The sequence below is a fragment of the Lepus europaeus genome, chromosome X (assembly GCF_033115175.1).
Source record: "Lepus europaeus isolate LE1 chromosome X, mLepTim1.pri, whole genome shotgun sequence".
Lineage (NCBI taxonomy): Eukaryota > Metazoa > Chordata > Mammalia > Lagomorpha > Leporidae > Lepus > Lepus europaeus.
The window spans coordinates 62,807,145-62,879,233 of record NC_084850.1 but is presented as its reverse complement, the minus strand read 5'-3'; the positions used below and the strand labels follow the sequence as shown (position 1 = coordinate 62,879,233).

The 72,089-nt window shown below is 39.2% G+C and overlaps 1 protein-coding gene across 3 annotated transcripts; it reads left to right on the top strand.

Moving 5' to 3' along the window:
- The first annotated feature begins 19,343 nt into the window (after positions 1–19,343).
- Positions 19,344–69,714, top strand: LOC133753174 (fibronectin type III domain containing protein 3C1-like). 3 transcript variants are annotated; one of them, XM_062183582.1, is made up of 26 exons: positions 19,344–19,418; positions 29,820–29,942; positions 30,275–30,350; positions 31,718–31,794; positions 35,137–35,401; positions 35,957–36,790; positions 38,105–38,145; positions 38,471–38,613; positions 41,265–41,324; positions 41,675–41,813; positions 42,667–42,720; positions 42,825–42,946; positions 43,031–43,205; positions 43,763–43,849; positions 44,415–44,553; positions 46,268–46,336; positions 46,756–46,874; positions 47,001–47,106; positions 47,428–47,534; positions 48,996–49,109; positions 51,496–51,645; positions 63,775–64,049; positions 64,734–64,946; positions 65,779–65,945; positions 67,934–68,055; positions 69,339–69,714. In XM_062183582.1, the coding sequence occupies exons 2-26, from the start codon at positions 29,820–29,822 to the stop codon at positions 69,675–69,677; spliced, it is 4,116 nt and encodes a 1,371-aa protein (XP_062039566.1). In that variant the 5' UTR covers positions 19,344–19,418; the 3' UTR covers positions 69,678–69,714. The 3 variants fall into 3 exon arrangements, with proteins under 3 accessions (XP_062039566.1, XP_062039568.1, XP_062039567.1); XM_062183584.1 differs by lacking the exon at positions 43,763–43,849; XM_062183583.1 differs by lacking the exon at positions 46,268–46,336.
- Positions 69,715–72,089: the final 2,375 nt, after the last annotated feature.

The following is a 72,089-nucleotide window of genomic DNA, read 5'->3' as shown; positions in this document are numbered from 1 at the left end:
GGGTCTTCCACGCGGGTGCAGGGGCCCAAGGACTTGGGCCATCTTCTACTGCTTTCCCACGCCATAACAGGGAGCTAGATCAGAAGTGGAGCAGCCGGGTCTCGAACCAGCACCCATATGGGATGCTGGCACTGCAGGCCAGGGCTTTAACCTGCTGCGTCACAGCGCCAGCCCCTGGAAGGCCCCCTCCACCTCAGTCTCTCTTTCTCTCTCTCTCTCTCTCTCTCTGCCTCTGCATCTCTGTAACTCTGACTTTCAAATAAATAAATAAATCTTTTTTTATTTAATAAATGTGAATTTACAAAGTGCAACTTTTGTATTGTTGTGGCTTCCCCCTCCCCAACCTCCCTCCCTCCCGTGGCCCTCCCCTCTCCCTCTCCCATCCCTCCCTTTATCGAGTTTCATTTTCAATTGCCTTCATACACTGATGATCAACTTAGTATATACTAAGCAAGGATTTCAACAGGCTGCACTCACACAACCGCACAAGGTATAGGGTACTGTTCGACTAGTAGTGTTTTTACGTTTCATAGTAAAACACATTAAGGACAGAGATCCTACGTGAGGAGCATGTACCCAGTGACTCCCGTTGTTGATTTAACAATTGGCACTCTTATTTATGACGTCAGCAATCACCCGAGACTCTTGCTATGAGCTGTCTAGGCTATGGAAGTCCCTTGAGTTCACCAACTCTGAAGTTGTTTAGTCAAGGCCGTATCACAAAAAGTAATGACACATATAATATTTTGCTAAGGTATACACTATATAAAGTTATGTAAATTGTGACACCAAACATTTCAAGTCAGGAGAATGGAGTATAGGTCTGAGTTCTGATATCATTGAAACTGTTATCAGCTTAAAATAGCCTATTATCACTATAAGATTTTTCTATGCTTTATGGTTCCAGAAAAACCTATAATGGATAAACAAAAAATAGAAACTATGAAATCCTGTCTTTTGGATATACCTTTGTCAAACCAATGTTTAAGAATGTTCTATTATGGCCGGCGCCACAGCTCACTTGGCTAATCCTCCGCCTGCAGCGCCAGCACCCCGGGTTCTAGTCCCGGTTGAGGTTTCGTTTCTGTCCCGGTTGCTCTTCTTCCAGTCCAGCTCTCTGATGTGGCCAGGGAAGGCAGTGGAGGATGGCCCAAGTGCTTGGGCCCTGCACCCACATGGGAGACCAGGAAGAAGCACCTGGCTCTTGGCTTCAGATCGTGCAGTGCCGGCCGTAGCAGCCATTTAGGGGGTGAACCACAGAAGGAAGACCTTTCTCTCTGTCTCTCTCTCTCTCTCACTGTCTAACTCTGCCTGTCAAAAAAAAAAGAATGTTCTATTACAATAGTTTTAATTATCTGTGATTACTTTAACATTTACTGTATGTGAGTAGAAAAAAAACTGAACTTTGGAAAAAGATACTTCAATATGGATATCATTAATTAGAATCCAAATTTACTTGTAGCTTGTTTTTTTGTTTAATGTAAGATTTATATACAATAAAATGTATAAATCTTTCACAAATTAAGAAACTAAAGCATACCACTAGGGAAAAATCACTTAATCACAAAAGACACCAAAACAGCAATAAAGTATGTATAAAACAACAGAAAGCAATTAACACAATGATAGTATTAAATTCTTACATAACAATAAGTATCTTAAATGTAAACATATTAAATTCTCAAATACAAAGATACAGAGTTGCTGAATGGATAAAACAAAGAATATCCAACCATATGCATCCTATAAGAGATTCACTACAACAATAAGGACACACATAGATTTAAAATGAGGGAATGGAAAAGTATTCCCTGCAAATCAATACTAAAACACAGCAGATATGGATATACTTACAATGAATAAAACAGACTTTAATCAAAAACTGTGAAACAAAACATGGAAAGTCATTGAATAATAATAAATGAGTCACTTTATCAAGGGCATGTAACAATTATAAACAACTGTTAGAGAGGATGTAGAGGGAAAGAACTATTGTATGCTGTTGGTGAGAATGGAAATTAGCACAGTCATTATGGAGGACATTATAAAGGTTCCTCAAAAACAAAAAATAGGGGTCTGGCGCTGTGGCGCAGCGGGTTAACACCCTGGCTTGAAGCACCGGCATCCCATATGTGCGCCGGTTCTGGTCCCGGCTGCTCCACTTCCGATCCAGCTCTCTGCTGTGGCTGGGAAAGCAGTGGAGGATGACCCAAGTCCTTGGGCCCCTGCACCCATGTGGGAGACCTGGAAGAAGCTCCTGGCTCCTGGCTCCTGGCTCCTGGCTCCTGGCTCCTGGCTCCTGGCTCCTGGCTTCGGATCGGCGCAGTTCCAGCTGTTGTGGCCAATTGGGGAGTGAACCATTGGATGGAAGAGCTCTCTTCCTTTCCTCTCTCTGTGTAACTCTGTTTTAAAAAAATAAAAATAGGCCGGTGCCGTGGCTCACTAGGCTAATCCTCCGCCTTGCGGCGCCGGCACACCGGGTTCTAGTCCCGGTCGGGGCACCAGATTCTGTCCCGGTTGCCCCTCTTCCAGGCCAGCTCTCCGCTGTGGCCAGGGAGTGCAGTGGAGGATGGTCCAAGTGCTTGGGTCCTGCACCCCATGGGAGACCAGGAGAAGCCCCTGGCTCCTGCCATCGGATCAGCACGGTGCGCCGGCCGCAGCGCGCCAACCGCGGCGGCCATTGGAGGGTGAACCAACGGCAAAAGGAAGACCTTTCTCTCTGTCTCTCTCTCACTGTCCACTCTGCCTGTCAAAATATATATATATATATAAATAAAAATAAATAAAAATAGAACTACCCTATGACTGAGTACTATTGCTGTGTATACATCCAAAGGAAATACATTAAGCAATATGTTGAAGAGATACCTGCACTCCTCTTAACGTTCAATGTAACGATATTCACCATAGCTAAGGTATCAAATCAGCCTAATATACATCATTGATGAATGTATAAAGGAAATGTTGTAAACACACACACACACACACACACATACTGGACTACTATTAACCTTTAACACAGGAAGTAAACTTTGTCATTTGCAACAAAATGGATAACACTGGAAGACATTATGCTTAATGAAATAAAGATAAGCAAGATAAGCACAGAAAGACTGTGACCTCACTTATACATGGAATCTAAAAAAGTGGCATTCATAGATGTAGATAGTAGAATGACTACTGGAGGTTGGGAGGGAGGAGCGATCAGAAGATGTTAGTCAAAGCATATAAAATGTCAGTTATATAGGAGGAATAAATTCAAGATATATATTGTACAATATGGTGACTACAATTAACAATTTATTAGAAGATATTGTATTGTGTGGTCTGCTATGAGACTATATTTTAAATGTTCTGATCAAGGAAATGCAATCAAAACCACAATGAGGTTTCACCAAACCCCTGTTAAGAGAAAGGTCTTCCTTTTTCCGTTGGTTCACCTCCCAAATGGCCGCTATGGCCAGCGCGCTGCACCGATCCAAAGCCAGGAGCCAGGTGCTTCTCCTGGTCTCCCATGCGGGTGCAGGGCCCAAGCACTTGGGCCATCCTCCACTGCCTTCCCGGGCCATAGCAGAGAGCTGGCCTGGAAGAAGAGCAACTGGGACAGAATCCGGCACCCCAGCCGGGACTAGAACCCGGGGTGCCAGCACTGCAGGCAAAGGATTAGCCAAGTGAGCCACGGCGCCAGCCAGAAGGGTTGCATACAGAAATCAACAAACAAATGCTGGCGGGGACATGGGGAGAAGGGTACCTTAATCCACTGTTGATGGGAATGTAAACTGGTACAGCCACTGTGGAAGACAGTATGGAGATACCTCAGAAAGCTGAATATAGACCTACCATATGACCCAGCCATCCCACTCCTGGAAATTTATCCAAAGGAAATGAAATCAGCGTATGAAAGAGTGGGGCTGACACCGTGGCTCACTTGGTTAATCCTCCTCCTGCGGTGCCAGCAGCCCGTATGGGCGCCAGATTCTAGTCCTGGTTGCTCTTCTTCCAGTCCAGCTCTCTGATGTGGCCCGGGAGTGCAGTGGAGGATGGCCCAGGTCCTTGGGCCCTGCACCTGCATGGGAGACCAGGAGGAAGCACCTGGCTCCTGACTTAGGATCGGCGCAGCTCCGGCCGTTGTGGCCAATTGGGGAGTGAACCAGCAGATGGAAGATATCTCTCTCTGCCTCTTTGTAATTCTGCCTTTCAAATAAATAAATAAAATCTTAAAAAAATAGAAAGAGTTATCTGTACCCCTGTGTTCATTTCAGCTCGATTCACAATAGCTAAGATATGGAATCAACCCAGATGTCCATCAGCTGAAGACTGGATAAAGAAATTATGGTACATTCGCAACATACTACACAGCAGTTAAAAATGAAATCTTATTATTTGCAACAAAATGGATTCAACTGGAAACAATTATACTTAGTGAAATAAGCCAGTCACAAAAGGACAAATACCATATGGTCTCTCTGATCTACGGTAACTAGCAGAGTACATGAAGTATAACCTATAAGAGCAAAACTGACATTTTGAGATGCGATAATTTTGAACAGCCCTTGCCTTGACTGTCGGGGAACAATGTTTTTTCTTGCTTGTTTTTCTTTGTTCTTTACTTCTTTTTTTCTTCATACTAATCCATTAATGCTCTACTTGGTGTAGGGTTAATCTTATGAGTATAAAAAATAACTGAAAATTGATCTCTGTAAGAATATAAGAATGGGAAAGGAAGAGGGAGGAGAAGAAAGGTGGGAGTATGGGTGGGAGGAAGGGGGGGGAGAAGAAAAATCATGTTCCCAAATCTGTATATAGTAAATGCATGAACTTGTATTCTTTAAACAAAATAAATATTGTTTTAAAAGAGAAGTAATAAAAAAAAAATTTTAAAAGCTAAGTACATGAAGTAATGCATATGTTAATTACCTCAGTGTAGTCATTCAACAATGTAAACATATTTCAACAACATGGTATACATGATAAATATATGCAAATTTTATTTTTAATAATAAATAATTTTAAAAAGAAGAAATTATAAAAAGAAGCCAAATTTAAAAATTTGAGATCTTAAAGGACAAGAGACTTTTAGAAGGTAAGGAGGAGTGGTACTTCTAACATCCTTGACCTTTTAGAATGCTATCAAAAGGGCTGGTTTCTGCCTCATCTTACACAGAACTCCAAAGGACATAACAAAGTCACACACCATGTGAAGTAAGACATTTTGGATTACCATAAGAGAAAAAAAAATAATGTGCACTTGGGGTAGCTAGAAACAAGGGCCCATAACTGCCAGCCAGGTTGACTGTGAGAGGTTTCATCAAAAGTACAGAGATCAATACCGAGCTAAAAGGAACATGAAAATCTGAAAAACATGACACAATGAAAAGACCAAAACAAATCCTCAGTAGCAAAAACTAAAGAGATAGAAATCCATGAATTTCCTGAAGACTTCAAATCAATCATCTTAAAGAAGATCAGCGAATCACAAGAAAACATATGTAGAGAATTGCTATGATTTGGATGTCATTTTTCACCACCAAAGTCGTGTTGAGATTTAATCCCCAATGTTATGGTGTTGAGATGATGTTGAGACTAAAAGAGGTGATTAATTCATTAAAAAGGATTGGTGACTTTCTCATGGAAGTGGGTAGATGTGAGTTAAGTTCTTGTTCTCACATGAATTGGATTAGTTCTTATAAGAACAAGTTGTTACAAAGGCAGGCCACTTCACTTGCTTGGCCCCTTCTGCATATGGCAACTTCCCCTTCTGGTTCTCTGCCACAAGTTGATATAGCACAAGGGCTTCACTAGAAGCTGAACTAATGATGATGCTATGCTCTTGAGCATCCCTGCCTCAAGAACTGTGAGCTTAAACCTCTTTTATCTATAACTTATCCAGTCTCAGGTATTCTGTTATGGAAACTCAAAATGAACTAAGGAATTGTCACCAAGAAGTGAGATTTTCCTACAACTATACCTGAAAATAAGAAATTGAAGGTGCAGTCTAGTAAAAACTGGGATTACTGTAAAAAGCACTACAAGAAATTTTAGTCAGCACTCAGATAGATAAGGAAACCAGGAAAAATTTAGAATTTCTTAGAGATTGGCTAGGTGGTCATGACCAGAGTGCTCATAGAAATGAAAACCATAAAGATCACAGTCTAGGCTCATGGAAGGAAAAACTTAAGAGTGATAAACTAGGATTTCTGGCAGAAGAAATTTAGAAACAAAGCATTTAGGCTGCTCTCTCATTACTTTTAAATTCAATATAATAGGATTTCGAAGCAAAAGTATGACCTAAAGACATATTCATGATTAAGAATAATTTGATTTAGAAAAATCAAAGACTGGTCATATAAGAATGAGGAAAAATGTTAAGGGAAGAATACCAAGGATGCAATAATTTTCTTTTTTTTTAGATTTATTTATTTATTTGAAAGAGTTACACAGAGAGAAGGAGAGGCACAGAGAGAGAGAGGTCTTCCATCCACTGGTTCACTCCCCAATTGTCCACAATGGCCGGAGCTTTGCCGATCCAAAGCCAGGAGTCAGAAGCGTCTTCTGGGTAGCCCACACGGGTGCAGGGGCCCAAAGAGTTGGGCTATCTTCTACTGCTTTCCCAGGCCATAGCAAAGAGCTGGATCAGAAGTGGAGCAGCCAGGACTTGAACCGTCGACCATATGGGATGCTGGCACTGCAGGCAGCGCCTTTACCCACTACACCAGAGCACTAGCCCCACTACAGTAATTTTCATGAGACACTGCCCAGGACTGCCTGGACACTTAGCCATACCAGCAGTAGTTCAAAAAAGCCCAGGCATAGCTTGTGGCACCACTCGAGAATACAAGCAATAAGTTTTGGCAGTATCCAGAACCATACAGTGTTAAAACTACAGCAAAGCAGAATTCAAGCTATGGGGGTATGGCTTCCCCTAAGCAGATTTCAAAGTGTGTATCTAACTGCCTGTAAGCCTAGACAGAAATTCGCCATAGGAGTAAAGCTGCCACAGAAGAGTTTCCACTGGGACAACGCCCAGAGGGTCCATGGCAGCAGGGCTGTTCTTGATATCCAATAACTGTAGAACCACTTGGCAGCATGCAATGCCAGCCTGAAAGCTGCAGGAACGAGTGTGCAACTCGAACCCGGGAGAACAGCTTTACCAACTGAACCCAGCAAAGCTATCAGGGCAGGGTTACCTGAGGCCCATAAAATCTATCTCCAGCCCCAGTGTGCATAGGATGATAGGATGCCAGCTAAGTTTTGAGATTTCATGTCTATCCCTCTGGCTTTTGAACTTCATTTGGATCAGTTACTCCATTCTACTTGTTCATTGCTCCCTTTGTGAATGGGGGTGCCATTGTAACTTGAAAGTAGATAATCTGCTTTTTTATTTCATAGGCTCACGGCTAGAAGGATTTTTCCTTAAGTTTCAAATGAGACATTGGACACAGAATTTTGAGTTGACACTAAAGTGAGTTAAAATTTTGGGACTTTAGGCTGGAGAGATTATATTTTGTATGTGAGAAAGATGCAATGGATGTGAGGGGGGTGACACGAGGGAAAGTCATGGTTTGGAGATGGTTTGTCTGCATCAGAACTCAAGATCTAATTACCAATGTAACAGTGTTGAAATGAGGTGAAGCCTTCGAGAGGCAATTAAGTCATTAAGAAGGATTGATATCTTTCTTGTAGGACTGTCCATGATTAAGTTCTCACCCTGGTGAGAATGAACAAGTTCTTATGAGAACATGTTGGTATAAAGAAAGGCTACCTAACATGTTTAACATCTTCTACACATGGCTATTGCCCTTCTGCTTCTCTGCCATGAGTTGATGTAGTAGGAAGACCTCACCAGAAGCTGAATAGATACTGATGCCATAAGCTTGAACTATCCTGTCTCCAGAACTGTGAGCTAAATCAACCTCTTTTCTTAATGGCTTACTGAGATTCAAATTTTTCATTACAGAAATACAAAGAAGATTAAGACAACAACTAAACAAAAATGGGAATATAATACATGAACAAAATGTAAATATCAACAAAGAAAAACAATAAAGAACCACAAAGAAACTCTGGAGATTAAAAATACAATAACGATCCAACATGGGAAGGGGGATACTCAGCAGAATTATAGAATGGCAGATGTCCTAAACAGCACTCTGGCCTCTGAATCAGCCCTTAAGGCATTCAGATCTAGCTAAAAAGCCCATGAGAGTATTTCAGGCATGGAAAGCCAAGACACTGTGGGAAAAAAAAAAAACCCTAAATGAAAGATCTCTGTGAGTGAGATCCCAGCGGAAAGAATGGGCTATCAAAGAAGGAGGTACCTTTCTCTGAAGGGAGAAGATAACTTCCACTTTGACTATGACCTTGTCGAAATAAGATCAGAGTTGGCAAACTCAAAAGGCTTTTATAGCCTTGGCAACTCATGATGAGAGCCTCAGGTGATTACTGACGCCATAAACAAGAGTGTCAATTGTTAAATCAACAACAGGAGTCACTGTGCACTTACTCCCCATGTAGGATCTCTGTCCTTAATGTGTTGTACTATGTGAATTAAGGGTATAACTAGTACTCAAATAGTACTTTACACTTTGTGTTTCTGTGTGGGTGCAAACTCTTGAAATCTTTACTTAGTATATACTAAATTGATCTTCTGTATATAAAGATAATTGAAAATGAATCCTGAAGTGAATGGGATGGGAGAGGGAGCGGGAGATGGGATGGTTGCGGGTGGGAGGGAGGTTACAGGGGGGAGAAAGCCACTGTAATCCAAAAGCTGTACTTTGGAAATTTATATTTATTAAATAAAAGTTAAAAAATACAATACAATAACTGAACTAAAAAATTCACCAGAAAGTTTCAACAGAAGACTTCCTTAAAAATAAGAACCAGTAAATTCAAAGAGAGGTCATTGAAAATTATTTAATCACAGCAGTAAACAGAAAAATGAAAAGGGCTGAAGAAACCTTGAATTACAGGATACCATCAAGCAAACTAACATACACATTAAGGGAATATAAAAAGCGGATGAGGTATGGGCACCGGTTCAAGTCCCAGCTGCTCCACTTCTGATCCAGCTTCCTGCTAATATGCCTAGGAAAGCAGCAGAGGATGGCCCAAGTCCTTCGGACTCTGTACCCATGTGGTAGACTCAGAAGAAGCTCCTGGCTCCTGGCACCTGGCTCCTGACTTTAGATCGGCTCAGCTCTGGCTGTTGCAGCCATTTGGGGAGTGAACCAGTGGATGGAAGACCTCTCTCTCTCCCTCTCTCTCTCTCTCTCTCTCTCTCTCTAACTCTGTCTTTCAAATAAACAACAACAAAAAAATTATAGTGACGGAAAGCAGACAACCGGTTGCCTGGCCATGGAGAGGAGATGCAGAAATAGGTAATTAGGAGGGATTGTAGATTATGAATATGTTCCCTATATCAATTGCACTCAAGGAGTGATTGTAATGGATAGCTAGTATGAGGGTCACTGCATTGGGTCTGCATATGGACACCTATCCCGCCACCAAAAATAAATAAAATAATAAAATAAAATGGATGAGGGAAAATGAAGAAACTTTATCTAAAGAAATTTTTTAAAAGGAAAAAAAAAGAATGGCTGATAGGTGACTTGATCTTGGGAGAGAAATGTCTCTATCTCTTCCGAGGAAGTAGAAAGAGAGATATAAGTAGAAAGAGAAAGGGGATGAGAAGGACCTTGCAACCAGCTTCAGTTACCTGGACAGCAGAAGCAGCCCTGGTTCCTCATGAAGTGCCTAGATGAAGTTACAACTTCCGCAATAAGTGTACTGCCATCTTGAGAAGGCCAGGGCCATCTTTTTCTGAATAAAGTCTGAGGATCTCTTTGGTTGCTGTGCATGCCCTGAGGCATGCCACTGATGGCAGACCCACTGTTTTGCTGTGTGTTTGGGGTTAGGAATGGAGTGGAGATTGGCTTAACTGTCTTCCCTGGAGTCCTCTTCTTTCCATAGGTGTCAGGGAGTTCTGTTTCAAGAATATACTAAGGAGGGTTTTAGACTGGTAAGAAAGTCAAGTAGGTTGACTTATCCTAGCCATCTAGAAGCATATTTAAAGTAGTTTCTCTAGGAGTGTAACCTCCCAGTTCGCCTAGAGGGTGTGGGTCTTTGGAGACCCATGTGGCCTCATAAGTTCAGTATGCAAACTTTGTTGAAACTTATTAGGAGCTAGGCACTGAAGGCACACAGGAAAATAGACATATGTGCCTTGTCTTCAGGAAGTGTACAACCCAGTGGGGTGCAGACAAATTATGCACACTGTTTTATGTGTTATAGAAGCAAACATCAAGTTTGGAGTGGGCAGGGAACTAGAACTGTGGTGCTTCAACACTATCTAGGGAAGGATTCTGGAAAGAGATGCTATGTGAAAGAAATTGTGCTGGTTTTGGATTGAATTATGAGAAGAGTCAATACAGTTCTGCTTCTTTTAATGCACTTAAAAAGCTCCCAGATTAAAAATCCTCAAGTAAAAATAAAACTGAAAGAAGAGATAATGGCCAAAAATTTCCCATGTCTTGGAAATGAAATGATCATCTAGATTTATAAAGCTCAAAGGATTCCAAGTAAGTTGGGCCCAAAGGAGATTACACTGAAATGTAGTATAATCAAATTGTCAAAAATTAAGGACAAAGAGAATTTTTTAAACACAAGAGAAAAGCAACTCAAAGAAATTGCCATGAGACCATCAGCATATTATTTAGGAAGAACCTTGCAGGCAGGGGGCAGAGGGGAGTAGGAAAACATATTCGGGGGGGGCGGGGGGGACACCAACCAAGACCACTATACCAGAAAGTTTCCTTCAGAATTGACAGAGAACCACTTCCCAGACAAACAAAAATTAAGGTAGTTCCACACCACTAGAACTGCCTTAAAAGAAATGCTAAAGAGAGTTCTTCAAGTGGAAATTAATGGACACTAAGCAGTAACACAAAAATATATGAGAATGTAAAACTCACTGGTAATGGTAAATTTATAGAAATACGCAGAATACTGTGAAACTGAAAGAGGCATCTGTAAATCTATTTTAATCCAATAATAAATGTTAAAAGACAAAGATAATAAGAATAATTGCAGTAGGGCTGGCATTGTGACACAATAGATGAAGTTGCACCTGCAATGCCAGCATTTCCAAATGAGTACTTGTTCAAGTCCCAGCTGCTCCACTTCCAAATGACTCCCTGATAACACACCTGGGAAATGAATGGAAAATGGTCTAAGTGTTTGGTCTAAGTAACCGTGTAATATTTTAACATAGAGATTTGATAGAGAGATGAAAGTAATTAAACAAAATCAAGCAGAAATCCCTCACCTGAAAAAGGACACTAACTGAAATGAACAAAATGATACAAGGTATCAATAGCAGAATATATTAAACAGAAGAAAGAATCACTGAGCATGAAGATAGACACTTTGAAAATATACCATTGGGGGAGATAAAACAAAAGAGAATCAAGAGCATCACATACGGGCACTAGTTCGAGTCCCGGATGCTCCACTTCTGATCCAGCTCCCTGCTAATGTGCCTGGGAAAACAGTGGAAGATGGTCCAAGTCCTTGGGCCCCTGCACCAGCATGGGAGACCAGGATGAAGTTCCTGGCTCCTGGCTTCAGATCGGCCCGGCTTCCAGCCATTGCGGCCATTCGGGGAGTGAACCAGTGGATGGAAATCTCTCTCTCTCTCTCTCTCTCTCTCTCTCTCTCTCTCTCTCTTTCTCTCTCTCTCTGCCTCTCTGTAACTCTGCCTTATTAGGGTTCAAGAGGGACTTCAGAAAGCCAAAGAAACAAAAAGCATATTCAAAGAGGTTGCAACAGAAAACTACCCAAACCTGGCTCACTTCCCAAATGGTCACAACTGCTGGAGCTGGGCCAAGCCAAAGTCTGGAGCCTGGAATTCCATCTGGGTCTCCCACATGAGTGGCGCAGGCCCAAGCGTCTGGACCATCCTTTGCTGCTTTCCCAGGTGCATTTTAAGTAGCTGGATCAGAAGTGAAGCAGCCAGGACTTCAACCAGTGCTCCTATGGGATGCTGGCACCGTAGGCAGCAGCTTAACCCATTACACCACAATGCCAGCCCCTGGGGTTATTTTCTTATTAAAAGGTGCTTGCAACCTATGAAAAGTTGTCATTTTATTTGAAAATGGATTTAGATTAGTTGTAAATGTCTATTATAAACTCTAGGGTTAACTTCTTTAAAGACTAAAAAATAAGTACAACTAATATACTAAGAAGAGAAAATGAAATCATCAAAAATTCTCAATGAAAACCAAAAGCAGGCAGAGCAAGAGTATAAGTCAAAAATATGAACAAAGAAAAAGGGCAACAAATAAAAACTAGCAAATATAAAAACCATACAATATCTGCTCTCAGACCGTCCACAATGGAATTGAAACACAAATTATTAACATAAATATGGCTGAAAAATCCAAAAATAGATGTAGCTTCGACAGCATACTTCCAACTATTAAACCAACTATATCAATAATTCATAAGAAGGAAACATCAATAATCTAAAGCACCAAGTAAAAGAGATATCTGAGTAGATCAGAAAACAAGGCCCAACTATGTGCTGCCTACAAGAAATCCACTTTACTCATAAAACACATAAAGACTAAAAGTAAATGAATGGTGAAAAATACACTGTGCTATTACTAACCAAAACAACCCAAGAAAACAGTTCCTCCTTATCCAAGACTCCCAGTGGATGCCGGAACCTCATGATAATACTGAACTCTATACACAGTATGTTTTTTCCTGCACACACAAACACATAATAAAGTTTGATTTGTGAATTTAGTATAATAAGAGATTGACAACCAATATTTTTCTTTCTTTCACTTTTTCACTTAAAGAAACCACTTTATGGTTTCTCTTTGGCATATTCAAATTGCCAGCAGAACTAGTTTTGCACTTTGGGACCATTATTAAGTAAAATAAGGGTTACCTGAACACAAGCAATGCAATACCATGACAATGAATCTGAAATGAAGATGGCTACTAAGTGACTAACAGGTGGGTAACATATACAGCATGGATATTTTGGACAAAAGGACAATTCATATCCCAGGTGGGAGGGAATTGCATGGTGCAAAATTTCATCAAGATATTAAAAACGGTATGCAACTTAAAACTTCAAAAATATTTATCTCCATTAATATTATTTCCATTTCAACTTTTGGACTGAGGCCAACACTGTGGTGTAATGGGTAAAGCCACAACCTGCAGCAGCAGCATCCCATTTGAGCACCAGTTCAAGCCCCAGCTGCTCCACTTCTAATCCAGATCCCTGCTAATACTCCTGGAAAAGCAGCAGATGACCCAAGTAGTTGGGCCCTTGTACCCATGTGGGATACCCAGAAGAAGCTCTTGGCTCCTGGTTTCAGACAAGCACAGCTCCAGCCATTGCCACCATTTGGGGGATGAGTCAGCAGATGGAAGACCTCTCTCTCTCCCCCTGCCTCTCTCCCTTCTCTCTCCCTCTCTCTCTCTCTCTCCCTCTCCCTTTCAAATAAATAAATAAATCTTTAAAAAACACTTTTGGGCCAGCGCCGCGGCTCAATAGGCTAATCCTCCGCCTGTGGCGCAGACATCCTGGGTTCTAGTCCTGGTTGGGGCGCCGGATTCTGTCCCGGTTGCTCTTCTTCCAGTCCAGCTCTCTGCTGTGGCCCCGGGAGTGCAGTGGAGGATGGCCCAAGTCCTTGGGCCCTGCACCTGCATGGGAGACCAGGAGAAGCACCTGGCTCCTGGCTTCAGATCAGCGCAGTGCGCCGGCCGCAGCACGCCGGCCACAGCGGCCAATGGGGGGGTGAACCAACGGAAAAAGAAGACCATTCTCTCTGTCTCTCTCACTGTCCACTCTGCCTGTCAAAAAAAAAAAAAACACTTTTGGACCAAGGTTGATCCTGAGTAACTGAAACTGCAATAAGTGGAAACACAGATAAAGGATAGTTATTGTGGTATTAATTTCAGAAAGAGCAGATTTCAACAGAGAAAAGTTATCAGAGACAACAAGGAACATCACATAATAATAAAGAGATCAATTCTCCAAGAATCCTTAACCTCTATATGGCTATTATCAGAATGCAAAAATACATCAGGCAAAAACTGATAAAACTTCAAGGAGAAATAAATGAATCCATCATTATATGTGAAGACTTCAATACCCCCTACCAGGAATGGACAGATCAAGTAGGCAGAAAACCATAAGGACATCATTGAACTCAACAACACCATCGTTCAGCAGGATATAATGGATATCCATATAGTACTTCATCCAGCAACAACAGAATACACATTCTTCTCAAGTCATGTGAAACATTCATCAAGATGGACCAAATTCTGGGCTATAGAACACACATCAAATAAATTTAAATGAATAGATATCATACAATATCTGCTCTAAGACCACAGTAGAATTAAAAAAACAAATTAACAGAAATACAGTTGAAAAATCCAAAAATACATGGAGCTTCAACAGCGAACTTCCAAATAACACATAAGTTAATCAAGAAATCTCAAGGGGAAAAAAAAAGAAATCTCAAGAGAAATTTTGAGATACTTAGAACCAAATGAAAATTTAAAAAAAAAAACTTATCAAAATCTGTGGGATGTAGCAAAAGTAAGTGTTCAGTAGGAAATTTATGATTGAATGTATGTAATAAAAAAGAATAGAAAGCAAAAATTAATAAACTAAGATTCCACCTTAGGGATCTAGAAAAAGAGTGAGCAGGAGAAAAGAAATAATAAAAACAAACACATATGACCTTTTTTTAAAAAGATTATTTATTTGAGAGGCAGAGTTACAGACAGAGAGACAAAGAGAGATCTTCCATCTGCTGGCTCATTCCCCAAATGGCCACAATGGCCAGAGCTAAGCAGATCTGAAGCCAGGAGCCAGGAGCTTCCTCCGGGTCTCCCATGCAGGTACAGGGCCTCAAGCACTTGGGTTATCTTCCATTGCTTTCTCAGGCCATCAGCAGGGAGCTGGATTGGAAGGGAAGCAGCCGGGACTTGAACCTGAACCCATATGGGATGCCAGCGCTGCAGGAAAAGGGTACAATTTTTTCCATTTATAAAATGAGTAAGTTCTGGCAATCTCGTGTACAATATGGTGAGTACAGTTAATAATTATTGTATACTTGAAATGTGTTAAGAAATCTTAAATGTTGTCACCACATACAAAATAAAAGGTAACTATGTGAGGTGATGGATATGTTAATTAGCTTGATTGTGATAATCATTTCACAAGATATATGTACACCAAAATGTCATGTTGTATATCTTAAATATATATATGGTTTTATTTGTCATTTCTGCCTAAATAAAGCTGGAAGAAGTAAAATATTGTTTTTCCCAGTCAGAAAAAAAGTCCAGGTAATGCCAAAACAAATAAATGATTTCAAAATCATTTTCATATAAATTGCTTATAATTGTGTTATAAAAAATTTTAAATCTAACTATAATAATAAGGGGTACTTTCAAAGCAACCTTTATAAAATCAGTACAGTGAGATCCCTGAAATTAATTTATTGTCCCTAATACTTGTACTAAGTCTGTTAACAAGTAAATCTCCCTCAGATTTCTTCCTTTATTTCTTTCTAAGATTTATCTGTTGATCTAAAAGGCAGAATTAGAGAGAGAGAAAGATGGGGCCGGCGCTGTGCCACAGTGGGTTAACTCCCTGGCCTGAAGCATCAGCATCCCATATGGGCGCTGGTTCAAGACAGCTGCTCCACTTCCGATCCAGCTCTCTGCTATGGCCTGGGAAAGCGGAAGAGGATGGCCCAAGTCCTTGGGCCCCTGCACCCACGTGGGAGACCCAGAAAAAGCTCCTGGCTCCTGGCTTCAGATCAGCACAGCTCTGGCCCTTGTGGACAACTGGGGAGTAAACCATTGGATGGAAGACCTCTCTCTCTCTCTCTGCTTCTCCTCTCTATGTACTCTGGCTTTCAAATAAATAAATCTTTAAAAAGAGAGAGAAAGAGATCTTCCATCTGCAGGTTCACACCCCAAACGGCTGGGCCAGGCCAAAGCCAGGAGCCAAGAGCTTCCTCCAGGTTTCCCACATGGGTACAGGGGCCCAAGCTGCTAGCTCAGGCACATTAGCAGGGAGCTGGATTGGAAGCAGAGCAGTTGGAACACAAACTGGCCCCCACATGGGATGCCAGCATTGCAGGCGGTGGCTTAACTCGCCATGCCACAACTCTGGCCCTCTGAGATTTTTTTCTGGTATATATTTACAAATAGTTTTGTTGCCTTTGCAATAATCATACTGCTATAATGAGAATCTGTGAAATACACAAGTTGTTTAGAAATGCTTTTCTAAATATTTGCTTTTTAGATGCTCACTTTTTCCTACAAATTACTTTAACTTGGTGATCACTTTGTGGCTTGTGAGGTAACTTTTTGGTGGTGGGTGGGGGAGGTTCTCTAGAATTTAACCCTCACTTACAACTTATTCCTATGGGTAATGTTGCTGTTTATAAAATTGTTTTGAATCAGGCTCACATTTCCAAGAGCCCAACCCAAGTCCTATTAAAGGGAGATATGTGTATCTATTTGCAGGATCTCACTATTTGCTAGCAGAGAGTACTGCAGGCTTCTGTGAGTTATTCACTATTGAGTTACTCATACCCAACTTGGTCGCTCAGCTTCGCCAAGGGTATTTTCAGTATATGACCTCCATCCACATTCTACTTTTCCAAATTCTCTTTTTCATGGATGCCCAGAGTTAGGCTACATTCCTTTAGTGGCAAATCGCTGTGAGTTGTTTGCCAATTGCCTGGCAAATAAGTTATCTCTGTATGCACTTTCAAATGTTTCCACAAAGAAGGTTTGTCTGAGGTCACATATAAACATACCCTCAGTGACAAAAACACTAACAGGGAGTCCCTAAGTAGCTTCACTTGCTTGATCTCACCGTTTCTTGAGTCATTTGGAGCAGGATGTCATGAAGTGGGTAGAAATGTAAGACCAGGTCCCTGACCCTCAAAGTACCTTCTTTCAAGTGTGGCAGCCCTCCTGAGTTTTAGGACCTCCCCTAAACAGGTTAAACTGCAATGCAGCAAGCTAAAGTACAGACCTCTTTGATCTACACTTTGTGTGGATGGCAAAGGGAGAGCCCAGGATTAGAAGTCAGGAGACTGGTCTTGCCACTAAATAGGAAATCCTTTTACCTTACTGGGCTTCCCTTCCCCCTTCATCAAAGGATTTGAACGGCTTCTGTGTCGATGGTTCACACGTTCAATCCCATAAACTGCAAGTACATCTGTCAATGTTCATTTCATTTTGAATTGTTCTCCTGCTCAGTCTCTTCCAGACGTACCTTGTTTCTCCTCCAGCTCATAGAAGTTTGCTCCTATAGCAACCCAAGTCATGGGGTTCCCCTGACTGCCTTGTTAGCTCCCCCTTCCTAATTCCCACAGTTTCAGTCCAGCTCCTTGTGAGCTCACTTTGTCCTTGGCTCTGCCTGCAGTCTCTCTTTGTACTAGCCTTACCTTAGCCTGTTTGTGCCAGTCAGTGCCCACTCCAGCCGCCAGAGCTATTCCTGCTTGTCTGATGTCTTCAGACCATGCTGCACCCACATATACTCTCCAACCCCACCAAAACGCTACCTCTGTTTAGGCAGCTGGGAATGCATCCTATCTCCCCTCGAACCATCCTTCTCTGTCTGATGCCAGCAGCAGTAGATAAAGGCAGCTGAATTGAACAGAACAGACTGAACTCCCTCCCCTCCCCTGTCCCCAGAACTGCCCTTTCCCAATCTCAGCTCCTGGCACTTGTCTCCTGTCAAACATTAGCATCTCTACAACTCTTACAGACAGTTTGTTTACTCTGGCCCCAGTCAGGCTGGGGAGACTCTCCAATCCACTTATTGGAGAGGACAGGCGATTGGCAGGGAAGAGGGAGCCTGACCACACCGGTCATTGTGAGTTATAGTATTTTTAAGTGCCCCTGCCCTTTCCCTTCACAAATCCCTTTGTTAGAGAACACTTGTATCCAATCCGACGATTCAGCAATTTCCTCTTCTGGACCCTTTCACTTTGGGGCCCAGCTGCCGCAGACCCTTATGAAACAAAATCCACACAATGAAACGGCCAAGGAGATAGGTTTGCAAATTGGGAACACTAATCTCAAGAGAACGGAAGAAAAGGTTGGCCTGTCCCACGATTGGGCAAAGGAGTGAATAGCCTGGTATACAATGAGGTAACGGCCCTCCTATCAAAGAACTCCGGAGCAGTGGCTCACCAGTCCGGGACCTGGGGAGGCACACACTGAGCCAATGTCCTTTGATGTCCCTCGATGAGGTCTTCCCCTTTTCAGAGGGTGAAGCTGCAGTGGCTGGCAGCTGTGCAGGACAGATCTGGGAAGGGCTAAGGGCCGCCTGCTGCGTTCCAGTTTGCCCTGAACCATGGAGATTTGGGACTCTGAACCTCTGCAGGCCTTGGCCACAAGAAAGCAAGCCACTCCACAGATACTCTTGAGTTCTTGGCCTGGTTAGAAGGACTAGAGAAGAATGCCAAAGGGCTGCAGACGGGCCAGCAGAAAAAAGTTCAGCCTGTTCTATATAACCTGTCTGGAAACAATGCTTTGCAAGGGGGGCAGTGTGGTACCCACGGAGACTCACTTTGCCCTGTCCAGTGCTGGGAAGCAGAGGCATGCTGTCAAAGATATCTCCATCCCATTGCTGACCTCAGACATTGAGGTCTAGGAGCAACTCTGTCCACCATGCTCAATCCTTCCTGATGTCCCTTGCTGCCTACACATCAGAGAGGTGATGTCCAGGGGTGGCAAGAAGGGAGACACTTAAATGTGTGATGAAACAGACAGATAACCCGACCAGGGAGGAAGGGGAGATGGGAAGGAATGAGGTCTCTTGTTAGCCTCTTGTGAGAGGAGGCAGGCAAGGAGCCACAACCACTCCAAACTTCCCTTCTCCCCCCAACCCCGTTCCCCTGACCTGGTGGCCTGGTTAGTCTATCAGTGCCTGCCGGCCTGTGACCCCGCTGAGGGGGGCGGTGGCGGGCGCAGGTCCGCAGGCTACTCTTGTTTTTCTTTCCCTGTCACTTTTCCTTCTTGCCCCGCCCCTCCGGGTCCTTGGGCTCAGAACAGCTGCTGCTGTAGCTCCTAACTTTGTGCCTTTCTTCTGCCCCCAACGGCTGTTGGCCCGCTCGGAATTGCGGGCGGGTGACTCCGCCAAGGGGGCGTGAGCAGACTCCGTGGGGACTTTGGCTCAGGGAGGGGACACCGATGATGCGGTGACCGCAAGGAACGCGAGGAGTAGCATACAGCAAGGGAGGGGGATGGGGGCGGGGGGGCGTGGCCACCAAGCCAGGGGCCGAGTTCGCCTGTTGCTGGGATGCTGATGGATAGGGTTACACGGCTGCTGGGGCCCGCTTGAGGAGGTGAGGGGATATTTTTGGAGGGAAGACTTTGGGGTGGGGGAGGAGGGCTAGGGGAGACCAAGGGCTCCTTTTACATCTGGAGCCTCATTTAGATTGAGACTGTGTGAACAGGCGCGCTCCCCCTCCAGCTTTTGGGTGCCGCGTGGAAGGACCTTGCTTCCACAGCCCCTAGTGCCTCCTGTCCGCCGCTTGGGCCACGTAGGTCCCGCTCGCTCCCCTCTTTATTCTTTTAGCTTCGTTTCTCCGCTTGTCTTTATATTTGGTGGCTGCTTTTCCAGAACCGCCTTTTATCTTTTTCAATCCTAGATGGGTCACTATTGCTTGGTCTCTTTTCCTATTGGAAAGGCACCGTCCCATTGGGAAATACCTGAAGAGTGACTCGCTTTTGGAGAATCATCGTTATGTCTACTTGCTGTGTTCCTTGCCTTTGCAGCAACTGTAGTTTTTGGTACAGTTAGTTAAAGAATCTGAAGCTCCTAGGGTCGGAGGACGGTATACAGGAAGTCTTCTATATTACTGCCCCGTGCTGGCTCTAATATTGTCTATTTTCTGCTTCTTCTTCTTCTCCTCCTTCTTCTTCTTCTACTTTTCCCTTTCCGTAGACATTGACTGGTAAGTGAACCAGGTGCTTATTTTACTGAAGAAATTTAGATTCCTTGCCGAATGTACACAAGAGTGTTGCCCAGCGCTGGGCATCTTTTATTTAACTACCTAAAAGATGAGTATTTGCGGTTTAGGGTGCAGAGAGTTGATTTGTTTGGAAATCAGTGGATTTTTTTTTCCTTTTCTTTGCATCGCGCCTTGAAGATACCTGTTGCTGTTTCTGTGAATCGTTTTATCTAAAGTTAAAAAGAAAATTGAAAATGTCCTTGCTTTTTCTACCCGTAAGAGTATATTATTACCATTAATAACATCTACTTAAATGGGAGCCTTGTGAAATAATTTGAATCAAGTTGTTTGGCTTTTTCTGAGTGGTAGAATCTAAGCTTTTCTATCTCAAATTTGGCCTTATATAAGCAACCACTTGACAACAGGACGAATTGTTTTCAAGGAGTTCTGCTGATGCCAAATTCATTTAAGAAGTGAGTGACTATTTTACCGGTATTCTAACAAATAATCACAGGAATCAAGGACCTTAAAGACTAACTCATAACTTACAGCACCTTAAAGGGGGAAATCAACGTTTTCCTCTTTAGAGTCTACACGCACGAAACCACCCGTGCCCCGCCCTGCTCCTGCGCAAGCTATCACTCCTTTGACAGGTCACTACTCTCTTACAAGGTTGAAAGCACAAGGAATGTTAAGTAAAATACACTTCTTAAAGCAATTATCTTTAACTTAAAGAATGGATAACAAATATTAAGGAGCCATCAATTATTTTTCTAAGGGATCACATTTTTTTAAAGTACTTTATTACCTTCAAAAAATTTGGGCAGAGAACGGAATACTTTGTTACCTTAAAAAAAGTTTTTTGGCAGAGAACGGAAAAGTGATTCTTGGTGACTTTTCCTTTTATTTTCCCCAACAAATGGTAATACACATTGTTTTCAGTCAGGGATAAAAGAGTAAAATGTTAATGAAGGGAGGCAAATTAAAGACAATTTACATCTTAATACTTTTGAATAACTTCCATTAACAAATGTTTAAAGTTTTATTAGATGCTGCTTTCAAGTTCAAAGTAGATGACTTTTTTGAAAAATCCCTTCTAATTTTAGCGCTTTTTTTATTTTTTGGTAGATTTTTCCACCTGTTTTTGTGTCCTTCTCTGAGCAAGTCTGAAATCTTCCCAGACCAAGTTGACTCTATGCAGCTTACCATTGCTGAACACCAGATTTTAGCAGAAGACATACCTTTTGCCCCACTGACTTTTATTAAACCCTTGAAGGGGTTTAATTTTCAAATCGATTTCAGCCCCTAATTTAAGTTCCTCTGTGCACCTTCAGTCCCCAAATTCAGTTTTAAGCTCTAGAAAAAAAATTGTTGTGCTTTATTCCAGTAGAGTTAGATCAACAAAGAAAATTAAATTTCTATTTCCTTTCTACTTCAAACATGCTATAAATTGAAATTACAGTTCACAATGTTATTTCTTCTGGAGATATAATGATCTGTCACCTTAAATTGCCAACTTTGAAAATCTCTAAAATTGTTAACAGAAGTTTTCTGTTTGTGTATGTGTTGGATTTTTGTTCTTGTTGTTCTTATTTGGTTTTATGATTTAGAATTTGAGCTTGATGTTATAACCAATATTTTCATCTCTAATCGAAAACAAAATAAAAAGGTAAGTTTAAACTTATCAATTATATTAACTTTGCTTATTGACTATTTTCCAAAAGTAAGGAGTTCTTTTTGCTGACATGTCTCAACAATTAAAAATAATTCATCTATGAGAAAACTTTGATATTGGGAATGACAGAAGTATACAGTTTTTTACTTAAGATATTCTATTTCAGTTATACCTTTAGATGTTCAACACAATCCGATTTTTAATGATAATTTCTAAATGATGCCAGTAACTTTTCTAAAATTAAAGGATAAATGACATTTAGAAATCAATCTTGCGGCCGGCATTGTGGCACAGGGGGTTAAGCTGCCACCCGGAATGTCAGCATCCCCTGTGAGCACTAGTTCAGGTCCCAGCTGCTCCACTTCTGATCCAGGTCCCAGTTAATGTGCCTGGGAAAGCAGTGGATGATGACCCAAGAGCTTGGGCCCCTGCCACCCATGTGGGAGACTCAGATGGAATTCCAGGCTCCTGGCTTCAGCCTGGCTCAGCCCTGGATGTGGTGGTCATTTGAGGAGTGAACCAACTGATGGAAGATCTCTCTCACTCTGTCCCTTCTCTCTCTCTCTGTAACCCTGCTTTTCAAATAAATAAAACTAATCTTTAGAAGAACAAAATAAAAAAATTTAAAAAGTAAAACCTTTTTCATGATAATATCCTATTATTCTATTATAGAAATGCTACACTATCCAACACAAGAAATTAAGTGGCATTTAGATATTAAAATACTTGTGATCATATGACATAAGCATAAAGAATGCATTACACATGTGTATATATGTATATAAATCTAATATAATGGTTTTATTTTTTAAAGATTTATCTCTTCATTTGAATGGTAGAGTGAAAGAGAGACAGAACACAAGCAGCAGCAGAACCCATTGCACCACAACACTGGCCCCAATATAATATTTTTGACATCTGCATTCTTTAAATTATTTCACAGAAAAAGTATCATTGGTTTTATCAATGAGCAAAGGACCACAACATGCAAATAGAGACTCGTGAGTCTGTCTAGGAATGATAAAACAGATAACATGATCCCGTGGACCTTTGCCAGAGCTAAATATAATTCAGAATCATAGCTGAAATTTGGAGTTTGGGGTTTTCTTGGGTCCTTAGTTTAAAAACATACTTTTACTTTAATTACTTCTTTATGGAGAAACTTTAGGGTTAGCAATACCCTACTGGGTCAGCCTGACAATCATTCATTCCTGCAGACCATTTCTTGTGGTGACACCAAAAGACAATTCATGAGGAACGTGATTGCCTTTTAAGATATCAGCCTCAAAAGACTAGATAAGTATCTCATGCATCCTCAACTTCTATTGATAACCCCAAACTGATTTGAACATCTTAGAATTTTCTCTAGCTCCCTCTCAAATCTGTTTATGTACTATGTGTTTACATATGTATTTTCTATCACAAATTCTTTATTTAATCTTAGCTAGGAGTATTACTTGGGTAATGTATCTTTGTAGTTCTTGTCCATATTTGTCTTGGGTTTTTTTTTGTTTTTTTTTGTTTGTTTGTTTGTTTGTTTTTTTGACAGGCAGAGTGGATAGTGAGAGAGAGAGACAGAGAGAAAGGTCTTCCTTTGCCGTTGGTTCACCCCCCAATGGCCACTGCGGCCGGTGCACCACGCTGATCCGAAGCCAGAAGCCAAGTGCTTCTCCTGGTCTCCCATGCAGGTGCAGGGCCCAAGCACCTGGGCCATCCTCCACTGCACTCCCGGGCCACAGCAGAGAGCTGGACTGGAAGAGGAGAAACCGGGACAGAACCCGGCGCCCCCACCGGGACTAGAACCCGGTGTGCCAGCGCCACAGGCGGAGGATTAGCCTATTGAGCCACAGCACCGGCCCATATTTGTCTTTAAAGCTATTTCCTGAGCTTTCAAGTGGTCCAGGGGAGAAGAAAGGTACAGAGAAAGATCTTGATCCTGATATTCCATTCTTTGTTGTGAAGATGCAAATTTGTCCTAGCTTTACCCTCTCATTCCTTCTTTTTATGAAAAAACTTCTGTTTTCATTTTAAAACTGAAAGAGAAATTTGGAAAACAAGGAAAAATAAGTTTTTAAATGTGAGTCACCCATAATCCCACTCAACCAGTGACAGTCACAATAAAATCCTAGCAAGAAAGTTCTTAAAAATGGAATGAAAGTTGAATTAAATAATAAGTTTATTTTGGGTGCTAAAACAATCTGAAATCCATGCTTGGTTTTTCATAGTATACATTTTCTGTGAACTTAAAAAAAAAAGATTTATTTATTTGAAAAGCAGAGTGACAGAGATAGAGGGAGAGACAGAAGGAGAGGGAGATCTTTCACCCTCTAGTTCACTCTCAAAATGGCCACAAGCAGGAGCCAGGAACCCTATCCAGTTCTTCTACATGGGTGGCAGGGGCCCAAATACTTGGGCCATCACTTGCTGTCTTTCCAGGTGCAAGGAACCTGGATCAGAAGTAGAACAACTGGGACTCAAACCTGCACTCGATATGGGGTGTCAGCATGTTAACTTGGCCTATTCCATAACCTTTTTTAAAACATCTCAAATTCATTAATTCTGACTTTTTTGCACCAAAATAAACATCATTTAATTTTATCAATTTATTATCTATGCATATATGTGTATATGTGCATAAACATACTAGTCATAGTTGGATGCATGCTATGTATAGTTTTATATTTACTCATTTTTATCCAACAGTGTATGTTATACATTTCCCTATGTCTTTAGAATTTATTCATTCATCTCATTCTTTATCTTTCTATATTAAAGTTCTAATTTTAAAAATCAGTCTTCAAGTATGCTTGCATTGAGACTTGGAGTCCTGTTTATATCTCCAGTAATGTGTCATTTCTCTATATATTTCATTGAAAGGCAATATAATATGATCATGAGTTGTTTGTGTCATTTGGTTTAACATTATCTGATTTGGGAAGTCTCCCAAAAATATTTAAATTCTATATGGCATTTTTTATAAAAATTGTAGTCACTATATTTCAAAATATATTCTATGAAAAAAGTATTAACCAGGTCCCTATCAGAGATTTGAAGTTTTGTTATCATTCATATAAAGTAATAGGAACATATTAAATCTTGAGTTTTAAAAAACTCATTCTTTATAATTGGCATATAGTAATTTCAAAATACTTGTAATTACTTGAAATACTTGTAATTACTTGATTTGCTACATTTTGCTCTCCAGTATTACCTCTTGTGTTCAATTTTTAGGAAAACGTCTCAATGATATTTATTGTTTATAATTCTCAAACCAATTTATATTATCTTTTCTCAGAATATCTTTATCAACAGACCTATTCCATGACATTAGATTGAAATGATAGCACAATAAAAAGTTTGTGACTATTTTTCTGAGACCATTATTCTCCCTTCAAAATTCTAAAAAATTGATTTGTCAAGCATAATCATTCAAATATTATGAATAAATATTTCTGAAACTAAGTACTTTTGAAAAATGTTCAAACTGTACTAAATGATAGGTATGTATATTCATATAGAGAGTATCTGTATGGGTATATATCTGTCCTGAGTCTGGCTTGGTACTGTCATTGATCTTCCACATTCTCCCAAGGGAGACATAAATTCCAACTGGGGCTATATGGTGAGTATTTGTGCAATAGTGACTTCATGCCCTCAGAAGTCCTTATTTAAAGGAGAGCATTGCTACTGAAGCAGGAAGACAGTTGTTAAAAGGCCTTCAAGTTTATGAAAGGAAATTTTAAAATTGAGGACTATAATAATTGTTCCATATGACACATAGAAGGTTGAAACCTTGAATAATTCTCTCTTGTATTTTCTTGCTTCAGTATGTAAAACATTGTTTACATATTGTCATTTATTTTACTGTATATAGCTTATATATTCATATATTTATTTTCTATCACAACTTTTCTATATAAATATAAAATATATAATGCATATGTAGCCTAAGTAAAGACGTTCAAGACTATAACAGATCTTTGAGATTTGCTAATATAAATACATATTTTGGCTGTCCTTTTCCTGAATGATTCTGGAACTTACTGTTTCATATGTTTTAATTTTTTATTATATTCAGTTTATCATTGTGCTTTATATATATGTGTGTGTGCGTGTGTATGAGTGATCATTTAACAAGCAGATGTAAACAGATATATGTTTAAAATGTGTAGCTTTATTAATCTGCGTGCATTTATGCATTTACTCAAAGAAATAATGTTATAAAATATTGGTTAATGTCCCCAAAAAGTTTAAACAGCACATCATGTAAGTGAAACGCTGTATATCTAACAAAAATAAAAATATTAACGCTCTTCACATTGTTAGTAATTAAAACACAGTTTCAGTCAGAATTATTTCTGTTCACATTCAGAGAGCTTAATAAGAATTTTTGAGTATTTGTACTTCACTTGTAAAAATCAGACTCAACATTTTGCATTTTTCTTTCTTCAGAGTTGTTTCCTGTTAAAGCATTGCATTTATAGGTTAACAAAGTAAATTTGTAAATAAAATAAAACAGCAAAATAAAGGTTTCTATGGGATTTTTTTGTTTTCAGGACAGTTCAAGAACCTGAAAAGCAATATTAGTAAAGTGCAATTGAAAAAGGTACTTCACCTTATAGAATAGTCAATTGACCTACCTAATAATATGGAAAACAGATTATTTTGGGAGCAAGGTATTTAATAAAGCAACCTTAGAAATTCTCTACACTGGCGCCAGCACTGTGGCACAGCAGGTTAAAGCCCCAGCCTGCAGCACCGACATCCCATATGGGCACGGGTTCAAATCCTGGCTGCTCCACTTCCAATCCAGCTCCCTGCTAACATACCTGGGAAAGCAGTGGAGGATGGGCCAAGTCCTTGGGCCCCTGCACCCACGTGGGAGACCTGGCTCTTGGCTTCAGATCAGCTTAGCTCTGGTCATTCTGGCCATTTAGGGAGTGAACCAACAGATGGAAGATATCTCTCTCTGTCTCTACCTCTCTCTATAACTCTTGTCTTTCACATAAATAAAATAAATCTTAAAAAACAAAAGAAAAGAAATTGTCTATACTTAAAAAAAAAATCCTTGGCAACCAAGCCTTTGTCAAACTGCCCTTTGTTACATTTTTACAAAAAAAAAACTTATTAATTAGTTAATTTATTTGAAAGGCAGAGTGACAGAAAGGGTGAGAGAGAATCTTCAATCCTTCAATCTTCTACTTGACTCCTCAAATGGTTGCAACGACCTGGGCTAGGCCAGGCTGAAACCAGGAGCCAGGAATCCTACCCAGGTTCCCTACATGGGTGGCGGGAACTCAAGTACCTGAGCCTAGGCACATTAGCAAGAGAGCTGGAACTCTGACATGAGATGTAGGTGACCCAAGCAATGGCTTAACCACACTGTGCCACAACACCCACCCATCTCATTTTTATATAATGGTTGAAAGCTATGCTTAAAGTAGATGCTAAATTAGTTCAAGACAAGAAAATTATAGATTGCCTTTATTCCATCTTCTTTTCCTTAACGATTAGTTTTTTATTTATTTGAAATGCAAAGTTACAGAGGAGAGAGAGAGAGAGAGAGAGAGATCTTCCATCCACTGGTTCACTCCCCAAATGACCGCAATGGCTAGGGCTGTGCTAGGCCAAAGCCAGGAGCCCCGCATAGGTGTCAGGGGCCCAAGCATTTGGGCCATCTTCCACTGCCCTCCCAGAAGCATGAGCAGGAAGCTAAGTGGGAAACAAAGTAGACTTGAAGTGGCACTCCTATACGGGATGCCAGCATTGCAAGCAGAAGATTAATCTGCTGCACCACAATGCTGACCCCCAGTCCTCACTTCTAAATGTCATTGTAGGTTATGTTTTAAATCTTGAGCAGTCCAGCCATTACAATGATACAGAGAGCAATGAATTTTTCCCTGGATAAAACCATTTTTTTTTGTGATACAAGAGATTTAAACTACCCCCAAGGTATTTGTCTCTGTTTAGTAGATATTTAGGAATAAATTGGTAATTATTTCCTGCATCCCTAACCTAATAGAACATACACATTTTCCTGCTGGGTACACTTCATATTTCTTTATGATTCCCCAACAGTTTTCTTTTCAAAAAATAAACAATGTTTAATTTATGAAAAGCTGTATTCATAAGTAAGAAGTCTCCTAAGATTCCATTAAAAAAAACTGGATAAGGAAATGTTGTAGGTGCTGAGTAGAGCTATGACATAGTGAACATTCTTTTGTATCACCGTTACCTAGGAGTTGAAGAATCACAAAGGACATTTCATTTGGAGGACTTGGCTATCTCTGGCAAGATCCCTCTTGAGTATCCTCTTCCTTCACCTCCCAAAAAATCCTAATTTTTATTTCTGATTTTTGTCCAAGTGTATATAGAGTCAAGGATCTGGACAATTATAGCATATTTTGTCATTTGGTATCATCTAAATGTAAATATTTCAACCTGGAAAGTATTTTAAGTTTCAAGGTTTGGGTGTGAAGATCTGATTTCTGTTTAAGTTATTAAGTTTTAGTATCTGGGAGAATTAAGGTAAATATCTATGTTTATATCATTTAAAGGTATCTAATTAATTGTTAATAGCTTTCTATGTAATATGCAGTCTCATTTGGCAGTTAACATCATAGATTGGAAATTAGTTGTTTGAACTTAATCTGAGTGGATCAAATAACCAATGACTTGTTTACTAAACCATTCTTCATGCTGTGAAATGTAGCTATCTGTTTTTCTCTTTATATGAGTGAAGAGTGAACAATCAAGTAAAAACCCTTGACTCTATATGTTATATTTTCATTTATGAAGATCATTGGTTGTTTTGTGATGTTGCCATAAAACAATATCAGCCTAGTAGACATTTCCGGAGAGAAAGATTAAGGTGCCTTTTCTCAAGCGTATTTAGCTAGGCTTTGGCATTTTAAACCATGGCTTTGACTTCATTTGATTAATCTAAGATTTCATTTTATTTTGACAGCCATCTTTTTAGACATGAATGAGTACAAGCTTTTACATATTCATTAGGATTTCTTTTTCTGAAAATAATTTATTTTACTTATTTGAAATATATAGTGACAGAAAGGGAGACACAGAAATGAATTCTTCTATCCACTGGTTCATTCTCCAAATGGCTGCAGCCAAGAATTCCATCCAGGTCTCCCATATATTAGTACCATCTCTGGCTGCTTCCCCATACACATTATCAGAGAGCTGGATTGGAAGCAGAGCAGCTGGGATTTGAACTGCTGCTCCATTATGGAATATTGGCATTGTAGGCTGTGGCTTAATGCACTGTGCCACCGTGTCGATCCCTTATTAGAATTTTTGTAGTTCCATTTATCAGTGGGGATTCCATGCATCAAGTGAGGGTAGTTTTTGCATCTTTTTTTCTTTATAACTAGACAAAATTTTCTTGGATTCAATGTTAGGTTTTTTTTAATAGTGCCCAAAATGAGAGAGTTTATTTAGAAGATAAGAAAGCAAACACACACACATGGGCACATGGCCATAGTTAGAGTGGGCCAGGTTATTTAGGAAAAAGTATGTCACTTTTTATGACTGCTCACTTATTTTGAAAGTGTTTAATATTTTCACCAACATTAGTTTATCTTCCTTACAGGCCTTTTGAATTGCCTGAAGCATTTAGCACCAGCTTAGATCACAGACAATGTCCTTTTGGACTCATTTGCCTGCTTTTTCAGACTCCCGTGATCAACTCAGAAGTCCTGGAATTATGTCTTAAGTTCTGTACTATCCACATTTTTTTCCTGATGCATGGTTAAAAATAAGAATGCAACATAGACTAAAGTTCCTTCATGCTCATTCATAGTTATGAATTCAACTTTCTAAAAGTATTGTGCTTGAGCAGCAATGACTTCTTTGTATAGGATTGGTTTCCAAAAAGAAAGGATGCAGTTCACATTTAGCATCTGTTTCTTCTTTAATCTATTCAAGAGACGTCTATCTCAATATGGAATGTGAAAAGATCATTAACTTTTCTTCTCTAGAGTTTTAAAAAAGAGCAAAGATTGTACTTCTAGTTTGCAATTTTGTTTGATATATGCCATGTCAAAAGGAATTGAGAAAAAAATAACCTCATTGAAATTAAAATTACTTTGTTTTACTAGATGGAGAGTTATCAAGTGAACACTACCACTGCAACCCAGTACACCACTAATTACTCACAAATGATGAGTTATCCCAAGAGGTATACCAGATGGCCTTCCTTTCCACAATATTGGATACAACAAGTATGTCTGAATTTTATCCTTGGATAAGTTTTATTTTCTGTTTTTTGTTTTGTGGCTTTAGGAGAGGGAGTGCAGGTAAAAAATTGATCTTTCCACTCCAATGCACATATTTCTTATGACTTTATTAAGTTTTACTGGGGTGGGGGAGGACCTGTTCTTACTAAAGTATACTGAATTTCTCCTAAGGGCCCATTGATCCAATTATCATTTATCTTTGAGCATTTTGAAACTTCCATATTAGTGGCTCTGAATATTGTTCCAAAAAGCAATAATGATTTTTTCATATCATAATGAAGAGAAAAGTATATCATTAAAGAATTGTTTATTTATAGATTATATTGGTGCAAGTTAACCCTGGGGAGACTCTCACTATCAAGTCTAATGATGGGAACATTCAGAATATACAAGGTCAGTGAAAATGTAATTAGATGTATGCTATTTGATGTCAGATAGAATGAATTTAAATATTAGTGTGAAACGACTTTACTAGTAACCCACTTATATCCATTGCTGTTTGAGCCAAATTGAATGCTTTTAAATTAATATAGTTCTCATAGGGGCTTAGCATCAATGAAATGTCCAGGGCTCATCTTGCTAACCTTGAGACCTTCAAGAGTAAGGTACTTGAAAAAAAAATCAAAGGATATTAATTCAAGAATTCAATTTGAAGAAGTCCAGATTTTGGAGATATTAATAACCACTTAGAGTTTTAGACTAGTCTCCTGTAGGAAATGACTGCTGAGGCATTCAGATTGCTCATCCATTTGTATATTCAACAATTATTTCTTTAGTGCCAGGCTTGCACCAGCACTATACTAGACAGTTAGATACTGTATAATTTTATTATATATATATATACCTTAAATACATATTATATAATTATATATCTTATCATATATACACAAACATCTCAATTTGAAATAGTTAAGCTTTATCTATTTCAAACAGAGATGATTATTTCTGTTTTTATGCCAATTGTGCATCCTAAAGTGATTTTGAGGTGTCTCAAGAATTTCTAAAAACATTATCATCCAGCAACGGATTTTATATGGCTACCATGTAAAGTTCATCATGAACTCATATTTATTATATTTCCTATTGTTAAAAATAAATTACCATTCTATGATCTGAAAGTCACATATATTTTTAGTACTAAGCACCAATTATAGTAATCTCAGATAAACAAAAGCATGATGACATATAAAAGTTTCTATTCTGTGTTGTATTTCAAATTGCTATGCAATTGTGTATTTAAAGACAGAATACTTATAATAGTAGGGCATCACATAAGTAGCATTGAGTCCTTTATAATACACTGTTTTCTAACAACTATTTCACATTATTGGTGAGAAGCCTTAAAAGGAGAATTGATTTAAGTTTTACTAGGTAACATCACTATAAAAGTATATTTTGTTGTATAAAGTAAAACTTCTGTTATGCAAATGTATAAACATGATACATGAGAAAAAATAGGTAAGTAAAAATCAGATTATACCAGAGGCTAATAGTTCATTTTCATTAGCAGTAAAATTTGCCAATATTTTTTATAGTACAAATTTTACCCAGTACTCATTACATGCCTTGATTATTTCCCACTGGTTATGGCAAATTTTCATTGACTCATCTACCTTCATGAGTAAACAATATACAAGTTTTAAAATGGCTAGCTATTGTTAAAGCTTGGTGCTGGTTTTCACTATTTAAAGTTAACTGGTTCTTATAATGGACTTTATTTAAAGTTATTGCAATATTTATTAATAATAATTATCTTTTAGGGCCTGCTGATGTGCCTCTGATGTCACCAAGTGGTATTTTGCCACCTATATATCTTCCTCCTGGTTACATGTCTCAGGTATACTAGTGTGGATTTTGTTTTAGGTTTAGCTATAAGCTACCATTGAACATTTTTCATTATGTTACTACATGATTAAGACAACTTCAGAAATATTATTTATATATTCACTCTGCTGTTATTATCACCGCTAAGAAGCAATTACTTTTAACGAAAATTTTAAGGATTGATATTGTTGTGTAGTGGGTTAAGCTGCTACTTGTAACGCCAGTATTCCATATCAGAGTTCTTGTTCGAGTCCCAGCTGCTCCGTTTTGGATCCAGCTTCCTGATAATTTGCCTGGTAAGACAGTGGAAGATGAACCCAGTACTTGGGTCCCTGCCACCCACAAGGGAGATCTGGATGGAGTTCCAGGCTTCTGGCTTCGGCCTGGCGCAGTCCTGGTTGTTGCAGCCATTTGAGGAATGAACCAGCAGATAGAAGATCTCTTTCTTAAGATTTAAATATTTTCTTAAAGATTTATTTATTTATTTGAAAGGTGGAGTTACAGAGAGGCAGAGGCAGAGAGAGAGAGAGATAAAATCTTCCATCCACTGGTTCACTCCCCAGATGGCCACAATGGCCAGAGCAGTGCCAATCCAAAGCCAGGAGCCAGGAGCTTCTTCCGGGTCTCCCACATGGGTGCAGGGGCCCAAGGACCTGGACCATCTTCTAATGTTTTCCCAGGCCATAGCAGAGAGCTGGATTGGAAGTGGAGCAGCCAGGTCTCGAACAGGCGCCCATATGGAATGCCGGCACTGCAGGCAGCAGCTTTACTGCTATGCCACAAATAAATAAATAAATATTTAAAAGCCCATCTGGGGCTCCCACGTGGGTCCAAGCACTTTAGCCATCATCTGCAGCTTTCCCAGGAACATCTGCAAGGAGCTAGATGGGAGGCAGAGCAGATGGGACTCAAACCAGAGCTCTAACATGGAATTATGGCATCACAAGCAGCAGCTTCCCACACTGCACCACAACATCAGCCCCAATAAATAAAGCTTTCTAAAAAAGAAAAGAAAAGGAAAAAAAAACTTTAAAAGAAATTATTTTAAACAATTGATTTTTATCCAGACTTCCCTTACATTGGCTCATAAATGATACCAAGTTCACTTAATGAATTTGGATCTCTTAGTATTTGTTAATCCTCTGTTTTCTTGTTTCTGAATACTTTAATCCATTTTAATTATCTAGTACAATTGCTACAACAATGACTTCTGATAGTGTATGGGCTTTAGTCTGTAAAATTACTTAGCATCTTCAGTTCAGTAGTATTTCATTTTCAGACTACTAACGCAGTTTTAAGAATACTCCATAGTAATCAAGCACCTAAAATGGTCAGGAAATTCTGGCTCCTATAAACATTAATAAACTATCCCAAGACCTTGGCAATTTAATAATTGAGAATATATCTTTTTCTGATTCTTCTAGTTTCTGCCTTAGTAGCTTATTTGTATCTGACACAAATGTGGAGATTAAGAGCATGCTGAATAAGTCAATATAAAATGCAAAAGGTATTCAACACAGTTCATGGAATTATGTGTTATGAAAAAACTATGCATGGATTACAAAATTTTCTTGCACCAAATAAAGCCAAAGTTCATTTTCCATTAATGTTTTGTAGTACCCTTTATTTCTCAATGGAATAATCTATTGGTCAATATCTAGTAAAAATATAAATGCACATGCTTTTTGGTCCAGAGGTTCTAATAAAAGGAATTTATCCAAAAGATATATTTTCATAAATTTTCAATTATAAATTCACAAGAGTGTTCTTTACAATACTGTTTATAGTCACAAAAAACTGGAAACAATCTACACACTTATCAATGGACAACTGTATAGCAATGGAGCACTATGTAGCTGTGATTAAAAAAAAAAGAATGGGGAAGATCTATATACTGGTATAGAAAGGTCTTCAAGAATATAAAAACTTTACATATGGCTTATCATTCAGTATATAATTATAAATATTTCTTCACTGAATCATACTATGACATGATAACAATATACCTTTTCCCACATTAAAAAAAAAAAGGAAATGGAGAAGAGGGGAATAGTGAGGACTCTTGGGGTAATAGAAATGTGTTGTTCTTAATTTAGATATTGGTTATGCATGTGATAAGAGAACCAAAAACAAACTTTTCTACACACTTATGTGCATTTCTTGGTATGTATACTGTATTTCAATAAAATGTTTAAAAAAGAAAAGTCTTTAAGAGAGTGTGTTAAATACAAAAAGGAAGGCATCAACTAGTACAAATAATGCTACTTTTATGTAATAAAAAAGAAAAGAAGAATTTTCATTCTTATTTGCTTGTATAGGCATGAAGAAATTCTGGAAAGAGTCATAAAATACTAACATTCATTATCTATTAGTAGTGAATAGATAAGGGCTAGGAGAGAAACTTTTAATTGTATACTTTTTTATACCTGTGGTTTCAAAATACATTGATATATTATCTATTATGAAAATACCTCTTTAAAAGCTATATAATAGGCCAGCGCTGTGGCTCACTAGGCTAATCCTCTGCCTGCGGTGCCAGCACCCCAGGTTCCAGTCCCAGTTGGGGCACCGGATTCTGTCCCGGTTGCCCCTCTTCCAGGCCAGCTCTCTGCTATGGCCCAGGAAGGCAGTGGAGGATGGCCCAAGTCCTTAGGCCCTGCACCCGCATGGGAGATCAGGAGAAGCACCTGGCTCCTGGCTTCGGATCAGCACGGTGCACCGGCTGCAGCAGCCATTGGAGGGTGAACCAACGGCAAAAAGGAAGACCTTTCTCTCTGTCTCTCTCTCTCTATCTACTCTGCCTGTCAAAAAAAAAAGCTGTATAATACACATGGGAAAAGGAAGGATTATCTTGCCTTCTGCTTGATATTACAATTTAACTCAATTATTGGTTTTTAGTGCTTTAGGTTTCTAAATTAACACAAAATGTAAGCCCAAAAATTGGTAGAAGCCGGCGCCGCGGCTCACTAGGCTAATCCTCCGCCTTGCGGCGCGGGCACACCGGGTTCTAGTCCCGGTCTGGGCACCGATCCTGTCCCGGTTGCCCCTCTTCCAGGCCAGCTCTCTGCTGTGGCCAGGGAGTGCAGTGGAGGATGGCCCAAGTCCTTGGGCCCTGCACCCCATGGGAGACCAGGAGAAACACCTGGCTCCTGCCATCGGATCAGCGCGGTGCGCCGGCCGCAGCGCGCTACCGCGGCGGCCATTGGAGGGTGAACCAACGGCAAAAAGGAAGACCTTTCTCTCTGTCTCTCTCTCACTGTCCACTCTGCCTGTCAAAAATTAAAAAAAAAATTGGTAGAAAATGCTTACTTTTATGGTTTCTTATATGTTTGTATGATTATGTCTTCCATCTTAGGTGGTAGAAGAAAATGGGATTCGCAAAATTATCATTGTGCCTCAGACAATTGACTGTCATGTGTCCATGCCTGCTTCAGTACCACAGTTCATACTACCATTCTCTCCTGTGTATCCACAAGCCCCTGAATTGATGTATTCCTCAAATCAAGGAGAATTTCCACCACCTTACATCCAACAGCCAGGGCCACAGCAGCTGATGCCACCACCACCACCACCGCTGCCGCCACCACCACCAGCAGCATTTATGTACCAACAAAATCATGGTAGTATATGTTTCTTAAATAGCAAATATTTTTAGTTGATGGAAATAGACATATTTGGACAATTATTAAAATTTAAAAGGTGGGAAATAACAACACTTCAATGAATAATGGGATTTGTGTGTTTGGCAAAATAGGGTTTCCTACATATGTGTGCTGTAGTTTGATATAACAATGTGATTTATGATACTTAATCTTACTGATTAGGTCTATAAAATCAGATTCTAAAACTGTAAAATAATGTTTAGGTTATGAATGCCATATACTGGAAATATATGAAAGATATTGGAGGGTCAGCATTACAATCATCTTAAGAACTTAATATTTAGAAATGGAGTTACTACCTAGGGAGAAACTATATTTTTCTTTCTGTATGTACCACTTATTATAAACAGTCAAACATATGCCTAGTATCTGTATTAAAGCAAACTAATAAAAATTTTTAAAGTAACACATGTCTTACCAGTGTTCTTTTGTTGGTTAGGTAAAAAACAACTTCAGATATGTAACTATAATAATTAGAATTATTATTAAACAGTATTCCATTGTCTCTTTTAGCAACCTATTCCCAGGAAAGACGAAATTATAACCAACCTGATGAAAGGGCTACTAGAATGAGAGAACATATGAGGACAAAACCAAGACAACGTCAAGTTGGTGGACACAAGAGTAACCATGTGTTTAACAACAACTCCTTGCTTGTAAACAAAACTTATGGTTTTTCTAATGTTTTTGATACTCCAAGCACTTATATAATGAACTGTACTCCAGACACCTACATTGCAGACAATCCCTTGAGCGTTTACAATGCAGACAATGGTCCAAGAACCTACACTGGTGACAATACTCCGAGTACCTCCCACATGGACAGTGTTCAATGCACCTACACTGTTGAAAGTACTTTATGCACCTACACTGTGAACAATACATTGAGCAGTTATGCTGTGGATAATACTTCAAGTACTTACACAATTGAATACCCTCCAAGCACCTACACCACTGACAAAATTCCCAACAATTCTTCTACTGCTCACATCCCTAGCACTTCCACCTCAGATGCTATTCAGTGCCTTGCAGCCAGTGATAGTGTTCCAGGACCTTCTGGCATTAATAATGTTCCCAAGACTAACACGAATGACAAAACTCCCAGAACATCAACTATTGACAATATTCCAAGCTCTTCTACTACTGACAGTGCTCCAAACACTTCTATCTCAGAAAATATCCAAAGCACTTGTGCTATTGGCAGTGTTCCCAGTACTTCCAATACTGCCTATGCTCAAATTGAGACTAATCACAAAAATAAATGGAGCACTATGACAGTCAGCGACATCAAACAGAAATCAGGAGGAAAACAAAACAAGAGCCCATCCTCAAATGCAAAGGAAAAAGGTAAAATAGATTTCAGTTTCGTTGCCAGTGAATAAATATCCTAATGCTTAGAAATCACAGTGTATTTAAAATATTTTGGTGCTATTTTCTGCTTCCATTTCCTCTCCTTTGAACCCCTACTTGTAGTTTTTTTTTTTTAGTTCACTATTATCACTTTTGATTAACAAATTATAATTGTGTACATTTATCAGGTACAATGTGGTGTTTTGATACATGTATACAATATGAAATGGTTACATAAAGCTAATTAACACAATTATCACCTCATTTATCATTTTTATGGTGAGACATTTAAAATTTACTCTTACCTATTTTGAAATATGTAACACATTGTTATTGACTATAGTCACCCTGTTAAGTAGTTGATTTGAAAACCTACTCCTCCTCCCTATCTGAAACTTTGTTCCTGTCAATCAACAACTCTCCATTCTCTCCCTCCTCACCCCACTCCCTAGTCTCTGGTAGCCATCATTCTACTCTACTTCTATGAGTTCAACTTTATTATATTTCACATACAAATATAGTGAAGATCATGTGGTATTTGTCTTTGTACACCTGAATTCTTTCACTTAACATAATGCTCTCCAGGTTCACCCATATGGTAGCAAATTACAGGATTTAAATATTTATTTATCTATTTATTTGAAAGGCAGAGTGACAGAGAGAGGGGGAGGAAAAAGAGCAAAGAGATCTTTCATCTGCTGTTTCACTCCCCAAATGATTGCAATAGCCAGGGCTGGGCCAGGCTGAAGCCAGAAGCCAGGAACTCCATCCTGGTCTCCCTAATGCATGGCAGGATCCCAAGTACTTGGGCCATCCTCTAACACTTTCTCAGGTGCATTAGCAGGAAGTTATTGGCACTTGATATGGGAAGCCAGTGTCACAAATGGCAGCTTAACTTTCTATGCCACAGCACTTGCCCTTTAAGGCTGAATAGTGCAAAAAGCCCTAGTTAAACTGCATTTTAAAATCATGAAGGAATTACTATCCTTATGCAAAATGTGCCTTCCACATAATTATTTCTAATTGCCTGTCAGCAAAACATTGCAAATTACTCTATGATCCTAACCCATTCACATGATTTTATTTAAATTGAGAATGCTTGTTCTTATTTTGTTAGGATCTGTTTAATACTATACACTTTTAGACATCTCTTTTTAAAAAAAAATTTAATATAAATTGCTGACTAGATCTAATTTAATGTAATTGTTTAACAGATCTCTCAGTGATGGTACCCTTGTATTTGAATAACAAACATCTAACTCCTTTATTTTGTTTTTGTCATTTCTTTGTTACTTTTGGAATGCAAAACAGAAGATGGGAAGTCATGCTGTTTCAATATTGAGAAACCTGTGGTAAGTAACAAAAATGAATATCTAAATTTAAATATTTCTTTGAATTCACCTTGCCATTGTAAAACATGCAAAATCACTGGTATTTTTCTCTACATTGTTTTAATTTGCAGCCTTTATCTAGTTAAAATATAATCTCCTTTAGCAGTTCAATAAATAAATATTCAGTGTGGCTTTGTTAACAATAACATTAACAGCTTACTGTTTAATCACAGTATTTAAGTATCTAACATGAGAATAATAAACATCAGAAATGACTTAGGGAGACTATATCATAAATCACAAATTATAATTTTTAAGTATGCTACTTGGATTCTTGCTATTTTAGGTCTCTGATATTCAAACAAGATCTGCAATAATTTCATGGAATTTGCATGACTCTGAGAAATACCATCAGACTGAACCTCCTGTAACATTTGAGTTAGCAATTTCAAACAGTGGTAAAGACGGAAAATATGAAAACATATATATGTAAGTCTCTCTCTTTTTAATCATTACTCATAATTCAATTTGAATAGGCTGTCTGAAAATGCAGAGTCCTAGATATACCTAGGCTGAGTTATAAGAGTTTTTCTGCAATTTTTTTTCCAAGCTTTAAACACATTTTTCTACAGCAATAATTTTCTAAATAGTGGTAGGTTGTAAGATTGGTCCACAAAATTTATTGCATCATAGCATTTTAGAGTTGAGGGAGACCTTAAATATTAACAGTCCAGTCTCTATATTTCATAGACTTCCTATAAGGCAAGTTTAGACTCAGGGAAGAAAAGAAACCCTCCAATTCCCTCTCTTTATTTCTCACTTGGGCAATTAAGAAAAAGAGCCTCATATTATGGTATATTTGGGTACACAAACAAGGTATTTATGTTGCAATGGGAATTTAGAACTTGGGCTTTCCTGAGAATCTCACTACAGGAGCTAGTTATAAGGTAGAGGCGTTTAGCCAGATGGGCTTAAGAATGTGCTCAAAAGATAGAATCAGCACTAGGGAGGATATAGTGGAGGACATAACAGGATCACATCTAGCCACTCCCAACAACTTCTGGGCTGGAGAGGAATATGTAATCTGAAAAAGAGCAAGCTGAGAGAAGCATGATGGGAAGGAAATCCCAAGTGGAGAAAAAAGAAAATTCCCCAGGCTCACCAAACAATTAGGCAGTAAATCAGCGATTATGGAGCTATCTGTACAGTACTTTAAAAAACATAACATACCTTAAACCTTATTTGCTATAACTTGTAATCTTGATTCAGAAACTCAAAGTGAAAATTTGAATGTAATTGTCTATGTATTGTGTAAAATCTTATTTGTTTTACAATGTCAGTTAAAAATTTTTAATTTAAGAATTATAGTACACATCTTTTATATTGGGTAGGAAGACAAGAATATGTAAAATGTGATGAGCCGGCGCCGTGGCTCAACAGGCTAATCCTCCGCCTTGCGGCGCCGGCACACCGGGTTCTAGTCCCGGTCAGGGCACCGATCCTGTCCCGGTTGCCCCTCTTCCAGGCCAGCTCTCTGCTGTGGCCAGGGAGTGCAGTGGAGGACAGCCCAAGTGTTTGGGCTCTGCACCCCATGGGAGACCAGGAGAAGCACCTGGCTCCTGCCATCGGAACAGCGCGGTGCGCCGGCCGCAACGCGCTACCGCGGCGGCCATTGGAGGGTAAACCAACGGCAAAAGGAAGACCTTTCTCTCTGTCTCTCTCTCACTGTCCACTCTGCCTGTCAAAAAAAATAAAATAAAATAAAATAAAATAAAATAAAATAAAATGTGATGAAAAGCTGTTTATAAAATTAGCATTTCCATTAATTTGCCTAGTGATTTTCTGGTATTATGATTCACTTTACAAAATCATTGATTTTTATAAAAATATACTGCCTATATTCTGATCATCCTCAGTGGTCTTTGCTTAGAAGTATCAATCTTTTAGCTTTTCTGGAGATTATTTTAGAACCTACAGCTTGAAGGAGTTCCTTGAGGTGGTAGAGTAACCTTAGGGTACTAAGGTTGCTTAGGAAGACAAAGTGTGGAAACTCTATTTACTGTAGCAGATAGGTGTCCACCCCAGCAAAATTGCTGTGTGACTGAATGCATGATACATGGGATCTTTAAGGTTTTTTTATTCTACATTACTTAAACTAAGTTAGTTAAAGGCAAATTTGTACAATTACAGTGTGAAGAGTACACAGTGGTAAAATAGCAAAAATTCACTTCTTTTTTAAAAGATTTATTTATTTATTTGAAAGGCAGGTGAAGAGAGAGGGTGATCTTCCATCTGCTGGTTCACTCCTCAAATGACTGCAACAGCCAGGGCTGGGCCAGGCCAAAGCTAGGAGCCAGGAGCTTCTTCTGGGTCTCCCACATGGGTGCAGGGGCCAAGCACTTGAGCTATCTTCTGTTACTTTCCCAGGCACATTAGCAGGGAGTTGGTTTGGAAGTAGAGCACCCAAGACTTGAACTGGCACCATATGGGATCCTGGCATCACAGGCAGCAGCTTAACACACTCTACCATAATGCTGGCCCAAATTTTCATTTCTTAAAGTGTTATTAATTTGGCATGCAAATGAAATGTTTTGAATTATTAATATCATTGTTTTGTGTGCATATAAAATGGATTAAATTTATCCAAACTTTAAGGAGAATTGTGCTTTTTTGTCAGCTGAATATATGAGATTAGAACTGCCTACATAGCTTTTAAAAATGCATGAGATTGGGGCCGGCACTGTGGCGTAGCAGTGCTGACATCCCATATAGGCACTGGTTCACGTCCCGGCTGCTCCACTTCCGAACCAGCTCTCTGCTGTAGCCTGGGAAAGCAGCAGAAGATGGTCCAACTCCTTGGGCCTCTGCACCCGAGTGGGAGACCCAGAAGAAGCTCCTGGCTCCTGGCTTTGGATCGGCGCAGCTCTGGCCACTATGGCCAGCTGGGGAGTGAACCAGCAGATGGAAGACCTCTCTCTCTCTCTCTCTCTCTCTCTCTCTCTCTCTCTCTCTCTCTGTCTTTTCTTCTCTCTGTGTAACTCTGACTTTCAAATAAATAAATTTTTTAAAATAATAATAAAATAAAATAAAAAAATAAAATGCATAAGATCCATTATTAACAAAGATTACTGTCTTCACAGTGGAAATGGACTTACATTTACCCTACTTGATCTACAGCCATCCATGGACTATTTCTTAAGGTAAGAATTCCATCCTACACAACCTTCCCCTACTCTAGAGCTATCCAGACTCCCCAGTTTATATCAGTTCACAACTTACTATTCTGATAGTCAGTCTTGCTATTTCCTGGCAAAGTGGCCTTTCCTTCAAACGTCAAAACAACCCCCTCCAAATCCAGATTTAGTTCACTCTCTCTTATTTAGAAGAGGTGAGAAGGTGCTTTGGAAGTCGTTATCTTCAGTGACTCAATTTTGCTGTTTGTATTTTATAATTAGCTCTAGGAAATGTACATGAAAGTTCAAGTTTGCAGTTAGTATGTATTTTAGGATAACTATTTGAAAGCTTATGACAATTGTCATTACATTTTTAGAGTTACTACCATCAGAGATTCACAACAAAGAACTGTGTCTGAAGTGGTTAGCTTCTCAACACCAGGTTGCGAACCGGACCCTCCACTTCCACCCACACTGATTAACAGATCCAAGAGCAGCCTGAATTTACAATGGAATGTAAGGATTTTACCGGCAAAAGCAACTCAACATGTTTTCATGATCTAAAAGTGTTCCCTTATGACTTGAATTTTAAATGCAGAGTTCTGCATGCTTCATCTGAACCTATTTCTCCAGTATTTTTTCTTCTTAATAATAATCTTTCTCTTTATGTCTGTATCAAGCATCAAGTAAATTGAGATGTCAATAAGAAATTCAAAAATTAGTAAAAATTGAAGTAGCAATTCTACAAAATAAATTTAGTTATTTGTGAGGTATATTTATATATATAAAACACAACAAAACACAGTACCTAGGCATGTCTTCTATAGTTTTAAACTTTACAGTAATTTACATCATTTCAAATGTATAGGGGCCGGCGCTTTGGCATGGCAGGTGAAGCCACTGCTGGCAATGCCAGCATTCCATATGGGTGCCGGTTCGAGTCCCTGCTGCTCCACTTCTGTTATAGCTCTCTGCCATGGCCTGGGAAAGCAGTGGAGGATGTCCCAAGTCCTTGGGCCCCTGTACCTGCGTGGGAAACCCAGAAGAAGCTCCTGGCTCCTGGCTTTGGATAGGCTCAGCTCCAGCCATTGAGGCCATTTGGGGAGTAAACCAAAGGAAGGAAGACCTCTATCTCTGCCTCTGCCTGTCTCTGTGACTCTGCCTTTCAAATAACTAAATAAATCTCTAAAAAAACTATATATATATGGGAAGAATCACTACGTTCCTAAATTTGTATATAAGAAATGCATGACGTTTATATACCTTAAATAAAATTTAAAAAAATAAAAGTACATACATATGTATATGTATGCCTTTTTATATCATGTAAAAACAGCCCATCACAATTTTTTACTTTTGTTATTTTTAGGGTTCCAACGATAATGGTTCTAAAATAAACAGCTTCCTTTTGGAATGGGATGAGGTATAGTTTTATTTTTAATAGCATTATTTTGTGAACGATTATTAATATTATGATGAATTACAGCATTTTATAATGTTCTAATTTTGTGTATATTATTAAAATAGGGCAAAGGGGAAGACTTCAAAAGTTGTTATACGGGCACTATGAAACAGCACAAGATCCTTAAACTGAGTGCCTCTACAAAGTATTCATTCAGATTAGCTGCCAAAAATAACTTTGGCTTGAGGTACACTAAATTATTTGCAATATTTTAAAGCCTATACTTAAATAAGAACCTGAAACTAACTTTTCCATCTTAATTTATTTTCAGTGATTTCAGTGAAATAGCAGTCTTCCATACATCAGGAATGATGCCTCCAGCACCATCACCTCCCAAGCTGAAAGCAGCAGGAATCTGTAATTTGTCACTAGAATGGTGTGCCCCAACTAACACAAACCCAAATCTCAGTCTTACTTATGTTCTAGAAATGGAGGAAGTAGGATCCGTAAGTTTTCATTTTATATACTTTAATCTTCAACCTCATTTTTAGGTAAATTTTTATATGTTTCACACTTGGAAATATTTTTAATTTGATGGATTTACTTTCTACTCAATAAGTTCAATCAGGCAATGCCTAATTCCTTAGTCTTTCTATTCTGAATGGAGCCAATGCTGAGCCTGGACTGGGCAGGCCTGCACAGGGAGATCTGAAAGTGCCCAAATCCCAGCAAATTAGCTAGAAACAACAGAAGCAAAACTGTAACATACATACTCAGAGAAATGCATTAGTGTATTCAACTTCGGGTCTGATATTGGGTAGACACACAGATCTTTAGCACCTCAACATAATTCTTCCCTTTCTTCATATTCCTGGATTCCTGATGTGGGTGAGCAACTATTTCATTCCATTCTAACTTTCAACCCTGTACAAACCAGTCAATTTGTATGGGGAGAACATTTATGCTATGCATATTTTACTACAATTTAAATAAAGCAGCAAACATTAAGAAATGCTCTACCCAGGTCTGCCTGATTCCTAAATTCATTGTGGTTCATTTCCAGGGATTAGGCTTTAAACCTAAATACAATGGAGAAGACCTCTCATGTACTGTAAGAAATCTTCAGAGAAGTACTACATACAAATTTAGGGTATGTGGCTATAATTTTTTTAATTCACATCATCTTTTTTAAAAAGATTTATTTATTGATTTATTTGAAGGCAGAGTTACAGAGAGGCAAAGGAAGAGAGAGAGAGAGAGGTCTTCCATCTGCTGGTTCACTCCCCAGATGGCTACAATGGCCAGAGCTGGGCCAATCTGAACCCAGGAGCCAGCAGCCTCTTCCAGGTCTCCCACATGGGTGCAGGGGCCCAAGGACTTGGGCCATCTTCCACTGCTTTCCCAGGCTATAGGAGAGCGCTGTATATGAAGTGGAGCAGCCGGGACTAGAACCGGTGCCCATGTGGGATGTTAGCATTGTAGGTTGGCGGGTTTACCCACTATGCCACAGGGCCGGCCTCCATCATCTTTGTAATATAAAATTATATACTCCACTAGAGAAAAAATGAGTGTCTTTGCTGTTTGAAATTAAGCCTCTTATTTTGCATTTAGTTCTCAAGAATACTCAACTTGATTTTTTTGTGCAAACTATGTATGCAGTTTCAAGTCATATGCTTATTTCCAGTGGCCAACCAAAATGTCTTTTATTCATACAGATCTTTGCCTACAATATGGAAGGAAGAAGTAACTCCAGTGGAGAAGTGAAATTTACTACCTGTCCAGATAAACCTGGATCCCCTACAAAACCATATATAAAGGGAAAGATCCATGCACACAGAGTAAAAATTGGATGGGGTAAATAATGCTATTGTATTTAAAGTTTGCTCTCTCTGTCTTACTATTAACTATTGAGAAGAAATTCTCCTCTAATTTCTCTCAACCTTATAAAATATCCCCTTAACCACTTGTAATACTCCGCAATATAAATGAGTTGAATTATAAACCATAGTACTTTTTCTAGTTCTCTGTTGAATCTTCTGTTACTATCTCATTAATTCAAAACATGAACAAATTACTGAACTTCATACAGGTTCTTAAATATTGTGGTATATTAATCTGTTTTCCATTGAGATAATAAAATACATGAGGCTGAATGATTCATAAAGAAAAGAGGTTCATTCAGTTTATAGTTTTAAAGCATGGTACCAGTTCTTTCTAGGGCCCCCTTCGTTGTGTCACATCATGGCAGATAACATCACAGAGGAACAGGAGGAAGAGATCACATGGTGAGACAGGAAGCCAGAAAAAAACAGAAGGGGCCAGGCTTGCTCTTTTTTTTTTTTTTTTTTTTACAGGCAGAGTGGACAGTGAGAGAGAGAGAGAGAGACAGAGAAAGGTCTTCCTTTGCTGTTGGTTCACCCTCCAATGGCCGCTGCAGCCGGCTCACTGCACTGATCCGAAGGCAGGAGCCAGGTGCTTCTCCTGGTCTCCCATGGGGTGCAGGGCCCAAGCACCTGGGCCATCCTCCACTGCACTCCCTGGCCACAGCAGAGAGCTGGCCTGGAAGAGGGGCAACAGGGACAGAATCCGGCGCCCCGACCGGGACTAGAACCCAGTGTGCCGGCGCTGCAAGGCGGAGGATTAGCCTAGTGAGCCACGGCGCCGGCCCAGGCTTGCTCTTATATAACAACCTCAGTGACCTAATTACTTCCTACTAGGCCCCACCTCACAGATTCCACACTACTCGAACACCACCACACTGAAGGCCAAGCTTCCAACATATAAACCCTTGGGGAACAAACCACATTCAAACCATAGCATATGGTTATTCCAAGTAAGATTATATCTAATATAGAGGTCATAGTTAAAAAGCTACACCAGTGATTGATGTCAACTTGATAAGAAATTTTATAAGTACTTTTGCCTCTAACCTACAGAAATCAATTTTTTAAAGATGTATTTATTTATTTGAAAGTCAGACTTACAGAGAGGCACAGGCAGAAAGAGAGAGGTGAGGGGAGAGTAAGAGAGGGAGAGTGAGAGGGAGAGCAAGCTTCCATCCACTAACCCACTGCCCAAATGGCCTCAATAGCCAGGGCTGGGCCAGGCCAAAGTCAGGAGCCAGGAGCTTCCTCCAGGTCTCCCACGTGGGTGCAGAGGCCCAATCACCTGGGCCATCCTCCACTGCTTTCCCAGGTACATTAGCAAGGAGCTGGTTTGGAAGTGGAGCGTCCAGGACTTGAACCGGCATCCATATAGGATGCCGGCATGACAGGTGGTGGTTTTACCCACTATGTCACAGTGCTAGCCCCCAGAAATCCACTTTATAGCACATATGTGAATACCTAACATTTCAGTGTCTTCCAGAGAACTTTAAAATATTTAAATTCTTCATGTCCAATATTCTAAGTATATAATGAGTTAACTTTTATAATCTGTATTACTTAAAATATTAAGTATTTTGTTTACACTTTCCCTTCATAAAAAATTGTTAATTTATGAGATAACATCCAAATGAAAGACTTATAAATTTATTCAATAGTAATTTTAATTTTATTTTTCCTTTTAGAACCACCTACAGATAATGGTGGAACACACATTTCAAGTTACAGTTTAGAAGTTAGTGAAAATTTAGATGGTAAAGTATCCTAATTTTGTTTAAAGATTTTATTTTGAAATAATTTTAGACTCACAAAGAAGTTGAAAAAATAATACAGAGTCCCCATGTAAAACCTTCATTCAGCTTTTCCTAATATTAATATCGTATACAACCACAGTGCAAATATCAAAACCAGGAAATTGGCATTGGTGTGATACTATTAACCAAACACCAGAACTTACTTGAATTTCTCCAGTTTGGGGTAACAAATCATATTTACTTACTGGTGTCTTTCTGATTTTATGGTTAATTCTACTGGGAATAAAAAATATAATTGGACAAAATTAATTTCCAAATTGGTTTTTTATTATGTACATATACATGAGCTATCATGGGAACCCATAAAACTTATAGACTATCTACAAATAAATTATACGAATTTGTTTTTATCCTTTCAGTGAATCTCTGGAATATAGTCTACACTGGCAACACAAGGGAATTTCTGTATAATAAACTGCAACCTGGAACTACATATAATCTGAGAGTTTTTTGCACTTCACCTGTAGGCCAAAGCCAGGTGAGGAAAGAGAAAGTGAAAAGTTTTTAAATTGGGGATTAAAATAAACTATATCATATTATTAAATGATTTACAAAACTGATCTTGAATTCAGTATAGTCATGTAGTATTTTGTATTTCTCTTAGCCTTCAGATATATTGACTATTCAAACACCTACTCTTTCTCCTGCATATTGCCAACCTCCACCTTTAAATGATAAAACGAAGTCCACAGAAACCAATCTCCAATGCGGTGAGTATTCTTTGTGCGCTATGACTGTGACTAACTTTGCTACTTTGTACTTACAACTTTTCATTTTTTAAGATATAAAATATTATTAAAGCAGATCAAATGATTTTTTACTACAAAATAAAATATTGCTTAGCAAATTGTTTCCTACTTCATAATTGAAACCACATTTAAATGTCCGTAAAATAAATTTAAAAACTGACATGATATTTTGAATCTTCTTATTTTAAGTGCTTTAACAGAGCCTTCGTTTGTATTATTTTAAAAGAAATACCTTTGAAACTATGAGTATTTGCAAAAAAAATTATTTGTATATTTTTATAGAAAAGTCTCCTGCTGATATAAACTTTGACACACTTATACATGTCAAAAAGACAGAAAATGACCAAGAAGACACACCAGGACATCATGGCTCTGAAGTGAGATGCACAGTGAGTAAATGAATTCCTGAAGAATCCATGTTTCTGGTTACAAGCAGCAAGCAGAGCTGAGGAAGCCATATTGTTTATTGGTCCATTTGTATTTCAATTCATTTTAAATGAATGTATACTTTTGGAGCTGCAATTTCGTTTTTAATTATCTCAAGTCTTGTGATCACATAATTCAGAAATTTGTACTGATGGTGTATCTCCTCTACTTTAGTTCTTCTAATGAGTTGACAAAAAGCACCATTACTAAACAGAAATATACAGCAGTTCCCCAATTTTAATTGTTTCCAAATAGCTGTTTGCAGACAATACTGAATTGTAACTTAATGTAAGGTAGTAAAAACTTCAAAAGTGAAGTTTAACTTGGTATTCTATCTGGTCATGCTGACTTTCAAAGCTCCTGACCTTAAAGATCATCCATAAAATGTGAGAAATGCAAAATATTCTTTACTTGACATACATAAGCCACACTAAAACACTTTTCAGTAAGTAAAAGGCAGTTTTGACACAGGAAATTCTAATTAGATTGACATCATTAAGACCAAAAATATGAAGTAGACATTGCCTCCTGCCTTCAGCTCTTGTTGCCTTTAGCAGACTATTGAACACAAACCTGAACAAAGTGAGTCTTGCTGGATTCTAAAACACTGAAGAGATTTCCCTAGTATTTAAACATAAACCCAATCTCCCAACAGGCTTTGCGGTGACATTCACTATTTTTCTGAAAAGTTGAACATTATTAAATCCAATATAAGTCCAAGCCTTATAAAGGGAAAACAGTGAGAACATTTACTGAACTGGAATTACTACCAAAATTTCAACAAATTCCATCATTTATTTAACCACATAAAACAATTTTGTCCAACAAAAATACTCTGTCAGCCATTCATGATCTGAATGAGTGAGATCAATTAATTTATGGGACAGATAAACAATGTCATGAGATATTTCTGTTTTGTAATAAGGTGGTAGCCAACTATTACTTATTGATATCTTTTTAAAATCAGCTATCAAGTCTGCCTTTTCATTCTTCTTCTTAATGCCAGTGAAAATAACTTCTATTCCAGGGATGTATTTCTTGGGATTCTCCAAATACTCCATCAGAGTGTCCTCTTCCAAGGTGATGCTTGTGTTCTTGTTGGTGTCTGTGTAAGAGAATCTAAGGTCCTAACCTGTCTTCTACCCAAACAGATCATGTAGATTTTGTCTAGTCTTGTGCCTATGTCCCTTCCTCATTTTTCCATTGATGGCATTGGGCACATTTCTGAACAAAAATCTTCTTTCCTTTCTCAACATCACCCATTTGTAATTAGCTCTTTCATCACTTGCGCTACAAAGATCTGCACTCAGAAGTTGGATGTCCTGCTCGCAAATGAATATATACTTTTAGTTCTTGAGAAAGTAGGGAATGACCATGCTTACTTAATCATTTGTGTATTTTCTCATTTATTTGTTTATTTGTAGCTTGGATCTCAGTCAATGAAGTGTGAGACTTTACCAGTCCCAACTCCTCCTTCTCAATGGAATACACCTGTGATAACCTGCAAAGGACCAACCTGTGTTGTTGTTAGTTGGGGAGTATGTATCAATTTATTTTTTAATTTTGATATTATAAAACAATAGTAATTGTCTTAGAAATGCTTAGTAAAGTCTTAAATTCTCTAAGGAGTCAGAATTTAAAATTAGGTAGGTTCCCACAAATCTTGCACCATGGCTTCTAGAACACACCCAGAACCTAAGACTTATTAAGAAGGCAATGGCAATGGCAATACTCCTCTATAAATCCTGCTTTTGAGGAGGATTATAAATTCAGAAACCCAAATAGACTATAAATAGATAACTAATAACATTTTTAAAATAAAAACAAGAATAATAAAGTTAAGTCAATTTATAAAATTATAGAATTTGGCTTTTTAAAAAAAGTTTAAATGAGAAAAATCTCTGGCAATGTATGTTTGCATGTAACACATAAGAAATGTGATTATAAGATAATTAAGCTTTGGGGCTGGAGCTGTGGCATAGAACGTTAAGCCTCTGCCTGCAGTGCCAGCATCCCATATGGAAGTCAATTTGAGTCCTGGCTGCTCCACTTCTCATCCAGCTCCCTGCTAATGTGTCTGGGAAAGTAACAGAGGATGGCTCAAGTGCTTGGACCTCCGCCACCCACTTGGGAGACCCAGATGAAACTCCTGGCTCCTGGTTTCAGCCTGGCCATTGTTGCCATTTTGGGAGTGAACCAGAAGATGGAAGATTGATCTCTCTCTCTCTCTCTCTCTCTCTCTCTCTTTCTCTCTCTCCCTCCCTCCCTTCTTCCCTCTCTTTCTCTCTCTGTAATTCTGCATTTAAAATAAATCTTTAAAAAAATTAAGCTTTAGGCCGACGCCACGGCTCACTTGGCTAATCCTCCACCTGCGGTGCCGGCACCCCGAGTTCTAGTCACAGTTGGGGTGTGGGATTCTGTCCCAGTTGCTCCTCTTCCAGGCCAGCTCTCTGCTATGGCCCGGGAAGGCAGTGGAGGATGACCCAAGTCCTTGGGCCCTGCACCCGCATGGGAGACCAGAAGAAAGCACCTGGCTCCTGGCTTCGGATCGGCACAGCATGCCGGCCGTGGTGGCCATTTGGGGGGTGAACCAATGGAAAAGGAAGACCTTTATCTCTGTCTCTCTCTCTCTCACTGTCTAACTCTGCCTGTCAAAAAAATTAAGCTTTAAAAAATTATTTTACATCCCTGTGAATTTTTTCCCATTCAAAATAATCAAGTTAAAAGATATAAGAATTGGGTAATTATGCAGCCACATGGGTATCTTTGAATTTGTCTTCCCTTTCTCCCAGACTCTAGCAGATGGTCTTTAATGTTGAAAAAAAGGCTTAGTCTATTAGTAATAAATGACAAATATAACTACATCATTGTATGAAGCTTGGTTTATGTTTGATTTCACTAATCAATAGTAATTCTGACTAACATTAATATATCTAAATTTGCTCTTTTTAAGTAATTTATTTAAAAATAATCTTAATCAGGGCTGGTGTTGTGGCACAGCAAGTTCAGCTGCCACTTACAATGCTGGCATCTCATGTCAAACTGTCAGATCAAGTTCTGTCTGCTCCACTTCCAATCCAGTTTCCTGCTAATAAACCTGGGAGGTAGTAGATGATGGCCCAAGTGCTTGGGTCCCTGCCACCGTGTGGGAAATCCAGATGTAATTCCGGCTCCTGGCTTCGACCTGACCCAGCCCTGGCTATTGCAGCCATTTGGAAAGTGAATAAGCAGATGGAAAATGTCTCGCTTGCTCTCTCGCTCTCTCTTTCTCTCTCTCTCTCTCTCTCTCTCTCTCTCTGCCTTTAAATAAATAAATAAATAAGCTATTTAAAAATCAACTAAAATAGGGGCCGGTTTTGTGGCACAGCAGGTAAAGTCTACACCTGCAATGCCAACATCTCATATGAGTGCCAGTTCGAGTCCTGGCTGCTCCATGTCTGATCCAGCTCCCTGCTAATGGCCCTGGAAAAGTAGCAGAAGATGGCCCAAGTGTTTGGGCCCCTGCCAATCATGTGGGAGACCTGGAAGAAGCTCCTGGCTCCTGGCTTCAGCCTGGTTCTGCCCAGGCCATTGCAGTGACTTGGGGGGTGAACCAGCAGATGGAAGACCTCTCTCCTCTTCTCTTTCTAACTCTGACTTTCAAATAAATAAATAAATCTTTAAAAATAAATAAAAGTAATCTTAATAAATTATACATATGCACCTAATATGTAGAAGAACTAACATTTTCCTTAATTTTATTTGAGCCTTTTAATGTTATGGTGTTCTGCCTTTTGTTTAATTATTTCTACATTTATCTATATCTTACATCATTTAATAGATTATAAGCTGTGACAATGAAAGTATCATGGTGTAACTCTCCACAGTATCTTGTACAGTCACCAGTTAGAGAAGAAATTCAATTTCTGTGTTTGTGTCTTTCAGATTCCTGAATGCAATGGCGCTGAAATCACTGACTACCGACTAGAATGGGGACAAATTGAAGAATCAATGCATTTGATTTACACCGGCCCTTGTCTGAGTTACAAAGTGAAAGGTCTCATTCCTGGAACTACATATTTCTGCAGAGTCCAGGTAAACATGATAGTACTTCCAGTGTAACCAAAATAATAGCTATTAACCTATATTATCCACATTTGTAATACTGGCAGAATTTCTAGTGTAGAGACCAGAAAGGAGTCACAGAATTATAAGTCTTAAATATTTCTTTAAAGATTTACTTTCTTTATTTGAAAGGCTGAGTTAGAGAGGGAGAGAAAGAAAGAAAAAGAGGTCTTCCATCTACTGGTTCACTCCCCCAAATGGTTGCAACGGCCTGGGCAGGGTCAGGCTAAAGCCAGGAGCCAGGAGCTTCTTCCATGTCTCCCATGTGGATGGCAGGGGCCCAAGCACTGGGGGCATCCTCTGTTGCTTTCCCAGGAGCATTAGCAGGGAGCTGGATTGGAAGTGGAGCAGCCAGAACTCCAACCGGCACACATATAAGATGCTGGTGCTACAAGTCGCAGCTTAACCTGCTATGTCACAATGCTGGCCCCATAAATCTTAAATTTGCTCACATTCGGTGACAACATGAGCGCTTTCACTTGGCATTTAAAGCCCCATATAATCTCTCATCTATTTTCCATTCCAAATTGGTATGTCTTATGTTCTCTACAATTCTGTTTCCCAAATTTTGCTGAACTTAGGAATCACCTGAAAAACCTGTTTAAAAACACAAATTCCAGGGCTAGTGCTGTGGCACAGTAGGCTAAGCCTCTACCTGTGGTGCTGTCATCCCATATGGGTGCCGATTCATTTCCCAGCTGCTCCTCTTCCAAACCAGCTTCCTGCTAATGGCCTGGGAAAGAAGTGGAAGATGGCCTAAGTGCTTGGGCCCCTGTGCCCAAGTGGGAGACCCGAAAGAAGCTTCTGGCTCCTGGCTTTGGATTGGCCCAACTCTGGCTGTTGCAGCCATTTGGGGAGAACCAGCAGAGGGAAGACCTTACTCTCTGTATCTTCTTCTCTCTGTAACTCTAACTCTCAAATAAATAAAATCTTAAACAAAGAAACATGGGTTCTTATACCCCCACTCCAATTTATCAAATGAAAATTTCTAATATAGAGATTTGCTAATCTGTATATTTAACAAGCATCCAAATGATAATTATCATTGGTTAGGAAAAAACACATGAAAGCTTAATCGCAAATACATCTGTTCTACCACCACCCCCAAGTATCCCTTGTACATTTGTTCATACTGTACTCTTAGGTGGGTCCCTTCCAACCCAGCTCATTCATGTTTTCCTGATAGCCTTAGCTGGAAGAGATCTCTTCCTCTTTTGAACAACTAGAATTTTAAAATGCAAAACTTTAAGGTTTGAGAGAGAGTCCAAATGTAAAAGTCTGATATGTTTTCCCTGTGGAGTTTAAACCATCAAAATATACTGGGCATATGGGGTATCTAATCTCTATCTCCAAGACTAAATTCTTCATCAGATTTTTTTTTGAATGTTCCTACTGTTTATTGGAAAAAAATGCCCTCACAATATATATTTATTAGTCTATTGCAAAAATCTAAAGAAGAGGTTATAAATTAAGATTAATACTGTTGCAGTGGAATGCTGAGACCTTAAGGGATTTAAGACATTAGAAAGATAAAAATCAAAGCCAGCGCCGTGGCTTAACAGGCTAATCCTCCGCCTTGCGGCGCCGGCACACCGGGTTCTAGTCCCAGTCGGGGCACCGATCCTGTCCCGGTTGCCCCTCTTCCAGGCCAGCTCTCTGCTGTGGCCCGGAAAGGCAGTGGAGGATGGCTCAAGTCCTTGGGCCCTGCACCCCATGGGAGACCAGGATAAGCACCTGGCTCCTGGCTTCGGATCAGCGCGGTGCGCCAGCCACAGCACACCGGCCGCGACAGCCATTGGAGGGTGAACCAACGGCAAAAAGGAAGACCTTTCTCTCTGTCTCCCTCTACTGTCCACTCTGCCTGTCAAAAAAAAAAAAAAGAAAAGAAAAAAGAAAGATAAAAATCAATGGAATGAGTTCCTACCACAATGGAGTAGATTCTTTCCTCTGAGATCCTCCCTCTTAAAATCAGAAAACCTTAAACATAACATAACAAGCAAGTATAGGAAGATGTTGAAAGGTGAACAGAAGAACACAAACTGCCTAGGAATCTCAAACTTGGTGAAAACATAGTGGTGAGACCCTTAGTTGTCCTTATCATTTCTCATCAATCTAAGAAAGGGTGCTAGGGAAGGTTCCAACTCAAAACTACCAAGAGGAATTGATAAAGCAACAGAAGCTCCAAGAAAAGCCTGCTACCCTCAGCAAAATGCCCAGGAAAAGGGTGGCCTAACAACAGGAAACCTTTTTTGGCAATACCCATCTTACTCCAGCCAAACTTTAATAGAAAAACCATAGACAGCCCTGTTATTCCTCAGCTCCTGAAGTTTCAACAGGTTAAGCCAACCCACCCAGAAGCAAGCAAAAACACTTAAATTTCCCCATCCAATAGTCTTGGCAGAGCCTAGCAAGGAGTTAACCCTTCCATCCCCTACCTTATACTCTTCTTCCAACTGGTGAGTGTGGCAGGCAGGGAGTTGACAATTTTCTATACATCTCTGTCAGAAGCAAGCAACATTCTAATTCCTCTACAGGAAGAGTATTGGCAACTAAGCCTCCACCCTCACCCAACAGCAACAGACTGAATAAGGTGGTGTGATTTATGCTAGATTGTGCTTCACTTTCCTCCTTACCCTGTGTCAATGAGGCCTTGTGAGGAACAGAGCCTCCATATTCACGGAGCAGCAGTTACACTGAAGCAAGGCTAGTCAGCACTTGGTTTCCCTCCACACAACACCAGTAGGGAGCTCATCCCCAACATTCTCTCAGTATCAGATAAGCTGATGTAGGTAAATGGGAAGCTATGCTAAATTGCACACCCACTTCCAACCCTTGGTGTCATCAAATCCAGCTAGGAACTGAGTTTTTACCCCAACCTACAGGAAAAAAGAGGTGTGACTGAGTCCTCCACTTACCCTCTAAAGACTCAGTGAGGAGCTGAACTTGTACCCTCATTCAGAGGCACTAATACAGTGCAAGCAGTTGCCCCACTTTTGCTGAAATAGTGTCAGCAGAGCCTAGAGAGGAGCTGACCATGCATCCATCAATATCTCAAGAGAGATATTGCCAACTAAAAAATTATTAAATAACACCAAGAATTTTGTTGTATAATCTTCAAAATGCTCAGAATAAATAGAAAATCATTAGATAGGGGCTAGTGCTGTGGCATACAAGGCTAAGCCTCTGCCTACAGTGCCAGCATCCCATGTGGGCACCAGTTCTAGTCTCAGTTGCTTCATTTCCAATCCAGCTCCCTGTTAATGTGCCTGGGAAAACAGTGGAAGATGGCCCAAGTGCTTGGGCCCCAACACCCACGTGGGAGACCCAGAAGAAGCTCCTGGCTCCTGGCTTCAGCCAGGCCCAGTCCGAGCCGTTGCAGCCATTTGGGGAGTGAACCAGAGGAAGATCGATCTCTTTCTCTCCTTCTCTCTCTATTTCTGACTTTCAAATAAATAAATAAAATATTTTTTAAAAATCACTAGGTATTAGGAGAACCAAGAAAATCACAAATAGTTTCTCCCATTCTGTAAGTAGTCTCTTTGCTCTATTGATTGTTGCCTTTGATACGAAGAAGCACTTTAGTTTGATGAAACCCCAATTGTCTATTTTGTTTTTGTTTCTTGTGCTTTGGAGGTCTGAGCCAAATATCCCTTGCCCATTCCAATGCACTGAATTATTCCCCAATGCTTTCTTATAGAAGTTTCAAATTTTCAGATCTCACATATAAGTCTTTAATTCATTTTGAGTCTATTTTTGCACACTGTGACAGATAGGGGTCTAGTTTCAGTCTTTTATGGACAGCTTTAGCTATTCAAAGTCCTTTACGTTTTCTTATGAATTTTAGGATTGTTTTTGCTAGCTCTGGTTTTCTTACTATAGGATAAATTTTGAATATTTTTATCTGACCAATAATTGAATTAAATGACTATAAAAATTCACAGGACAAAGTGCTTGCTTGGATGTAGTTCTTGCCCTTCTTCATACATTTGCTCTTAGTGTTAAATGCATAGTCATGTGGTTTAGCTTAAGCATTGTGCAGTGAGGCACAGAAATCCTTTATTACAACATACAGTAAGGCATCAGCCAGCCCCAAAGAGTAAGTTATTTAATTTCCATGTACTTATGTGGTTCATTGTTTTTCTTGTTATTGATTTCTAATTTTATTACATTGCGATCAGATAAAATAATATGATTTCTACTTTGTTTTCAAATTTGTTGATATTTGTTTTGTAACCTATCATATGGTATATCCTGGACAATGTTCCATATGCTGTTGAGAAGACTGTGTATACCACAGCTGTTGAATGGAATGTTTTACAGATGTCTGTTGGATCCAATTGATCAGGGTGCAATTTAACTTTGCTGCTTCTCTGCTGATTTTCTGTCTGGATGATCTGTCCATTTCTGAAAGTGGTGCCAAATTCTATGACTATTTTTGTATTGTAGTCCATATCTCCCTTTAGATTGATTGCTATTTTCTTTATGTATCTGGGTGTCACAATATTGGGTGCATGTATATTTATGATTGTTATTTCCATTTATTATCACATAATGGCCTTCCTTGTCTCTTTTCACTAACTTTAATGTAAGATTTATTTTAAATGATATAAGTAGGGATACTTCTGCTTTCTTTTGGGTTCAGTTTACACGGAATATTTTATTACATCCTTTCATTTTCAGTCTGCTCATGTCCTCAGTGGTGAAGTAAGTTTCTTATAACCAGCATATGGTTGGGTCTTGATTTTATTTTAATCCATTGGGTCACTCTGTGTTTTTACCTGGAGAATTTAATCAATTTACATTGAAGGTAATTATTGATAAGTAAGTTCATACAACTGATATTTTAATGCTTGTCTTCTAGTTTTATTGTAATTCCTTTTTTTCTCCTTCTGACAATGTTCCTTTGTGATTAATGGTTTTCTCTAGCAATGTGCTTTGATTGCTTGTTATTTTTGTCAATTTGATTATAGATTTTTGCTTTATGGTTATCATGGACTTACAAAAACACTTCTTTAGGTTGTAACAAGTTATTTGGAAAAGACAGCAACTTAACATTGATTATTAAGGTAGGAGAAGAAACAAACCAAAAGAAGTAGGAAATACTAATAAAGTTCACACTTACACATTTGTCTTGACATTCTGAATTTTTGCTGTCCTATTTTACCTCTTTATCTATTGCCTATCTCTTACCATTTTTGTATAGCTGTTATTTCTGTTTTGTTTTTTAGTCTTCACATTAAAGATATGAATTATTTATATATCATGTTACAATATTAGAACATTCTGAATTTGTATGGTTACTCTTGCCAGTGAATTTTCTACTTTCTGATATTTTCTTCTTACTTATTAGCATTTCTTTCTTTCAGTTTGAAGAATTCCCTTTAACATTTCATGTATGACTGATCTGGTGGTTCTAAACTCTCTTAGCTTTAGTTTGTTTAGGAAGATCTTTGCCTGTCCCTTGTATCTTAAGAATAGCTTTGACGGGCACAGTATTATTTGCTGGCAATTTTTTTCTTCAGTGCTATGACAGTCTTATCCATGCCCTCCTCCCTAGAAGATTTCTGCAGTAAAGTCTATAGTTAGGCAAATTAGGATCCCTTTATGTGTTATTTGTTTCTTTTCTCTTGCAGCTTTCAGAATCCTCTTTTTCTTTAGCCTTAGATAGCTTGATTATAATGTATCTTGGGGTAGATTTGGTTGAATTAAGTCTGACTGGTGATCTTTGACTTTCTTGTAGCTAGATAGCTGTATCTTTCTCTGGGTTTGAGGAGTTTTCAATATGCTTTTTCCATTTTGGCATTCTCAAGTCACTGTAGAACCCCAGTAACATAGATATTTTCTCTTTCCATGCTGTCCCAAAGATCTCATAAGCCACCTTCTTCATTCCATTTGATTCTTTTTTCTCCTCCAACCATGTACTTTCAAACTGCCTGTCTGAAAATACACTTATTCTTCTATTTGACCTATTCTGCTACTGATGCTTTCTATCATATTTTTAATTTTGCTTAGTGTACTTTTCAGTTAAAGATTTTCTATTTGATTTATTTTTTAATTGCTTCCATATCTCTGTCAAGTCTCTGTTAGAGTAGTAAGTATTTTCTCTGGGTTCTTTTAAAGTTTGATGAGTTTCCTTAAAACAGTTACTTTGAAATCTCCATCTGAACATTTGAAAATTTCAATTCCTAGACAGTTTCTGTCACCTTACTTTGTTCATTAGATAAGGTCACGATTCCCTGGAAGTTCTTGTCACTTTTTGGTATACAACATCATCTCTCATTGAAGGATCAGTTATAGTACTCTGGTTTTGTTCAGGGATGTTCTTCCAAAAATTCTAGGCAGTCTGTTTATTTGCCCTGAGGTTTATGAACGCTTCTGATGTTTCAACACTAGATGGCACCCTCAGTAGAGGTTTGTTTCAGGTCTGCTGCATACTTTCTTTTTTCTTTTTCATTCCTACAGTGCTTCTCAAGATCAGATTTTTACCAAATCTGAAGTTGGCATGTTCTTCATAATGAACTGGGGAAGTACCTAAAAGGGGCAGTCTATCCCTACAAGCCTCTTCTTGGGGCTGCCTGTGACACTTCCATCAACCACTAGTCATGCTGTCTGGACTCTAAGACTGATCGGCTGAGGCCATGGAACTCTATTTTGCACTGTAGTGGGTCCAGAGATTCCATCTGTAGGCAGTGGCCTGAGTACAAGGACAATTAGGATCTGCCAGTATTGTGTTTTACAAGCCTTACACTGAGTCCGAAAACAATTTTGTGGTTTCTAAAAAGTCTGCCTACAGTTTCAGGAGTGTACTTCAGCTGACTGGGTAGTCACTAGACTCAGTGAAATCATGGGAGTCCCACCAGGCATTTTTCTATCTGATACCGAGGCAAGAATACAGACTCTATCCCCTGTCACTGGCCTAGGGGCAGGGACCATTAGGTTCTGCCCAGTGTTGGGCTTACCGACCTAGCAATGAATCCAAAGATATGGGTCCAGTTGTTTCTTATTGTCTGTCCAAGGTTGGAGGCAGGTGATAAAGGCAGTCCCTTGTCCATAGAGACTAACACTAGGCTGTGTCACGTGTGGTTTTTACAGCCCCTGGGCCCTACGCAGTCTCAGGGCTATATGCCAGGCCTACTTGAGGCCAAGTATAATACAGCAGAAAAGCATCCATCTAATGGAGCACAGATCTCCATCTGATGCCAATGCTAGTCTACTGAATCCATCTCCAAGCATATACCTGCAAGTAGAGGACTTCGGGCTTTATCAGATGCTTGGTCATAAGGCAGGGGGCCCAGCTCTGAACTCCAAGGCAAACTCCTGAGCTCTTTCTCCTGTTCTACTCTGCATCAGCTTGAGTATTGTTCTGCTTTTTTCCCAGAGGCAACCTGGCTATTAAGGGTCCAAATACTCAGCCTGAAGATACAGGGGTAGGGGCTGCCGGGCCCTGTCCAATTTTGATGAGCCTAGCACTTGCATTTAAGGCTAAAGCGTGAACTTAATCCCCTTTCCAATCCCCCAAGTGAGAGACATGTATTCCCACTGTGTGCTACATGGATCCAGGGGTGGAGTCATGTGAGCAACCCCATCATACTTTCTTCAACGCAACTTTTCTTATTATTATACTAAAAGCAAGTACTGTGGTCTCTCACATGTTTTCCATAGCTCTTGTTAAGGTAACATGATGGATGAGTAACTGTTCAAATGGATGCCTGTGTGGGGAGGTGGTAATTGAAGCATCTTATTGAGCTAACATCTTGTTCTACCTGCATCAGAAACAAATTTAAACCAAAATATCATTTATAATTACCACATATAAAATGAAATATTTAGATATAAATTCAACAAAACATATAAGTATGTTGAAAACTATAGGCCGGCGCCACAGCTCACTAGGCTAATTCTCCGTCTGCGGCACTGGCACACTGGGTTCTAGTCCCAGTAGGGGCGCCGGATTCTGTCCCGGTTGCCCCTCTTCCAGTCCAGCTCTCTGCTGTGGCCCGGGAGTGCAGTGGAGGATGGCCCAAGTCCTTGGGCCCTGCACCCGCATGGGAGACCAGGAGAAGCACCTGGCTCCTGGCTTCGGATCAGCGTGGTGCGCCAGCCGCAGTGGCCATTGTGGGGGTGAACCAATGGCAAAAGGAAGACCTTTCTCTCTGTCTGTCTCTCTCTCACTGTCCACTCTGTCAATAAAAAATAAAATAAAATAAAAGTATGTTGAAAACTATAAAATGCTGATCAAAAAATCAAAGATAACCTAAATAGATATACTATGCTCATAGACTAGAAGATTCAACACACTGAAGATGTCAATTTTCCCCCACATTGATCTATAGGTTTAATGAATTTCCTATCAGAATATCAACAACGTTCTCTATAGACACATACAAGCTGATCCTAAAATTTCTATAAAAGTCATAATATCTAGAATAAATAAATCAATTTTGAAAGAGAAAAATAACGTGGGAAAAAATCAGTCTACCTTTGCAATTAGAGTAATCAAGGCAGGTGGGAGGCTACACATGTAAGTCAATGACACGGAATAGCGAACCTAGAAACAGACTCACAGAAATATACCCAACTGATTCTTCAAATTTTTTTAATTTATTTGAAAGTCAGAGATTGAGAGAGAAGCAGGGAGACATCTCCCACCTGCTGGTTTGCTCCCAAAATGCCTGCAACATCCAGAGATGGGCTGGGACCAAAGCCAAGAATCCAGAACTCAATCTGGTCTCTCACATGGGTGACAGAGACTCAACTACTTGCTGTCTTCCAGAGTGCATATTATTAGGAAGCTGAAATTGTAGGTGATGCTGAGACTAAAACCCAGGCTCTCTGATATGTTATTAGTGCATTCCAAATAGCATCTTAATTACTGCCAAATGCCTATCCTTGCCCAACTGATTTTTGACAAGGTGCTAACAAATATACAATACCCTTTTCAACAAATTATGCCAGAAAAACTGAATTATCTATAAGCATAAAAAAAGGACATCAGCCTAAACTTCATACCTTATACAAAAATTAAAATGGATTATAGAGCACTGAAACATAAAACTGTAAAATTTTTAGGGAAGAATTGCAAGAGAAAATCATCAGTTTCTATAGTTAGGATAAAGAGTTCTTAGATTTGATATCGAAAGTAAAAGCTAGGAACCAGTGTCAGATTAAGCAAATTAAGCTGCCAGTTTGAGTCCCAGCTGCTGCATTTCCAATCCATCTCCCTGCACCTGCGAAAGCAGTGGAAGATGGCCCAATTACTTGGGTCCCTGCACTCACATGGAAGACTCAGATGAAACTCTTAGCTTCATCCTGGCCCAGCCCTGGTCATTGAGGCCATTTAGGGATGGAAGATAGATAGATCTCTGTCTGTCTGTCTGTCTATCTATCTATCTATCTCCCTCTTTCTCTGTAACTCTGCCTTTCAAATAAATAAGTCTTTCTTGAAAAAATAAATGCCATAAAATAAAAAATATATAAAATGAATCTCTCTAAAGTTAAAAATTTTTACCCTGCAAAAGGCCCTTTGGAAAGGTGCAGTCTAGGAGAAAAGATTTGCAAAAACAATATCTGACAAAGGACTAGTATCTACAATATGCAAAGAACTCTCAAAATTCAACAGTAACAAGTTCAAATGATCCAACTGGAAAATGAACAAAAGACTTCCACAGACAATTCATTGAAGATGATGTGCAGGTGCCATTAAACTATTAACTGTTAACTATTAAACCCTATTAACTATTAGGTAAATGCACAGTGAGATGTCATAAAGTACCTGTCAGAATGGCTAAATTAGAAAATAGTAATAACAACAGATGCTTTGCTGCCAAGAATGTAGAAAAACTGGGTAACATACATTTCTGATGAGAATTAAAGCCCTTGTTGAAAAGAGTTTGGCAGTTTCTTTTAAAACTAAATATGCACTGACTTTACACTTAGAAATCTTGGGCACCTATCCCAGAGTAATGAAAACTTACATCTACACACAAAAAAAGCTGTACATGAATACTCAAAGCACTTTTATTTTTAAAAGCCAAAATCAAGAAACAGCTCAAATGTCATTCAACAGGTAAATGGTTAAACAAACTGGGAGATATCCAAACCATCACATACTATTCAACACTAAAAAGAAACAAACTACTGATATACATAAACTTTGATGAATATAAAGGGAATTATATTGATTGGAAAAAATACGTGGAAAGTTTACATCCTGAATTACTCCATTTGTATAACATTCTGAATTGACAAAAGTAAAATAATGAATAAATCAGTAGTTGCCAGGAGTTAAGAAGAGGAGGAAGAGGAGGATTCTTCTGTATCTTAACTTTGGTGGGGGTCCCATGAAGCTACACACATGATACACTAGAAGAGAACTAAAAACACACACAATGAGTGCATGTAAAACTGATGAAACCTAAGTAATGTAAATGGACTTTGCCAATGTCAATTTCCTGGTTGTAATATTGTACTAGCATTGTACAAGATATCACTTTTATCAATTTCAGTTCACAATTGATCATAATGATAGGACTAAGAGTCAAAGGGATCACATAAACAAGACTAGTGTTTGAATAATACTAACTGATAGAATAAAAAAGGGAGAGAATGATCCAACATGGGAAGCGGGATGCACAGAAGACTCATAGAAGGCGGATGTCAGCCGGCGCCGCGGCTCACTAGGCTAATCCTCTGCCTTGCGGCGCCGGCACACCGGGTTCTAGTCCCGGTCGGGGCACCGATCCTGTCCCGGTTGCCCCTCTTCCAGGCCAGCTCTCTGCTGTGGCCAGGGAGTGCAGTGGAGGATGGCCCAAGTCCTTGGGCCCTGCACCCCATGGGAGACCAGGAGAAGCACCTGGCTCCTGCCACCGGTTCAGTGTGGTGCGCCGGCTGCAGCACGCTACCGCGGCGGCCATTGGAGGGTGAACCAACGGCAAAAGGAAGACCTTTCTCTCTGTCTCTCTCTCACTGTCCACTCTGCCTGTCAAAAAAAAAAAAGAATGGCGGATGTCCTAAACAGCACTCTGGCCTCAGAATCAGCCCTTAAGGAATGCGGATCCAGCTGAAAAGCTCATGAGAGTATTTCAGGCATGGAAAGCCAGGACACTCTGTCAAAAAAAAAATGACCTAAATGAAGGATCTCAGCGCGTGAGATCCCAGTGGAAGGAACGGGTCATCAAAGAAGGAGGTACCTTTCTCTGAAGGGAGGAGAGAACTTCCACTTTGACTATGACCTTGTCTAAATATGATTGGAGTCGGTGAACTCAAAAGGCTTCCATAGCCTTGGCATCTCATGACAAGAGGCTAGGGTGATTACTGATGCCATAAACAAGAGTGCCAATTTGTTAAGTCAACAACAGGAGTCACTGTGCACTTACCCCTCATGTAGGATCTCTGTCCTTAATGTGCGGTACATTGTGATTTAATGCTATAACTAGTACTCAAACAGTATTTTTCACTTTGTGTTGCTATGAGGGGGCAAACTGTTGAAATCTTTACTCAATATATACTAAACTGATCTTCTGTATATAAAGAGAATTGAAAATGAATCTTGATGTGAATGGAAGGGGAGAGGGAGCGGGAAAGGGGAGGGTTGCGGGTGGGAGGGAAGTTATGGGGGGGGGAAGCCATTGTAATCCATATGCTATACTTTGGAAATGTATGTTCATTAAATAAATGTTAAAAAATCACTTTTAGAGGAAAGTTGGCAAGGGGGATGTGTGAACATATAATGACCTTTCAAAGTAAAAAGTTTTTTAAAAAATGAAATTTGATGAATGAACATGAACTTTTGACTACCACCATCAGAGATAGAAACTCCAAGATTAAGAAAAGGAAAAAGGTTTGGTGGGGCGGTTGATGAGTTTGGTTTGGGTATATTTGTTTTGATATGTCCACATTGGTGCTCTTCTTTTACCTTCCCATATGTACACTCCTCACCTTCCTAAGTATGCAGCCTAAAAGTTTCAACACACATTTCAGCAACTTAAAAGAACCGTACTGTTAGAGTATGAGCTTATAAATATTATTTTGTTAGGCAACAAAATGGCTTATGCACAAAATGAAGTAATAATGAATGTCTAATAATACATACATTTTTAGGCTGTCAATACAGTTGGAGTTGGAATGTTTGGAATAACTGGTGTAGTAACCACACCAGCAACTGTACCAGCAGTGGTACCAATGCTACATGAAGTTGAGAAGAAAGTTTCTACCAAATTGGCATCATCTTGCATTGCAATTCAATGGGAGGAACCAGACTGCCATGGTTCTCCAATCACTGGATATAACATTGAATATGGAGACAGAAAAATTTTGACTATTGGTAGGAAAACAGAATGTGTTCTGAAAAATCTACAGCCTGACACCATATACAAGTAAGTCACTTATATATTACTTTGGGTGGATGAAAACTTTTTGAGAATTTTGAACAAATCTGTATTTACATAGTGTGCATAAGATCTACTTTGAAAGAGTTCTACAACATCAGAGAAATTTGGCATTGCTAAAACCAATTTATATTTCTCATCAATAATTCTCTTTTTTTTTTTTTTTTGACAGGCAGAGTTAGACAGTGAGAGAGAGAGAGACAGAGAGAAAGGTCTTCCTTTTTCCATTGGTTCACCCCTCAAGCGGCCGCTACTGCCAGCGCGCTGTACTGATCCAAAGTCAGGAGCCAGGTGCTTTTCCTGGTCTCCCAAGTGGGAGCAGGGCCCAAGCACTTGGGCCATCCTCCACTGCACTTCCGGGCCATAGCAGAGGGCTGGCCTGGAAGAGGGGCAACCGGGATAGAATCCGGCGCCCCAACCGGGACTAGAACCAGGTGTGCTGGCGCTGCAGGCAGAGGGTTAGCCTAGTGAGCCGCGATGCCGGCCATCATCAATAATTCTCAATATTGATTATGCAAATCAAATTTTGTTTTGAAAATTTGCCTCTAATAATTAGTATAATACAGTGATCAATATTCCCACCAGGTTACTAGGAGTTTGGCTTACATGTCAAAAATGATTTTCTTTACTACATATAAATTAATATATCTTAATTTTTTTTCTTACCACTAGAATCAGAATCCAAGCCATCAATCACTATGGATTAAGCCCTTTTAGTCGGCCATTAAGAACCAAAACTAAGCCATTACCACTTGAACCTCCACAACTTGATTGTGTGGCCTATGGACACCAAAGCCTCAAACTAAAATGGGGCTACTCTTCAGCTAAAGGTTTACTTTCCAACCTTATAAACTACAACTTGTTCATGTATAGCCGATCTGGCAGGTAAGCTATTTTTACTATTTAATACATATTATAATAAAATTATATCTTAGTCATAATAATCTTATAATAAAATTACATCTTAATCTTATAATGATCAAAAGTCATTTCAGTGAGCTAACAAATGTGAAAGCAAGCTATTTTCATGTTAGATACTCTTTCTTAAATTCCTATTTATGATTTAACTCTATTTTTTCCTCTTCAAAAACATTTCTTCCTTTATATAACACACATTAAGTACCAGGGAATAGAAGTTAAATACACACACACACACACACATATGTAAAAGCCAGCACTTTGCCATCATGATATTTATGATTTGGCTTTTCCTTTGTATTTTACTCATCTGGCTTTAAGTTGATTTCCTTAGGCCCCCATTGAAGTTTTAAATCCAGTTTTAACTCAGTTATATAAAGAATTATTTGGGGTCGAGTGTTTGACCTAATGGCTGAGATGCATCCCATATCCTAGTACCTGGGTTCAATACCAAGCTCTGCTCCTGACTCCAGCTTCCTGATAATGAAGACCCTAGGACACAGCAATATGACATAAGTGATTGTGTTTCTGCCACCCATCTGGGAGACCTGGATTGAGTTCCTGGCTCCTGGTTTTGGTCCCAGCAAGGGACCATTATGGACAACTGAGGAATAAGCTAGCAAATGGGATCTTTATCTCTCTCTCGCTCGCTCTCACTCTCTCTCACTCGCTCTCTAGCTCTCTAATGCTCTAGCTCTCTTAGCTCTCTGCCTCTCAAATAGTTGTTTTAAAAAATAATTATGTGTGTATCTATTACTGAAATAAATACTATTCCCTCATCTCTGTTTCCACCCCCCAGATTTTCTGTCATTTACCATGGGCCTTCTCAGACTCACAAAGTGCAAAGATTGGGTGAATATACTCAGTACAAATTTAAAATCCAAGCATGTAATGAAGCTGGTGAGGGACCACTGTCCCGCATCTATACTTTCAAGACAACCAAAACACCACCAGCCATACTTAAAGGTAAGTAGAATAAGCCATGATTCTAAAGTTTGCATTAGTTTGAATTCCAATAGCTCATACATAAAAACTCAACAGTAAGGTTTATTTTATTTTTTTTTTTTTTGACAGGCAGAGTGGACAGTGAGAGAGACAGAGAGAAAGGTCTTCCTTTTTGCCGTTGGTTCACCCTCCAATGGCTGTCGCGGCCGGTGTGCCGTGGCCGGCGCACCGCGCTGATCCGAAGCCAGGAGCCAGGTGCTTATCCTGGTCTCCCATGGGGTGCAGGGCCCAAGGACTTGGGCCATCCTCCACTCCACTCCCGGGCCACAGCAGAGAGCTGGCCTGGAAGAGGGGCAACCGGGACAGAATCTGGCACCCCAACCGGGACTAGAACCCAGTGTGCCGGCGCCGCAGGCGGAGGATTAGCCTATTGAGCCATGGCGCCGGCCAAGTAAGGTTTATTTTAAATATTTAACTATATAATATCAAAAGAGACTAGTACTTAATTATGTATTCAAAGGGCAATGTAGGAGTTAATGAGACTCTCATAAATATCTTAGAGTTCATCTAACTCAGCCAATGACTCTACCACCACTGCCATTTTTAACAAGGAAAAGTCCCCAAAATGATAAGTGACTTACCTAAAGTGACTTTGAGTCAGTGATAAAGTCAAAATTAGAACTATTGTGATAGGTGCCATGGGGCAGTGGGTTAAAGTGCTAGCCTGCAGCTCCAGCATCCTATATGGGCACTGGTTTGAGTCTCGGCTGCTCCACTTCAGATCCAGCTCCCTGCCAATATGCCTGGGAAAGCAGCAGAGGATGGCTGAAGTCCTTGGGCCCCTGCACCCACGTGGGAAACCTGGCAGAAGCTCCTGGTTCCTGGCTTTGGCCTGGCTCATCCCCAGTCGTTTCTCATTGTGCCCATTTGGGGAGTGAACCAGCGGTTGGAATATTCTCTCTCTCTCTCTCTCTCTCTCTCTCTCTACCTCTTTACCTCTACATCTACCTCTCTATCTCTCTATCTCTCTCTGTAGATATGCCTTTCAAATAAATAAAAATAAATCTTTTAAAATAAAGAACTTTTTTAAAAAACTTTTATTTAATGAATATAAATTTCCAAAGTACAGCTTATGGATTACAATGGTTCCCCCCCCCCGCCATAAAATAAAGAACTTTTGACTTCAATTTCCATCACAGTGCTCCTTTTACTCTGTCATGATTCCCAATCCTTGCTATACCTTTTATTTTCTCAAATCGCTTATTTCATAAAACATTAATAGGCACAATTATAATGACTAAGCCTTTAAAAAGACTATATAAACTTAATAAATTTAATTTCTGAAACTGAATTTACTCTCCTTAAACAGTAAAATAAACTGCTATCTATAATATATAACATTGAGACTAACTTAGTCGTTAGAACCCAAGAGTTGAGGAATCAACCCACACATGAGCCCAATCACTATTATTAAATGATTGTGTTCAGTTTAAAGCAAACTGGAACATATTGGAATTAAATATGACTTAGACCACAATAATGCTTTTCTCTCTTGCTAACTAATGTCCTACATATTTAATTCCCATTGTCTTGATGTGTAGAGAAACTAATAACATGAAGCAAAAGAGCCTGCCCTTCTTACACAGCTTCTGTGATCCTGAAATACAATTGTTAATATGCGTGAAAATGCTTCCAAATCTATAATGTATCATACACATACAATGAACAAGATTATACCAGTAGTGATTAAACAAAAGTAATAAAAGTTGTAATAAGATGTTCCTATAAGTTAATAAGCATTAAAGCTGATAGTTTTAATTTCTTACAGTTTTATTATAGTCATTAAGATGTCTGATAGTATAAAAGGCTTTACAATAAGGATTATATGTCTTAGATTTAGCCTATACATGCTGATATTTAATGACCATGGAATTGCATGAGGGATTTCAATATGTTTACGATCATCTAGGACAAATGGAATCCTCTAAACTGAAATTCTCTTTTCCTAGCACCTAAATTACATCAACTGAATAACAACATTTGCAAGATCAAATGGGAGTCTTTGAAGCCAATAAAAGGAGATCCTATTATTTACAATCTTCAACTCATCAGTGATCAAGGAACTAACTTGGTAAATTCTTGCAGATTTATTCTTTAAATATTTATAATTTTATATCTTAGTAGGGATTTAATTCTTGTCAAGAAGTTTTTATAGGATGCTTAAAGTAACTAAATCATATCTAATAGTCTCATCCGGTTCCTGAAGTTTATGTACATAACACTTATTTGGGGACAATTAGTTTATTCATTCAATTATATTATTATTATTGAACTACTGGCATTTCTTGGACCCACTTATCACAATGAACAACTTAATTCTAAGTCTAATGCAATTAAACTTTACCAATTATAAGTTTTTGCTATTTCTTTTTTTTAACTTTTATTTAATGAATATAAATTTCCAAAGTACAGCTTATGGATTACAATGACTTCCCCCCCCCATAACTTCCCTCCCACCCACAACCTTCCCCTTTCCCACTCCCTCTCCCCTTCCATTCACATCAAGATTCATTTTCAATTCTCTTTATATACAGAAGATGAGTTCAGTATATATTAAGCAAAGATTTCAACAGTTTGCCCCCTCATAGCAACACAAAGTGAAAAATACTGCTGGAGTACTAGTTATAGCATTAAATAACAGTGTACAGCACATTAATGACAGAGACCCTACATGATATTTTTTAAAAATTAATTAATTTTCTATGCAATTTCCAATTTAACACCAGGTTTTTTTTTTCATTTTCAATTATCTTTATATACAGAAGATCAATTCAGTATATACTAAGTAAAGATTTCATCAGTTTTGCTATTTCTTACACTGACCAAAATTACCTAAACAATACTAGGTCCTCAGAATATTTAGAGAACTTATTTTCTTTTTTTATTTTTTTAAAGATTTATTTACTTGTTTGCTAAAGTTACAGAGAGAGAGAGAGAGAGGGAGAGGGAGACGGGAGGTGGGGGAGAGAATCTTCCATCTGCTGGTTTATTCCCAAAATGGCTGGGCAGAGCCAGGCCAAAGCCAGGAGCCATATATTCCATGTGGGTGGCAGGGGCCCAAGCACTTGGGCCATCTTCTGCTGTTTTCCCAGGCGCATTAGCAGGGAGCTGGACCAGAAGTGGAGCAGCGAGGAATTGAACCTGTGCCCATATTGGATGGTGGCATCACAGGTGGTAGCTTAACCTACTATACTACAATGCCAGTCCTTAGAGAATTTCTAGAAGAAAAAATTTTATTTTTGTTGTGAAGATGTTCATGAGATTAATTTATATTTTTCCTATTGTTAAAAACCGCATAATGTCATTTTATTTGGTAAGAAAATATAATTCTTATTTTGATTCCTTTTCCTTTAGATTTACAAAGGACCGAACACTTCATTCTCCTTTTCCAACTTTCTCTCAAATACACGTTATCGCTTCAAGGTTTGTGCTGGACGCCAATATAAAATCTCTACCGGAATACAAGAGATCTGGGGCCCATATAGCCCCAGTACTCTTTTTTCAACTCATAAGCCAAATCCAAGGGCTGGCAGAGGTGATAAAGGAAACAAAGGCAGTGGCCCTAATGAACAAAAAGGTGAAAAGTCCGGGATGGAGATAAATGACAACATATTTGTTCTGATCCTCATGGTGGGATTTGCACTTACTGCCATTCTGTGTGCTGTGGTGATCCAGAGCTTCTTGATCAAGTAGTCTACCTTTGTACTTTTCCGCCATCTTATTACATCAAATACAGACATTGTTATATACATCTCGGCTGTTTAAAATTCATTTTGTAGAAATCCTTAAAAACAATTACCTAAAAGCAAAAGAACTGCCTTAACATTTAATGCACATCTTTTTTAAAAAAATTGCAACAACAGATTTTTTTAAGAAATAGGTTAATTTTTCTTAATTTCTAAATTTATTTTTATTTATTTGAAAAGTGGACAGAGTAAAACAGAGCTCTGCCATTTACTGGCTCACTCCCTAAATGCCTGCAGCAATTGAGGCTGAGCCAGGCTAAAGTAAGGAGCCCAGAACTGAATCTAGGTCTCCCATGTGGGTGGCAGGTACCCAGGTAACAGAGCCGTCACTCTGTCTCCCTTGGTGCACATCAGTAAGAAGGTGGAAATGGGAGAGAAACTGGGACTCTATTTAAGGCACTTGGGTATAGGATGTGAGCATTCCAAAAAGTATCATAACCCTGTGCCAAATGCCCAACCTTAGGAAACAGATCAACTTTAAATTTCATAATTTTAGCAACAAAACACTTCCATTGTTATGTAACACCAACCTCTCATGGATACTAGTTCTTGCCTTAATTTTCCAAATGAATATTTTGCAAACTTTTTAGAATTTTAAGAAAACAACATTTTGGGATAACATAGAAAAATCAATTCTACATGTCAACTTACTTTCATATGAATGAATTAAAAAGTATCTACCAGGCATGAGCTAAGTTATGGTACAGCAAATTGAGCCATTGCTTGGGATGTCTGCATTCCATATTAGAGTGTCTGGGAGATTCTGAGCTCCTCTTCCAATTCCAGCTGCCTGCAATTGCACACCCTGGGAGGCATCAGGTGATGGCCCAAGTAGTTGGTTTCCTGCCACTCATGTGGGAGACCCTGATTGAATTCCTGGCCCCTTGCTTCTGCCTGGTCTAGCCCTAGCTGTTGCATGTATATGGGGATTGAACCAGCGGATGGAGAACTCTATATTTCTCATTTTCTTTCTCTGCCATTCTGCCTTATAAATAAAAATAATCTTTTTTTAAGTATCTACCAATCTTCTATACTAAAATATTTTCTCTTTTTTAAGTTTTATTTACATGTTTGAAAGTCAGAGTTAGAGAGAGAGAGAGAGAGAGAGAGAGAGAGAGGAAGAGAGAGAGAGATCGTCCATCTGCTGGTTCACTCCCCAGATGGATGCAACAGCCAGGGCTGGGCCAGACTGAAGCCAGGAACCAGGAGCTTCATCCAGATCTTACATGTGGGTGGCAGGGGCTCAAACACATGGGCCATCTTCCACTGCTCTTCCCAGGCCATTAGCAGGGAGCTGGATTGGAAATGCAGCAGCTTGGACTCGAACCAGTGCCCATATGGGATGCCAGTGTCCCAGGAAGGTAGCTTTACCTGCTACACCACAACGCTGGCCCAGAGTATTTTCAAAGTAACATATTCAGCTATTGATTTGTACCCTGATAACTACTTTGATAGTAAAGAAATAGTAATTTACAGCACTTTGCTGTAACAGAAATACAGGAAGTGGGAATAGGGAAGTGGGGAACCATTTTATATCATTCTAAACTTTAAAATACATCCTGTATTGGTCCCCTTCCAATTAGAATGATGGAACATTCTACATATAATGACTCACATGTTTTCATGCTTATTAAAATGACTTGCTCTCCCAATAGATGGATTCATATCCATTTCTAGTGACAAATGAAGCACCCATTTTCTATTCCCAAAATCTATTCTCCAGGAACTATTTTGGCAATCTTGCCAGAAACTACTTACTACCTTTATTGAAATGTTTAAATAATATCTCCTACTCCTAAATTTGCTCTTTGTAGTTTAAAACTGAAAATCACAAATTCAAGATGAAAGTATTTGATTCTTATAGGAGTTGATAACTTTTCACATATTCCATGACATCATCTTTCATTGGATATTGTACTGTAAGCGGCATGTTATAAAATATATAATATGGTAAAGAAATTCCCGGTAAATTTTGATAGGGATTGGCTCAGGATTCCTTCCCTATAAGCAGCTGGCTGCTATCATGTGACAAGTACCACTTTGTATCTGCCAACACAATAACTAGACTGCATCTATTTAGTCCACTATCCAAATGCAACAGATCCTGATCCACTTGCATCCTACTCAGTGACTTGCCAGACTGGTTTGATGACCTTGAATAAGATTAGACATTGCAGAAGGAAATATTATTAAACCTGAAAGCATAACAATAGAAACTAAGCACTGAGAGAAAAAATATTTTTTAAAAGCTAAACAAGAAGTAAAATGGCAGAATAGGACCCTCCATCAATCATCCCTGTGCAGAAATATTAATTTGAGAATGTATCCAGGAAAGAAAACCAGCTGAAGGAATATTGTA

Coding starts and splice junctions, on each gene's coding strand:
- LOC133753174 (XM_062183582.1), top strand. CDS start 29,820: ATGGAGAGTTATCAAGTGAACACTACCACTGCAACCCAGTACACCACT. Junction 42,721..42,824: donor TCCTTTTGGAATGGGATGAG/GTATAGTTTTAT, acceptor TTATTAAAATAG/GGCAAAGGGGAAGACTTCAA. Junction 43,206..43,762: donor AAATGGAGGAAGTAGGATCC/GTAAGTTTTCAT, acceptor GTTCATTTCCAG/GGATTAGGCTTTAAACCTAA.